This window comes from Lactuca sativa, chromosome 3, assembly GCF_002870075.4.
Source record: "Lactuca sativa cultivar Salinas chromosome 3, Lsat_Salinas_v11, whole genome shotgun sequence".
In the NCBI taxonomy this organism is placed as follows: Eukaryota; Viridiplantae; Streptophyta; class Magnoliopsida; order Asterales; family Asteraceae; genus Lactuca; species Lactuca sativa.
The window spans coordinates 125,179,712-125,251,800 of NC_056625.2; the positions used below are offsets into that span (position 1 = coordinate 125,179,712).

Below are 72,089 nucleotides of genomic sequence, written 5' to 3' on the forward strand. Positions count from 1 at the left end.
GCGTCTATGGCGGCAGTGGCTGAGGCTACCGAATCATGTTGAGCCCTGGAGAAGGCATCAACAATCTTCTGAAGAGCAGCTTCAGAGAGAGAGGACTGTTGGTTGGAAGATGAGGCGAGAAGTAAGTCAACCTTCTCGTTGAGCTCCTTAAGATGCTTCTTTGTCACTGGAGCATCATCCTCTTCATCGCTCTGAACCTGAAACGGACTAAAATAGACCGAATCGAAGGTCATGTTGTCTCCGCCAAGAAACGGGTTATCTCCATCAGAGGCGTGATCTGGAGATGGTGGGGGTGGTGAAGCTGGGGGTGTAGTAGTTTGGGTAGGTTCAGGTTGAGTATGGGGTGGGGTAGTTTCGGGTGGTGGTTGAGTGTGGGTAGGTTCGGTTGTATGGGTTTCGGTTTGAGGTGGTTCGGTTACGGGTGGGGTTTCGGTTGCACTGGTATGAACCCCCGTATCAGATACGTTGGTTGTAACCTTTGCAGTGGTTGTTGTGGTATCAGTGAAAATGGGTGGTGGTATAGGGAAAGAGGTTGGTGGAATAGTGGTAGTGGGGTTTATGGTCGGAATGGAAGTAGGGATAGTTTGAGTGGGTGAAGGGATGGGTGAGTTGTGGATTTCCATATCTGGGGTAGGTGATCGGGGTGGGGTGTTGCCTCTTTGAGGGGTTTCTCCTCCTTGAGAGCCGTCCGAACCCGACCTCTCGCCTTCTGAATCACTCGAAGAAGAGGGAATAACAAGCTTGCGCTTCGGTTGAGTCTTCCTCCTCTTCGGCTGTGGGGACTGGGCAGCTTTTGTCTGTTTCCTCTTCTTGGGAGAAGGACCCCTAGGAGCTTTGGTCGCTTGCTTCCCTTTGTCCGCCTTTTTGCCCCTGGGCACCGGTTTGTCAGCATCGTGGATGGACTTGAGCATTTCCGGTGTGAGTACCCTTGGCCCTGACTGTTTGAACTCCTTGATCGTCCTGATGATCCTGCTGTCAGAAGGAACATCGCCGTACATTGTCTCCGGAATAGAGCCAATGAAGGAAAATTTGGATGCATCAGAAACGATTATCTTGGTGGTATGAAAAGTACTGACCGAAGACATCACCGCACCAGCAGCAATAGGAATATCCAGCTTATCCATCGCCCACTTGGTGATAAGAATCCAGAACCGGGCAAGTGACACCTCCGAATTCCGTGATGAAGAAGAAAGGCTCTGGATGAGCTGTTGCCAGAGGACCAACCCAAAATCCAAGTTGATCCCGTTGTAAACGGCGTACATGATCGACAAGAAAAGTCGACTAGCACCGTCGGATCCTGAGCTCCGTTCCGACAAGCCCTTGAAGAGGACTGTGAACATGCCGTTCCACTGCGGCGGCAAACAAGACTTCTTGAACTTTGCAACGGAGACGAGCGCCTCCGTGTACCCCATGTTATAAAACATGTTGTAGAGATGACCCACCGGAATCGTCTCCGGATTGATTCTTGAAGAGTCAGCAGCAAACCCTAGCAGAGTGCAGAATCGCTGCCTTGAAATCGAGGTCTTGTGGTCAGCAACCTCAAAGAACACCCGCTCAACTGCTTTGTCGTACTAAGCAGTCGCATACACCTGCGAGAGAACCACCATTGGAACCGACTCGATCCTGGAGAGAGCTAGAGCGATTTGGGAGTACTTCAGGCACTCGATGATCGGCGTCATGTAAGAGTCGTACGCCAGAGGGTTGAGGTCAATCACCAGGCATTGTTGTGGACGAATAGGAAGGATTTGTGAGGTAGCATGGACGGAAGATGATTCTGCCATTGTTAAAGGTAGGAAGAAGAAGATGAACAGTGAAGGCTTTTTGGAGTTTTTGCTCTCTCGTAAATTCTGAAGCAGTAAAGAGGTAAATGGAAGTATTGACTGCCTTTTATAGTGGGTGAAAGGAGAGAGAAAAATCGTTTCAAATCTTCTATGGAAATACGAAAAGGTTTCCTGAATGACAGATGCGTGACAGTTGAGGCGTGCGATGATCACGTCAGAGAGAGAGTGTCAGATTCCTAGGATCACGCCGCCCAACAAGCGCCGTTTCAGAAGAAAAACCGTTTCAAATCCTCACGCGCTTTGAAGTGGCAGAGGAATGTCGCTTGGATTTCGCACACGCGTCCACTTTGTCAGTAAAAGTATGGCCGTTTCAAATTCACACGCGCCCCTTTTGAATTTTTACCACCGGTTGAAATTCAATCCTTTTATTTCCCGCCTGAGTCAGCAACTCTTCGTCTTATCGTTTTGAATGGCATCTTTTGAATAAACTGCCCACGTGGAGGATTGTTGACCACGTCTTAATTATTAACCACCATTGCAATGAATCAGCCTGAAATTAATTAGTAACAGAATTTTGGAAAATCAAAGATTTTCGTGCAAAGAGTGTAAAAAAGAAAAGAAATAAAGCAACTCTTTTTAGGATTTACTGTGATGTCAATAATGACAAGAAACTGATGATCCCGGGCACGAATCTCTTCCTTCAAGGTCAAGAGAGACCTTAAAGTGTTAATGTGGATTCCCGTTGAATTACGATCAATCACTTTTTAAGAAATGTTGAAAGGTTTCTTTTAATTAGGCTTCTTTAGGGTGGCTTTCGCTTTGATGCAACAATTCTAATCTTGAAATAAGAAAGAAAAGGATCAAAGTACTTGTGAGACCAGTGTAGTCTGTTGAACAAGTAGGTAGGAATTTATTTTAAATTGGCTTGGAAAAATATAAAATCTCAGATAAAAAAAATTAAAAACTGGATCCTAAGGGAAGAAATTTTATGGTGTTTAACAATTTCATAGGAATCACACAAAAGAAAATTTGAGATTTCATGAAGGTACATTCGTCAATTCTTTGGTGAAAACTTGAGCAAATATATTGTTCACCGTCAATTCAGATTTGGTGTTGAATTTTGGGTTTCACTCAGCTCGTAGTAGCAGGAAACTAAGATCATAAACACAGATGTTGTGTAACCATAAACCTCAGTGGTAATTTCTGAGAGTCTCAAGGGTTACGTTGATGAGACGAATGTAATGGAGAAGTGTAAGGAGATGGTGTAAGAAGATAAAGTACCTCTGCTGCGAAAATAAGGACCAAGCAGAAAAACTCTTAACTCATGTGAGAAGAGAGTGAGGTAGCTCACGATTAGAATAAATGTGTTTGCCTTATTGGGAAGACAAGGTTTGTTTATACCAGGTCATGAAGGCTATTATTCAAAATCTTATGAGGCTTGGGACACATACAGCAGCATGCTTCTAGGGACACTGAAGTAATTCATCAATTATATCCCCATAAACGAACGAACACACAACAAGAAAAAATAAAATAAAAAAATATTTTTGGAGTTTTTGAGATTTATTAAAGAAGAAAAAAATAAATTAAAAAAATAAAAAATAAGTAGGAAAAAAAAATAAGACTTAAAAAAAACTTGGAAAAAAATATGAAAAACCGAACCCGAACGTTCGGTTGGTTTCGGTTGGGAAAAAATTGAAAAACCGAACCCGAGCGTTCGGTTGGTTTCTGTTCCAGAAAATTTTGAAAAACCGAACCCGATCGTTCGGTTGGTTTCGGTTCCAGAAAATTTTGAAAAACCGAACCCGAGCGTTCGGTTGGTTTCAGTTCTAGAAAATTTTGAAAAACCGAACCCGAGCGTTTGGTTGGTTTCGGTTCAACAAAATTTTGAAAAACCGAACCCGAGCGTTCGGTTGGTTTCGGTTCAACAAAATTTTGAAAAACCGAACCCGAACCTTCGGTAGGTTTCGGTTTGGAAAATTTTGAGAAACCGAACCCGAACCTTCGGTAGGTTTCGGTTTTGGAAAATTTTAAGAAACCAAGGAATTTAGACATGCAATTGGAAAATACTTTCAACACAAAAAAAAAACAATTTTGTACAAGAAATATACAACCAAGAAAAACTACCTTTGAAGTGATGAGCGAGTCAGATGGTTTAACCGAACCCGAACGTTCGGTTGGTTTCGCTTCTTACATTTGAGGTTGAGAGGTAGTGTGAGGTACTGACTCTGATTCCATCATACCTAGCCCTTGCAGTATTCTGTTGAATGATGCTTCAGGAAGAGCTTTGGTAAAGACGTCAGCCAGTTGATCAGTGGTTCTTACGAAGTGAACTTCGACGTTTCCATCTTCCACGTGATCTTTGATGAAGTGATACCTCAGTGCTATGTGTTTGGTTTTAGAGTGTTGCACTGGGTTATGACAGATCCTAATTGCACTTTCAGAGTCACAATATAGTGGGATCTTCTTCATATTGAGTCCATAGTCTCGAAGTTGACTCTGGATCCAAATCACTTGTGAGGTGCAGGATGCAGCGGCAATGTATTCCACTTCGGCAGTAGACAACGACACACACATTTGTTTCTTGGATTGCCAGCTGACCAACTTCCCGTCAAGGAACTGACAGCCACCAGTAGTGCTTTTTCTGTCGAGTCCACATCCTCCAAGGTCAGCATCAGAATAGGCTTGAACGAAGAAGCCTGAGTTGGAAGGATACCATAGACCTAAGGAAGTGGTTCGCTTGAGATAGCGTAAAATGTTCTTCACTGCAAGCATGTGAGGTTCGCGTGGGTTTGCCTGAAATCAAGCACAATAACACACAGAAAACATGATGTCAGGCCTGCTAGCAGTAAGATACATTAGTGAGCCTATCATTTGACGATAGAGCGTGATATCGACAGCCGGTTTGTCTAGGGATGGAGTTAGCTTGGTGCCGAATGCCATTGGGACTATGACTTTGGAGTCTCCCATCATACCAAACTTTGCTAGGAGAGTCTTCGTGAAAGCTTCCTGATTGATAAAGATGCCTTCGGGTCCCTGTCTAATATTTAAACCAAGGAAAAAGTTAATAGGACCCATTGAGCTCATTTCAAATTTAGTCTCCATCAACTTTCTGAATTCAGCTGTTAAGCTGGGATTCGTAGAGCCAAAGATAATGTCATCGACATAAATTTGAACTATCATAAGGTGGTTACCTTCCTTTTTGCGAAAGAAGGTTGCGTCAACCGAACCTTGTTTGAATTTAGACATCTTTAAGAATTTAGTTAGCGTTTCATACCAGGCTCTCGGAGCTTGTTTGAGGCCATACACAGCTTTATCTAGAATATAGCAATGGTTTGGATACTTTTCGTTCACGAACCCAGGAGGTTGCTCCACATACACCGTTTCTTCAAGTTCTCCATTAAGAAATGCACACTTGACATCCATTTGGAAAACTTCAAAGTTTTTGTGGGCAGCATAAGCAAGAAATATTCTTACAGATTCCAGCCTAGCTATAGGAGCGAAAGTCTCTTCATAATCAATCCCTTCCTCCTGACAGTATCCCTTTACTACCAGACGAGCTTTGTTCCTTATTACATTCCCTTCTTTGTCCATTTTGTTCCTAAAGACCCATTTGAGACCAACAACCGAAGCATCTGGAGGAGTTGGAATGAGGCGCCAGACTTTGTTCCTTTCAAATTCATTCAGTTCGTCTTGCATTTCTTGAACCCAATCAGAGTGATCGAGGGCAGTGTTAACTGTCTTCGGTTCAACTTTTGATACGAATGAGTTAAAAATACAAAACTCAACCTTTGAAAATAAGGATGTCTGTTTTGCCTTTAGTTGTGATCGGGTCAGAACCTTTTCAGAGACATCACCAACCACTTGAGAGATAGGATGATCTCTGGTCCATTTGGTAAGAGGAGGATAATTTGGATCAAAGGTTGGGTCTAGTTCAGCGTTGATCATTTCTTCTGGCTCGGATAGGCTATCGTAGTCAAGCGTCATATCATCATGCTCCCCCTCGATTGATGAACTTTGAGAAACTTGAGGTTCAGGGGTTTCTTGTAATGCTTGACTTGCAGGCGTTGATGCACCTTCGGTTGGAGAAGCACTTTCGGTTGGAGAAGCACTTTCGGTTGCAGTTGTAGAGCTTGGCTCCCCCTCGACATGTGAGCTTGGCTCCCACTCGACTTGTGAACTTGGCTCCCCCTCGACTGAAGCATCATTGGATGGAGGTTCATCAGAAGTCGATCCTCCTTCATTCATTCTCCTGGCAGCTTCTTCAACAATTTGCTTCATGTGGTCTACCTTGTTGTCTGCTGCACCTGCTTCTGAGAGAGAAGCTTTCTCTGGTTCGTCAAAGAGCTACAGAAATTTCTCGTATAGATTAGCGATCGAGACTGTGACTTGGCCAGTTTGAGGAAAGATTTCCCCAGCAGTGTCTTCTTTGGCTTGTAGCTTTTTGACATAGCTATCGTCAAAGGTCACGTAATATGTCTCTTCAATTTTTCTCGAACGCCTGTTTAGAACTCTGTATGCTTTGGAAGTGAGAGAGTAGCCCAGAAAGATTCCCTCGTCGGCTTTGACATCGAACTTGTTGCGGTGTTCTTTAGAATTAAAGATGAAACACCGTGAGCCGAATACATGGAAAAATTTCACATTGGGCTTTCTGTTGTTTAGTATCTCATAAGGTGTGAGCGTGAATCGCTTGTTGAGATAGGACCTGTTCTGTGTAAAACAAGCAGCAGAAACAGCATCAGCCCAAAAATAAAGAGGTAAGGAAGCGAAACTTAGCATAGTTCGGGCAGCTTCACACAAAGATCGGTTTCGTCTTTCGACAATTCTGTTCTGTTGTGGTGTGTAGGGAGCTGAGAAGTTGTGACTTATTCCCTTTTCTGCTAGAAATTCTTCAAACTCCCTGTTCTTGAATTCCAGACCATTGTCGCTCCTGATGTTGCGAACGACCTTCTTGAGCTGTACTTCGATCTGCTTGATGAACACTTTCAGCTTATGAGTCGCTTCAGATTTGAGCTTTAGAAAGAACACCCATGTAAATCGTGAAAAGTCATCAACAATAACAAGAATATACTTGCTACCACTGATGCTTTCGATAGATGAAGGACCACACAAATCAATATGAAGTAATTTGAGTGGTTCAACAACTTTTGTGTTAATTACAGATGGATGACTTTGACGACTCTGCTTCCCCATTTCGCATGCAACACACAAATGATCTCTATCGAACTTGAGTAATGGAAGACCCCTAACATGACCTCCAGTGACAAGTCGGTTGATATCTTTAAAGTTGAGATGAGAGAGTCTACGGTGCCACAACCAGCTTTCGTCAGATTGAGCTTTTGATAGCAAGCAAATAGCTGGATTTCCTTTGATGGGTTTAAGGTTTAGAGGAAACATTTCACCCTTTCGCTCCGACTTGAGAATTACTTTCTTTGTCTTTTTCTCAATAATGTCAGAACCTTCATCATCGAATGAGACTTTGAGACCTGTACCTCCAACAAGCTGAGATACACTGATGAGGTTGTGTTGGATTCCTTCCACATAAGCCACCTTCCTTATAGTGAAATCACCATTAGTTATCATCCCGTATCCCTTTATGATGTCGAAAGAATTATTTCCAAACTTGACATTGCCACCATTTGCAAGAGACCTGTATTCCCTGAGCTCCTCTTTCCTCCCTGTCATGTGACGTGAGCAGTCACTATCGATGTACCATTCTTCGTCGAACTGCTCGTCACTTATAACCTGCAAAAATTAAGCAGATTTAGGAACCCAAAGTTTCTTGGGTCCACGTGAGCTTTTCATGGGAACAGGAACAGTAAGAGAGATGTCAACAAGATATGTTCATTTTATAAGTGTTGTTTCATCTTTCTTTTTAATGGTAAAAACTTTTATTTTATTAGGATTGGGTGCGTTCGGTTTAGACTCAGGTGTCGATGAAGAAACTTTCTGTTTGGCTTTTTGTTCAGCCGACGAATGAGATTTTTGAGAACGAACAGAATGAGCTTTAGAGCAAGATGGAGATGAATTGGTAGAAGTAGAAGAATTAGATGAACAAGAAGGAGTGGGTTTAGATTGAGAGGACATCTTGGCTGGAGACTCTAGGTGACCCTTTTGCTTTTGATCATTGGAGGGACTGACCTTAGAGTTTTGATCTCTTTTGACTTCAGAACCGAACCTTTGCTTTCGGTTGAAGTCATTCTCAGAACCGAACCTTTGCTTTCGGTTGGTATTCTCTTGTGAACCGAACCTTGGCTTTCGGTTGTTGTGGCTCTCAGGCTTTTTGACAGGATTGTTTTCATACTTCAGATTCTTGTCTTGATGTGAGAAGTATGCATTCTGGGATTGCCAGAATTGCCTCCTTTCTGAGAGATTCTTCCTGTATCTTTGGTTCCTTTCACGTTTCTTATTCCTCATCTGCTTCGGTTGATGATGAATATTAGCTTTCATTTTCGGTTTCTCCTTGGCTGGTTCATTTTGAACTGTAGTAGTTTCTCTTTGAACTGAGGAAGTAGAGGGAATGTCTTCTTTTGCCGAACTTTCATTCTCCTGAGGAATGTCTTTCGTACCACTGGTGCTTGGCTCATCGAAATTATCTGGCTTATTCAAGGGTTCAGGTATGTATCTACCTTTACTCATCCAAGAGGTTCTTTCTGATAAGCCTACCGTTTCGTTTGCATTATCTATCGGAGCTGACCAGAAGTACTCATCACAACCATCAGCATTGTCTTCGTTTACAATAGCTGTGAGTTCAGCCGTCTGATGTTCGGTTACTCCAGTGACCTTGTATACTTGATTTGGAGTGGTCCTGACCTTTTGATACACAACTGCTTTCTCTGCTAAGATCGGGGACTTTTGTTGGGACAATCGAGCAAACTCCACTGAATTTTCAGAAATCAGATTCTTGTGGTTTTCAGGTTTGCTTTTTACAAATTCTGAGCAGTCAACCGTGTCCTCTACAGAAATTTCACTCATGTTGTCGTCCTCGTTAAGCTCAGATGCGTTTTCAACATCAATTTTGTTTTCTAATCTTACATTGGCGTATAAAGAATCAAATTTTTGTATGGTTTCGGTTCTCAGTTTAAGTCTATCATTTTCATCCAAAAGGTTTTTAAGCATGTCCTTGTGGTCCTTGGATTTAATGAAGGACTCAATTTTGTCCAGTCCATACATGTAGGTCGGATTGACATCATCAGATGATATCACACTCTCACAGTTATAAGCTTCGGCATCAATTTCATCCTCCTTAAACTCCAGGAAGGGCAAAATCATGCGATGAATCTTTTGGCCTATTTCACAGTCTAAGTGAAGCTGAGTAATATTAGAGTAAAGATGTTTTGCAATTAAACAAAAAACATTCCGTTGTTTTAACAACTTTAAATTGTCTCTTTATAAATAAATGTTTTCGTCTTTAATTTTAACTAATTTAGACTCCTTCAACTCGATCTACATGCGCCGCTCCTCACTCTTCGAAGACACCCTGCTTAATTGATCAGTTAGGTTAGAATTGGTGACTCGAGTTTGAGTTAAGCTACTATCTAGATGAGAAATTCTTGTATTAACATTTTTTTAGTTCTTTCTCATATGAGGATTGTGGTACTTTAAATGAAATGAAAACCGATTGTACCTTCTTCATCAGTTCATCAAGCTCATTGAACTGCTGGCTGAGTGGTTTGGCCGTAAAGCACATGTCCTCCTGCCCCTTCGGTTCATTGCTTCCACCATCAGTGTTGTATCCCCTTATCTGAGATACATCAGACACCATGAAGCATCTTCCTCCACTGCTCTCCTCCTTTGCCACATAAGCCTTTCCATGAGTAGGTTTCCTCACTTCATCGTCTTCTTAGTCGGTAGACCAAACTTCCACGCTACCGAACTCGTCATCAGCAACCGAACCCTGCACAATAAGAGCATTCATAGAAGGGTTAGCGGTAGACTTCTTCTTTCTCATCTCATCCAGCCTTTTCTGCAGCACAGCTTCCTCATCCTTTTCAGCCATCTTCTTAAGGACACAATCTTTAGCATAGTGGTTTTTCCCACCACAGTAGTAACAGCTTACTCCAGAATCACCATCCACCTTCGGTTCCTTCTTGGGCTCTTCAACCTTCGGTTCATTGTTAACTTTTTCTGAACTATAACTCCCCTGCCAGTTTTGGTTTTTATTGCTGGGGAATCTCTTCTTTATGAACCTCTTGGGGTTAGACACCATCATAGCATAATCCTCAGACGTGAGGTCATACTCCTCCAAGTTAAGGTCTTCATCCTCCATCACAGCTTTAGTTTTTGACAGGAGGGCCAACGAACCAAGGCTTGAAACAACGTTCTTCTCCTACAGCACAATCTTCTCCTGGGACTTGAGAATACCCACCAGTTTCGCTAAAGAATATGAATTAAACTGCTCATGGGCTTTGACTGTAGACACCACAGCTCTCCATTCAGACCTCAGACCATTTAAGAATGTAACCTTCTGCTCGATAAGCTTCCTTTCGATGTCATGCTTGATCATCCTGCTGAGAAGATGATTGAAGCGATCAAACGTCTGGGTCACTGTTTCTTCGGCTCCTTGCCTGAATTCTCCAAACTCAGATAAGAGCAAGGTTTGGATAGAATGTTCAAGATCCTCGTCTGTAGAGTACAGTTCACGAAGTCTATCCCAAACTTCCTTTGCCGTCGTGCATGAGCTGACCAACCTGAAGGTGTCGGACTGAAGGGAAAATCTTATCAATCTTAACGCCTTGATATTGCACTGGAATTTATCCTTTTCATCTTGTGCAATATCTTTAACATCCTTCAGCAGATCATTGTACTCCTTTTGAGTTTTGATAATCCTGGACGTTGCAGAATGAGAAAAAGGTCCATTAATGATAGCTTCCCATATGAGGTATCCATTATCCTCAGATCCTATCACGTAGTCTTCGAAGTGATGCGCCCAGACTTCATAGTCATGGGTATATAGGATTGGAATCTTCGTGGTTGAACCGATGCTGTTGGAAATATTAATAGGATTTGATTGCGACTCGTCCATTATGATCGAAAAACCTGTTCAAAGATCAGACTTGTAATAAAGCAGATTAGGGCAAAACAATAAATATCAAGATACGTCAATAATGAGATGACGGCTCAATAAATATCGGTAGTTGCGGAAAAACCCTAATTGAAACCTTTTCACAGAAAAGATGTGTATCGATTACACAGCCTCCTGCTCTGATACCAATTGATGAGATTAAAACGTTAATCTTTGAAGATCGATTAGATCTTAAACAGGTAACTAATTATAAAACAGTAAGAACACGAAAATAAGAACAAGGCAAAAGTGAATCAAACGTGTCGAATGATTAAAACAAAATCCTCAGAAGAGCTCGATTAAGAACATCAACTGTAGAGGATTGGTAGGTTACAAGAACGATTAAAGAAATCTGTAAATACTATCGTTATGCTCTAGATCAATCGTTAACCTAATATGCATGCAAGCATATACTTATATAATAAACATAATGGACTCTCGGTTGGACAGGCCCAAACCGGAATACAAAATAGATAAACAAATAACCGAGCCCAAAGACGCAACCTTCAAATAAATCTTTAACCCAACAAATACGCATGAAATCCAACGTTGCCAAGGTTTACTAAACAGGCACTAAATCCATAGTTACCAAGGTTTATCTCATTTATTGACAGTATCGTTTCCGAGAGTCCTCTCGCAATACAGGTCAACGGGTTTTATCTCGTTTATCAACAGTATCATTTCCGAGAATCCACTCGCAATACATGTCGATGGGTTATTAGAGTACACCTGTGATTACACATTTCAAAACACCTACAGGTTGCGAGCCTGCTAGTGTCCACTGGACTATGTAGAATAGTCCGTGGTTGTCATCCATACTCTGCAAGATGACGGGGCCATCACTTGGGTAAAAGGCTTCTCTCATGGTTCACCTCTCACCCTTACCTCGTGGTCTATATCACCTCTTCATCATTTTATTTTTGTCACACATAAACTATTTCATCTACCCATGTTTTACCCAACACATTTTGTAGATATAAAATACATATACAATTTAAATAATTTAAAACATGTATGAAAATCATTCACCCAGCACAAAGAGCAAGTATTCAGACAATACACACACATAACATGTAGTTTATATAAAATACATCATATCTATGTGTAAGCTGAAAGTAACTATGCACTCACCTGAAAGGTTGTGACTCAGTACTCGGACAGAGCTTCGATACTCTCAACACAATTTTCCTTTGATAAAACCTAGTATCAATACCAGTAGGGTTTAGTCTAACAATAACCGCGACAAATTAGTAGCCTGACTATTATTACTATTATATAAGCGTTAAATGATTCTTATATAACTCATAACAATAGCCCAAATAATTATTTTAAGGACTTAATAACATTACTATAATTATTTGAAAGCTATATTAAAAATTGCGTAAGCGTAGCTCACTTACAACGGATTTTAAAGAAAACCGGGCTTTGCTTGGAGCAGCGTTTCTGAGCCGAAAGCTTCTTGTTCTCGGAGCCGTCGGGCGCTCCGGGGCTTTCTTCTCGTGCTAGGGAGGTTCCCTAGACTTCGGAGGGGTTTAGGGAGGCTAGAGAGAAGTTAGAGAGAGAAAAAGAGGCTTATGGTGTGTAGAAATTATGAAGAGTTCACCTCTTATTTATAGGAATTTTATAGTAAAGTAGTCTCCAAGCTTCGTCCGTATCTTTCACATACGAGCTCCGTTTTCTACGTTCTTTATATCCACGCATTGGTATTTAGACCCCGTCGGCTAATTCTCCCTCTATCTCATATTTACAAAACCTGTATTGAATTCGCCGCGCTCGAAAAGTAGAGACTAAGCTTCGTCCATAACTTTCGCATACGATCTCCGTTTTTGTCGATATTTATATTCACGCATTGGTATTTATGAGTACTACAACTTTCATTTAGACCTCGTTGGCTAATTCTAAATCTATCTCGGATTTACAAAACTGTATCAAATTTGTCGCGCTCGAAAAGTAGAGACTAAGCTTCGTCCATAACTTTCGCATACGAGCTTCGTTTTTGACGTTATTTATATGTACGCGTAGTTAAAAATAAAATCTACAAATCTCCTTTTTACTCCGTCGTCTAATTCTCGACCGATCTTAAATTTAACAGTAGGAGGTGATTACACTATTAAATGTCCGTGTAAAATTCATAACTTTTACATACGGACTCTGTTTTCGTCTGTCTTTTTGTCGTTGAATTCCTATTAATGAGATATTAAACTCTCATTTAGGTCGTGTAAGCCAAAAACCGCTCGAACTAAATTCGAGTTTTGGGCCATGCACCGCTATGTTAAATCTTAGAAAAATCATAACCTCCTCATATGAAGTCAGATTTGAGCGTTCTTTTTATGGACAGACTCGGTGTAACATTTTCTACGAATTTTGTTTAGATCTCTAAGGTTAAAAGTCTCTCTATCGTAAATTCACTATTTACACTTCCCGGTGTCGTGTCAGTTCCGTCGCGAAACTTCGACGGGTCATAACTTCTTCGTTATAACTCGGATTTCGGTGCTCTTTATATGTACGGAAACCTTGTAAAATATACTACAACTTGGTTAAGATTATTTATTCAAAATAATATTTTGCCAAAAAGTCGTTTTCGACCCCTATTATCTCTAAATTGACTAGCCCGGATCTACAGGCGTTACAAGTGACCATCCTGATTTTCATGATCCAATCCATAAAGTTGGATCCATCGAAGATGACTCTCCAACAAAGGTTCATGAGAGAGAAGGAGTCGGTAGGTTTAAGCCAGAAGCAACATTGTTGGAAGACATTTGAAAAAGAAGAAAGACAAGTTTAGATTACATATAAAGATAGTCCTTAATAAGACACCCAAATTTAATATTAAGGCTAGGACCCAACACAATATTTTATAACTTAGAAGAGGGATGCCGTAATCCAAGCTATAAAATATTTGAAGGTAGGTGAATGACGATTCATCAATTTCCACCATGAAAAATGAAATAAATTATTAGGTTTTAATTGGTTTTTGAAACTCCTAGATTCTTTGAGATTCATTAAACTTTTCAATGGCATGTTTCAGTCTCGAATGTGCCCTTCAAGTTTTGTGACTGGGATGTCGAGAATCACAAAACAAGGTGTGAAGTAACCATGCAAATTACTTGGTAATCTTAATGTTTATCACTCAATCGATGTGTTGGCTAACCACACGCGCTCCACCGACCTATGATAAACCTTAATCCACCCTTTGCCTACCTTGTTAAGTCCAAGATAGTGTGTCAGTTAACCACACACGCTCTACTAACGACTTAATCAAAGTGCGAAGTCTAATTTCATGGGTTAGCAGCTTATTCACATTTTCCTAAAGTAACTAAGATTGGGAATTTATAAAACATTTAGTTACTTTATAACCTTCATACTTTTAATGAGGATTAAAGTCATTGTCCTACCCGTTCGGCTAACGACCCTCCACCAGTCATGGAAGCAGTGGGTGAGAGTGGACACCCATGAAGCTGTCATTTTATAGGCAACAACGTTATACCCCCCTTATAGACTGGCTTAACGAATGAGGGCTACTAACGGCAAAACGACTTGTTGTTATACACTTATACATATATAAATATTATTAACTTATAATATTATAAAGTATAAGGGTTGAATTTAACTTTTAAAATTCTAGGGGTTGGAACTAAAGTTTTTAAAGTGACTTTACATGTTCCAAAACTTGAGGTCAAGTTTTGTAACATTCAAAACTTATCATCTTTCATAACTTATGAGTTAATGGTTTATTAAAATGAGAGACTTTTCATTTTATGTAACATATGTTTATTAACGGACTTTAAAAGAAAGACTTTTATCAATCCATAACTTGAGGACAAATTATGGATTCCATTACATCACATCAAGATGAAGAACTAAACTAACAAGCAAGGTGCAAATAATTACTATGATCTTCTAAACTCATAAGTTCACGAAAATTCATATCAACAATTTCAAGAATCATAAATAATCCATACAAGACTTGAAATTTTGATAATAGCCATTTAAAATGGATTAGCATAACCATTACACCATCTAAAACAAGTTTTATAAGACCAAAATAGTTTAGGGGAATTTTACTAGTCCATTTCCAGTAGTAAAACTCGAAAAACAGCTCACTGGATGACAAACTCGTCAAGTTCTCAATGGCACTCGTCGAGTTCATGTGATATCTCATGAAATCGGCGAGTTTTTGGCCGGAACTCATCGAGTTTTTCTTGTCTGGGCAGTTTTTGGTTTTGAAAAACAAGTTTGCATCAAGTATCAAGTAAACAAGCCTAGGCTCTAATACCACTGAAGGGTTTTGAGCATTCTAACACTCCTAAGGTGTACATGCAACCCTAGAAACCTTGGATCTATGTTTGACTAAGATACATGCAAATTTGATTTTCCAAGGTTCTTCAACTCTCTAGCATAACATTAGAACTTGAATCATAAAGCTAGTAAGAAAAACATACCTTTCTTGTTGCTTGGATTCCTTGAGAAACTTGTGAGCCTAGCACCTCAAATGTGATGCCTCAAATGTCTCACGCAACACCACAACACTTGGAATAACCATGAGAGAAGTTAACTTATCACTCAAAATCGGCTAGCCCTCTAGTTCTCTACTTAGTAATCCTATTTTGCTAGTCATGGGGTTCTTATATAGTTGTGTCACAAGTAGGGTTACTCCATGTAAACCTTAATGTGCATGGCTTTCCATATTCCATGATCCATGGGTTTCTAACCTCCATGGACTATCCATGGAGCAGCTTATGGGTTTAACCCAATTCATATAAACCATGGATCATTAGCCCGCTATACAAGTATAGATGATTTACACAATCAAGCCCATATATTTAATTAGTCTCCTTTTGATCACTTAATTAATTCTTGGATCAATACCAATTAAATAATATTATTAATATATTAGAACTTATAATATATTAATAAACCTTAAGTGTCATTTCTCTCATTTAGTCTATCCATGTGTTGCAATGCCATGCAACCCAAATGAACCATGTCAACCGGGTCAAGTACATTCCAGAAATAGTTATGAACTTAGACACCTAATCCAACAGTAACACCATAACATATAATGACGGGTTTGACCTATAACAAAGGATTTCGATGGGTAATGTCAGAAAACACACTCACATGACGTGACATTTCCTTACACGTTGAATGAAAAAAAATTACATAAAATGTCTACATTGACGGGTTCTATCGTGGCTAAAGACTAGTTTTATATTAGTGTCTTAGAAGTTTAATAAAATGTAACACCGTAAATTTTCAAACAAATTTTTCATTTAAAATCACATAATTCTCATAGAACATTTCACAAAAATCTCTTTTATTTAATTTACAAAATGCGACTCCATAATCGTTTGATTAATAATCCAGGATCCTCAAATCACAACTCTATCTCTGGTGTGCACAATCAAGCGGAGGCCTTTCCGCGATCCTGAGAAAAAACTGAAACACATATCACATAACACAGTAAGCATGAAGCTTAGTGAGCTCCCAAAAATACCACTCACAACTCATTAGCCACTCGAGGCTATAATACAATAAGACCCATCGGTCAATGTGTCTTAATGGGACCCTCTGGTTCCACAACTCAAGTGGACCCTCTGGTCCTAAATCAGTAAGCACATAATAATATACAACATAAATCACATACACATAACGCAGGATATCACAGTACTCAATATAAGCACATAAGACCCTCCGGTCACACAAAAATTACCACTCTAGCTAAAGTATACTGAGAAGACTTACCTCGGATGATGAACAACCCCTATAAACGCTGCTACTGCACACCGCCCTCTATCTTTGAGCCAAACCCATAATTAACCCAATTAGGAACTAAGTCCTAACGCTCATTCATTAGGTCTAAAGGTAGTCCACTAACTAGCCTATCAATAATCTAAAACCCATTGGGCCCACCAAGGCCCAATAATAAATGGGCTCTCCCGAGGCTTAACTCTCAAGTCTAAATGGCAAGCCCAACTCAAGGGCCCAAAGCGCGTGCACACACACACACATACACACACATACACACACACACATATATATATATATATATATATATATATATATATATATATATATATATATATATATATTCCTCTCGTCCAAAACTCTATTGCAACAAACCCAAAGTCCAGGCCCAACACTTAAGGCCCAAAATGAGAATTAGCCCAAAAGTCCACAGTAAGGTTATGCGGGGCGTGCCTCCCTTGGTACGCTCAGCGTACTCACGAATTCAGATTGGCCATCGGGGACACTTGGTCAGTACTCGGGGCGTACTGGGATTACGCTCAGCGTACGACCCAACTTCACTCTTTCTACTCAATTGATCTTAATCAGTTAAGACCTTGAATAATATCCCAGATTTGGACTTCCTAATAGCTCTTACTCCATAAATTCAGTGACTTTAAGCCTTGGCATGGCTAATAAGGTCACAAATACACAAAACTCTCACTCTTCTATCACAAAATGCTCATATCTCATGCATGGCTTGATTCCAACATCCAAGTCTTGATTTTTATGACATTACACCACTAAATACACTCAAAGGGGGTTGATCAAGGTCTCTGGAGGTCAATATGTCATAAAGTCTCCAACTTTTAGGACAAAACCCTAAACTACTCTACTAAGATGCACAAAACAAAAGAGTGAGAAAGCTTGAAGCTCTGTACCTCTATATGAAGCTCCCAACATAAATATGCTCAGATCCATGGGCCTGGACTCTCACTCCTTCTTCTCCAAAGCTTCTTCTTCACTCTAAGAACACAGAAAAGACTCAAAGGCTCTCAAATGCACTCACAAGCTCCATAAACGAAGGTTTAGGGTTTAAGAGGGTTTGCAATCTGAGGATGGTGGCCAGGAATGAGGCCGTCTCATTCTTTTTATAGGGAAACTGCTCAACTAGGGTTTTTCATTCATTGCCTAATACGCCCAACATACCCTCTGGTACGCCCAACGTACTAGGTGGCTCCGCTTAAAAGTCACGCACATGAGTAAGCTAAATGTACAAACACGTACGCATAATGTACTCAGCTGCCACCTTTCTCAAATAAGGGACTTATCCTACCAAAACTTCAGACTTCCATAGCTTCCTCGATATAACTCCAATTCCAATGAACCACATACCCACGAAAAGGTGTCGAGATGTCGTACGCTTCTAGCAACTCATCGCAACCCCGAGGCTTCCTCATGCCCGAGTTGCAGCCCACAAACCCTAATCTCAGATGATTCGAATCAGGATGTTACATAAAAGCATTTCTCTCTCTCTCTCTCTCTCTCTCTCTCTCTCTCTCTTGTGGATGTAGGTCACTTTAACCGAACCACGTTAAATATTGTGTTCATTTTTTATTTAAGTTTTTCAAAAAAAAATTCTGTAACTTTTACCAAAGTTTGTTTGACATTTGTTAAAAATATTTAACTTGTTTTGTTGTCTCATAACATTCTTTTCGGTTCCTTTTGGACAGCTAGCCTTTTTCAATTTTTTGTAATATTTTATTCCATTTGCTTGCAACTGAATTCGATCAAGTAATGACAAAATTACATAAATGATCCTTATGGTTGATAGAATAGACCAACTTTAGTTTTTTTGATGAACTTTTTGCATAGATGGTCCTTATGGTTTCAAAAAATTGCAATGACGATCTTTTTGGCTAACAGTATTAAATTTTCCAAATAAGTCCTATATGAAATGAAACATTTACCCTTTGTTTCATACATACCGTTTATGTAATTTGTTCAAGCCATATGGACCATTTATGGAATTTTGTCTATTATTTATTATCTTTATATTTTATTTTTTTTATATTTTTTATGAATTATTTTTTTTATGTTTTTTTCGAATATAATTTCTAATTTTTTATTTTTTACTTATTGTTTTTTTGATTTTTTTGTTCAAATAATTTTTTTTTATTTTTTGACGCTTTATTCAAATACATGTATTAATTTGTTTTATTTTTATTTTTTTTATTTTTTACGTTTTGTTAGAATAACTTTTTAATGTGTTGTTCGAATACATTTTTAACATTTTTAATATATTTTTTTACGTTTTGTTTTTTATAGGGAAATTGTATAATCTAACCATTTTTGTATTGTAGTTTTTTTTTTAAAGTAACCACTTTTTTATTTTTTTAAATAACCACTTAGTATGGAATTCATACATTTCATGACATGGTAATAAACGAGTTAGATCTGATCCCATATTGTGGTCCCCATATCAAAAACCTACATTACGTACTATGTTTGGATTTCTTTGTTGTTGGCTAGTCTAAGTTTGAAAAATGTCTTCTACCGGTGAAAAGCTCTAACATGTGAGGGTATCTGTCAATTTTTTGTATGATTATATGTTCAAAATAACATTGAAATATTTTTTGTATGATTATATGTGATTAACTAGAAATAATTCGTTTTTATTCGATTTCGGAGGTTAATTTTGATTAATTGGAATTATTTTTGTACACTAGTATGGACTGGAAATACTTTTTTTTCTTTGATTTTTTACATTAAATGTTATTAATTCCAATTAATCACTATGAACCAACGAAGTAAAAACAAAACGATTTATTTCCAAATACCACAACTTGATTTTGAACATATAATCATATATACAATTGACACATATCCATAAATGTTAGAGCTGTTCACCGGTAGAATATATTTTTCGAAGTTAAAATAGCATTGAATAGAGAAGTCCAAAACATAATATGAAATTGATGTTTTGGACTGGGCTACAGTACATAGCCGAATTTCACACGTTTAATAATACGACCAAGAATGTATACATTATTGACTAAGTGGTTATTAATTTTTTTTAAAAGTGGTTATTTTTTATAAAATACAATAAAAAAATGGTTAATGGTTAGATTATTCAATTTCCCTATAAAAAAATAAACAGTAAAAAAACATTAAAAATATATTCGAACAAAACATAAAAAAAATAATTCATAAAAAACATAAATAAAATAAAATAAGAAGATAATAAATAATTGACAAAATTACATAAATTATCCCTGTGGCATGAATAAATTACGTAAACGGTCCCTATGATAGAAAGTGTATTTATGTATTTAATTGGAAAAATTAACACGGTTAGTTAAAAAGAACATGTCTACAACATTTTGAAACCATAAGCACGCACGTAATTTTGTCGACCACAATGATAATTTATGTAATTTTGTCTTAACTGTAAAGATGCACGTAATTTTGTCGACCACAATGATAATTTATGTAATTTTGTCTTAATTGAAACTGATTAAAGATAACATGCATATATAAGGTTTAGAAGAATAGAAGCCTAGCGGCACTTTCACCAATGTCGAACCTCTATAGACGTCCCTTTGGACCACAAGTTATTAAACAGCAGTGTCAGCTTTCTGAGCTTAAGCACCAAAACCATCATCCGAACTGTTCAGCAACGTGATGCAAGCAAGGATGTGCTTCTTTTAGGTCCCATATGATTCGTGATCCACTTATTTCTGGTTGTTGTTCCCGACTTGGGTTTGTAAAATGTTTAATATATTATTGAACTGCATGCGGGTAGCTAGTCTTTTGTTCTAGAACTCGTAAACACTATAATTGAGGTTTTTAATTTTGTAGTTAGACTACCAAAAGGATATGTTTTATTAAGGTTCATGGTGGGATATATTATTACCATAATTTTTCATACTTACGAGAAAGTTAGTCCAATATATATTTGATGCACTTTATGTTCGGGATTTGTTTTGTTTGATTTGGAACGGCTCATATATTAAAATAAAAGGAGAAAGCTATCATATGTTGAACAAGAGTACAAGTCACCAAAACAAAATAAAAATGGCAACAGAGCAGAACGAGTTCAAGGACATAACCACCATTACCTGTCTATCTAGAAAACAAAACACGCGAACATGAAAGTGGAAATAAGCATGGTTCTTATTCTTCACCAAAATATGTTGCTCTTTATGAACCCCCTACCCCAACTAAGTGTACCTTTATGACATTCCAACCAGGCATAAATGCTTATATTTTTAAGGTTCTAGTACCTCATCATAGGCTTATGAAAATTCACAGGTCGCTACATTACAAGAAAAGTTATTGTTTGTGACTGGTTTTAGTGACAACCTAAAAGCTGGTCACTAACATCATTTAGTCATCATAGTTGTTAATGAATTTTGGTAATACTACAATTTTAATGACCATTATTACGATGGTCATCACACATCAATCACTAACCTATAGAATAAAATTGAAATATATTTATGTAATATCATAACGAGTATTAAGGACCAAATATAATTGTCACCGGCTTAATGACCAAAAATGATGGTCACTGCATCACTACTACAAAAAAGAGCATTACCGACGGCCAAAACCATCGGTAATACTCTTTACCGACGGAAATGTAACAGACCAAAATCCGTCGGTATATTCTTGTTTGTAACGGATTTCCAACGGCTACAGCTAGTTTTTAGCGACGGATTTTTCCGTCGGAAACAGTAACGGAACACCAACAGAATATTTTTTGCAACAGATCACCGACGGAATTTGTTTGCAACGGATTAATTCACCAACGGAATATTTCACTAACGGATTACCAACGGAATCTCAAAATAACTTACTAACATTACCAACGGATTTTAACATTATAAAAATAATTTTTATAAATTCATGAAAAATATGAAAATAATTGTATATTCAACACAAAAAATCTTAAAACATACATAAAATCCATATTTTAAAACCAAAAATCATAAAAGCAAAAAACTTACAATATTTGACATACATTAAATCCATAAATTAAATTGCATATCCATATTCGACATTAAATACATAATGCTAAAAAAGTCAAATCCATATTTGACATTCAAAAAGTTGGAAAAATAAAAAAGGGTACAGACTGAAATTTGTGGAACTGATCTGCTGCACACCTGGGAAAACAACATTATTGATGGCGCCTCTAGGTCTTCTGGGAGACTGGAAAGGGAATAAAAGATTAATGAAGTGAATGGAATGGAATAAGCAACTTTCATATTATCTTTTTGTATCACGTGTAAAAGAGCAAAACACAAAAAAACATAGTTTCAACTTTTTTTCCATTAATTGTGATTAATGGAACTTTATTTAGGAAAATAAAATAAATTAAACATAATATAAGCTCTTTAAATCCCAAAGTAAGATTATAATAGATAATAAATTTATAGTTATTTAAAGACATAAATTGAAACTTAATTGCAACTCTGGTTTTTTATTTTAAAATGTGTTATTAAAAATCTTAAATAAAAATAGGTTATGCTGTAATTTTCCGTCCCATTCCATGATGGAATAACAAAAGAAAATCCCATGAGTAAAGAATGAAAATCAAGAAATTGGAAGGGATCAAGTACATGATAAACCTTAAATGCAAGAAATAGCAACTTACTTCTACTTATTGTGGTAAATGAAACTTAAATGCAAGAAATAGCAAAGTATAATGCTAGTTTTTTATATCACATTCTCTTGCAAAAGCATACCCTGCAGAAGCATTCATCAAATGCTATTAAAAATTGCAGTAAAAAAACTACTTACTCGTTCAGATTCTTATCGTCAATAAATGGAGATCAACATGAACCTAAGGCTACACCTGTTAGTAAAAACCAAATATATCAATAAGTAACTAGAAGGGTAGAAATTGGAAAGATAAAAACATATATATCTAGGGGTTGTTTCTTTTCATTCCAATATGAAATAAGAATGAAACATTGCAAAAAGACCTATATAATAATGAACAAAATAAACAAAGTGTATTGTTATTATATGAATTTGATTCATATAAGAATCAACAAAAGGATTTATATTTACCTAGAGATATTAACAACTCTCATAAGAGGAAGGCCCAAGTATGGAGAAGAAGAACTCAGTTCATGGTCTTGTGGTTGTAGTTGTGCAGTCAGGGCTTCCTCCAGCCAGTCTCTGCCATGACTGGTCAATCTTTTAACAATTAAAAAGGCAAATTATTAATAAAAAGAACCAAAATTTATAACTGAATGCATATGAGATGTACATGAATAAAAGAAACAAGACTATTTGAAAGTCTGCAACCTGCAATAACAAAAACAAGCCAGCTGTTAACTTTATGTATGACAGTGCACTTAGTTAGAACCAAGTGACCAACTAATCTACAATTTACTCACTTCATGATACGTATGGTCTGTTATACCCCTGAAAAGGATCCAGGTTTGTTTCATGGGAATGGAAATAAAAGCTTTCTAGGGCTATATTTGATGATGAGGATGAGAAGGATGCGAGATCAGGAGCGATTCACAGTGCCAGCTTTTCCGGTTACCAGTAGTGAAAAGTTCAGTTACATGTCCAGGAAAGGGTACTTAGAGCTAAAAGTTTTATGTGAATTGGAATCAATGTGAGTGTTACATAATGAGTCATGGATAAAATGTTTTTGGGGATATTATCCATAGATACTAAAAACTGGATGGAATCATGGAATTATGCAATTCTTTAAGCAATAGTTATTGTGATGAAGCAAACTGTGCACATGCTCATTGCATATATTCATGATAAGATGTGTATAGTTGCACTTTCAGATGTAATCACACACAAACTAGGTAACGAAATAAAGAAAATCAACAATTATTCGATCTATAATCTGCTATGATAAGTATACTATCCAACTGAACCTATGAACTACAGAGTATAATTATAAAAAAGATAGCGAAATTAAAGAAAATAGATGGAATATAGGATAGCAAAAGGAATATGTGTCTTTATATAACATACCATCTAGGAAAGGTATGCAACATAGCTCAATCGATCAATAAGTTTGTGAAAAGGAGTGACTAAAACGAACAAGATACTTACTGCAAACCCTTTCATCATGTTGCTCCTTAAGATAGAAGTTACTTATGGCACAATGAACCTCACTACAAAAATAATCTCCTATTAAATGTAACTGAAATCAAGCAATAATCAGAACTCGAAAATAGATCTGGATGCATATAGCAATGGTAATCGAAGATAGAGATGATACCTGGTATGACGAGAAGAGAAGAAAAAAGGACGATCGCCAATTGTAGAGAGGCTTTTCAATAAAGAATAAGCGTCGGAAGTGGTTTGCGTTTTGGAATTTTTCCAAAAACTAAATTAGGGTTTTTTTTACCAAAAGATGGAGAAGTAAGCTCAAATCCGCTCCAAGGGTGAGGTCGAGCACCTGCAGCGGCGACGCCTTTAGGTGCGACACCTTCGACGGCGGCAGCTGCGCAAGAGAACCGAAGTGGCAGCAGCGGCGATGCCGGTGGTTCTTGCTAGTCGGTCGTTGTTCACATAGAGAAAGGGAGCGGTTAATAATAATATGGGTCTCCTGGTAAATGGAATCCTGCCATGTCGTCGGACGAGAATAGGGGTGTAAGAAGCAGATAGTGGTTAATAATAATAATGTTGCGATATAGCAACATACAAATACTCCTATAGTATTTTAAATGTTTAGATTTGGTTCTTAGGGCATTCTTTGTAGGATGAAGTTAGGTTATTATATTTGTTGCCCCCTACGACTATCCCCCAATATGAGTAAGTCACTTCTTGGACAAATATAGTTGATCAGGCTATACCCTTCCCAGAATTGATTACTCATACCAAGGCATACTCGTAGCGTTCAACTCCTCTTCTTTTAGTTTATGTTCTTCTATTTATGACACTACGCGAGTATGTAATGCATGTAGGTATACTTTTAAACAAGAACTATCCGTTTTCTAGAAGTATAACCCGTTAGAATGTTTTAAAATCAGAGACTCTTAGTCCCAAATGTGTTTATAGTTTGTATATCCTATGTTGTTAGATATACTTAATTCACTATAAACCATTCTCTGATACCAATCTGTCACACCCCCAAACTAAGGATGGCGGAAACGTCCGGGGGTGGAGGACTTCATGTATAGTATCATAACAATAATGGCAATAGTGATGAAAGTAAACACAACCAACATATATATAATTGAAAGAGTTACATCATTGTATGAATTACATGTTTCAAAATCAATTACAATATGTTGACAAAAACATGAAACGTTTGACGCCTTAACGTCCCATCCTCAAAATCCACATGATTTCCTGTTTAGTGATTTCCTGAGAATACAAGTTGTTTGAAAAAGTGTCAACACAATGGTTGGTGAGTTCATAAGTTTTTGTATACAATTATGAAAAATCTTGCTTCGTAATTGTATAGTTGTTCCAGAAAAATCCGGTATTTTCCTTAAAATGAATACTGTAGTCTTGTATCCAAAGACCGAAACGTATGAGTAATCTTCCTTATTTACAGAAAATAACGTGAGTTTATTTCAACATAAACGCGTATGATATTAATGAAATTCTCGTAAATTCTTATGTTTGTTAAAACTTTCTGTGAGTTATTATAACCATACTATGACCTAGGTGGCCTGAAAACGACGTTCTTCGGGCGTCGTAGAACTGAAATGACACTTGTCACCACAGACCTGTCGGTCTAGCTGTTGCAAGCAGCTCTAGTGTGGGTTTGTCAAGCCCAATATAGATCTATATACAACTATCACGCTCTCCCTCCAGGAGACTCTGGTTACAATACAGGACTTATGATTTATGCAAAGCGAATGTCTCACAAAGTTATTAACGAATTTACACTTAACGTAATGAAAGTTTCCCTTTTATATAAATGTACCTTTCTGAAATGTATGTATTTGGAAATGTATCATAAACTATACCTATTATAGTTTATCAAAACAAGGGTAGTAATAACAAAGTACGTAAACTATACTTAACATAGTTTAATAAAATGTTTGTGTGTAATGGGTGTACTTCAATGATAACACTTTGTTTATTCTATGCTTTATCTAGTAAAAATCCATTTGTTAACTGGTGTATACCTAGATACTAACACAAGAATGTCATATATTGCAATAACACATAAACACATAATAATATACACCTTGCTCAACATGTTACAAGGTGAAATGAAATTGCTAGTGCTTTTCGGATTATAACATTTTCTGTAACTGTTATTAGAAAATTTGTAGAAAAATCATAAAATGTCCAAATCAAATTCTGCAACTTCTGAGAGTTTGGAAAATGAGTCTAGTTTGTTCATAAATTTTTCCATAATTTTTAGTTACCTCTAACTTGTGTGAACAAGTCCATATTCACGGACTGGTCCGGATTGATGTTTGAAATGATAGACAATTTTGTAAAAATCACCATAAATTGTAGAAAAATCATATGGAGATGTGCAAATAGTCATTTTAAAGCTACGAACCTGAACTACATGCACGTAAAACAATTAAAAACGGCCCTAAAACGCAAAATTAGTCGAAAACCGGGAGAAAAGGGACTTCCAGCGAGACCTCTTGGTCCTAGGCCGAGGTTCGGTCCCTAGGTCGAGGTTCGGTCCATAATGAGGCTAGGCGCGAAGCGAAGGCGAAGGCTCGGTAGTCTCAGAAGCGAAGGCTCGGTCTCAAAAGCGAAGGTGGTCAGACCCGAAATGTACCGAAGGTTCGGGTTCAGGTGTGTGCGAGGTTCGGTTCCAGGAGCCTTCGGGTTCGGTTCTTTGAGTGAAGTTCGGTTCAGCAGCCTTCGGCTCAGAAGTGTTCGGTTCCTAAGAGGACTTTCGGGTCCTAAAAGGGGTTTCGGGTCCTAAGAAGGGTTTCGGCTCCTTAAGTCCGTTTTTCGCGTAGACTTCCATTTTTGGGTTGTTTTCGCCAAATTCGAGGGTCGGGATGCCCCGAGTGATTATAGAAAGTTGAGAGAGATTTGAGAGAGATTCCACATACTTAGAGAGATTTGACGTTCTTGGAGAGATTTGACGTTCTTGGAGAGATTTCTCATACAAAGAGATATTTGGGAGAGATTTCACATACTTAGAGAGATTTGGGAGAGATTTGACATTCTTGGAGAGATTTCTCATACAAAGAGATACTTGGGAGAGATTTCACATACTTAGAGAGATTTGGGAGAGATTTGACATTCTTGGAGAGATTTCTCATACAAAGAGATATTTGGGAGAGATTTCACATACTTAGAGAGATTTGGGAGAGATTTGACATTCTTGGAGAGATTTGGACAATAGAGAGAGATAGAGTGAAAACGACTGAGAGTGGTTTCATGTGTGACATTAGTGAGTGTTTGGCTCCTCAACGCACGGTCCGTGAACCCCGTTAAGCCATGTTTTAGGATCTTACACACTCCCGATGAGTATGCAACGTTGTTTTATTGTTCTTGTTCATTGTTTAATACTAAGGTTAAGAAAAATTAAACACACAATTTTTCCAGGTGATTTTTTCTCATTAAGATAGTGAGTTATACACAAATTACATAATACAAACCCTAATATACAAGGTTTAATTGAGTTGACCAGTTTGACTCGTTGACTTTGTTCGGCTTAGAGTTGACCCGAATTTGACTATTGTCACATGTTTTATCCTTCTTTGTGATTTGCAAAACAGTAATCCTTTTGTATTTAGAGTTCGCAGCCTTGGTGGATGGTTTCTTTTGTTTATTTTGGATTAGCTGTTTAACCAACTTTTTCTCAACTATCTTAGCTTCAGATCTTTTGAGAGGAACTTTAGGCTCTGAAGCTATCTTTCCTTTGCCTTTAACATCTTGTGATGTCTTGGCTGAATGAAAAATATTCTTGTTAGAATAGAAGTGAGAGTTGGATTTTTGCATAGGTTTCACAGGATTTGGAAAGAATGGTCTTTGAAAAACTTTTTTATGCGAGACCTACGGAGACTTATTTGGATGAGGACTCTTAAGGTTGGTATGTGAAGAGACTCATTTAGATTGGATTTTTCTCTATGAACGGAGTTGAATTCTTAGACTGCCAGAACTACTTTCTTTCCTTGAGATTCTTGTTGTATCTGGCATTCATTTGGCATTTTTGAGTTGCGAACTGCTTAAAGGATTTGTGAATGTTGGCCCTAGGTTTTGGCTTTCTGATACGACATTCGGTCGGAACAGACGTTGCGTCACTTGGAACGTTCTTAGTTCCACTTGGAACGTTCTTAGTTCCATTTAAACTTCCCTTCTCGTAGCTTGAATTAACTTTGTTTACGGGTTCTGCTACGTATCGGCTCTTTTTTTTCCACAAGGTCATTTCAGATAGATATTTGGTTTCATCTGCATTGTTGATTGGAGCAAACCAGAAGAAATCATCACATCCATCTTAGTTATCATCTTCTACCATGGACTTTAGTTCAACTGTTTGATTTTTGTTCAGTCCTTTAGTTATAAAAACTTGGTTAGGAACAGTTTGGACTTTTGGGAAAACATTTGCTTTCGCTTTTAAAAAATAGATTTGTTTTCAGAAACACGTGCAAATTCAACCAAATTTTCAGAAATTAGGACTTTCGCAGGTAAAGGTTCGTTTTTAACAAACTCTGAGCAGTCAACCTCATCCTCCATAAAGATTTCACTTATATCACTTTCATCGTCAAATTCAGAAACATTTCAACATCGAGTTTATTTTCTGAATTTAACTTGGTGCATAATGAGTCAAACTTCTGTACAGTTTCAGATTTAATTTTCTCTTTATCTTTTTCATCTAAAAGTTGTTTAAGCATGTTTTAGTGGTCTCTGGACTTTATGAAGGATTCAATATTGTCCATTCTTACCCTGTAAGCATCCGAAGTTTCGTCTGATGAGACGATGGATTCGCACCTGTAACATTCAGCGTCTATTTCACCCTCTTTCAGCTCTAGAAAGGCCAGCATCATCTTGTGAATTTTCTTTCCAATCTCACATTTTAAATGCAACTGAGTAATATTAAAGTAAAGTCTTTTTGCAATCAAACAGAAAATGTTACGATGTTGTATAATACCTAAATTATCCCTCTACAAATAAATAGACTCATCCCTAGACTTAGATAAATTAGACTCCAACTTTGCAATCCATATGTGTCTCTCTTCACTCTTTGACGAAACCCTGCCAAATTGATCGGTTAAGGTAGAGTTTGTTAAGCGAGTTTGTTTTTAGCTAATACTGAAACTAGAAAATGTGTATTTTAACTCGTTCAATTCAGTTTCATATCTTGATAGAGGTATATTCAAAGATTCGAGAATGGAGTTTACTTTATTGATCACTTGCTCGCATTCGCTTATCTGTTCTGCAACTGGTTTCATAGCGAAACAGCTATCCGCGCCGTGCCCTCCGTCTATTTCATAGCATCCCATCTCTGACACCTTGCTTGTAAGCATTAAACACCTTCCATCGAGTTGCGAACCTTCATTCTTCGCTACGAAGCTCCTACCTTGGGTAGTTATGCGAACCTCTTCATCTTCAGAGTGAGTCGAGCAAACCTCGACTCCGCGAAACTTATCTTCAGCTTTGTTTTCCTGCACAATTAAAGCAGGCATGGTGTTATTGTTATTCTTCTTATTTTTTATCTCCTCCAGCTTTCGGAGATAATACGTAACACCCAAAATTTTCAAACAATTTTTCATATTTTCAAAAACATACTTTCATTCATAAATATTATAAAAATGTCATTGTTTCACATATCAATTGATTTAAATACAACCCAAGATCATAATATATAAAATCTCCTCATGTGTGTACTGATCATGTCAGTGCCTTCCCGCGATCCTCACTAGTACCTGAAACACATAACACAACACTGTAAGCATAAATGATTAGTGAGTTCCCCCAAAATACCACATATAACACGTAATAGCCACTCTAGGCTATAACACTGTGGACCCTCCGGTCCTAACTCTATTTACCCTCTGGTCCTAACTCTGTGAACCTTCCGGATCTAACTCTGTAAACTCTGGAACATACACGGCGTGAATCACATAGAAATAATGCAGTGCATCACAATCACATAAATAACATACAAGATACTTTGTCATATAACTCTAATAACCACTCTAGGTAAAGTATAGTGAGAAGACTCACCTCGTGTAACTAGGTAATCTCGAACTCGGTAAAATCTAGTCTGGCATCCGTCTAATCACATGGAATAAGCACTCTAATCAATACAACTCTTAAGGCTAGACTATTCCCTCTTTTAGCACTATTAGAAGGGTAAAAGACCATTTTACCCCTCTCATGGCTCAAAGACCCTAATATTGACCAAACCCTGAAAGTCAACAAAAGTCAACTCTCCAGGTTACGCTGAGCGTACCAACCCTGTACGTTGGGCGTACCTGGCAACCTCACATAAATGGGGAACGCGACCCCCTACGCCACGCATACTGGGATTACGCCCCGCGTAACTCCCAGTTTCAGACTCCTTAGCCTTTGGGGTCTTAAACAGTTAAGACACACATCCAACTTTCAGATCCGACCTTCCCTAAGCCTCTTAATCCATAAAGTTGGTGACTTTAAGCCTTTGCATGGCTGTAAAAGTCACCAACACCCATAACATTCCATTTCCAACCCTTGAAAAGCTCATAACTCAAGCATGACCCCATAACCACGACCAAGTTGGGATTTATATGGATCTACAACACACATATGACTGAAATGGGACAGATCTAGGTCCATGGAGTCCCTTATGCTCATAAAATCTCCACCTTTGGGACTTTAACCCTAGAAATGGTCCATGCAACACCAAACCAAAATAAAGAGGAAATTTTTGAGCTTTTTACCTCTAGATGAAGCTCCTCCCTCTAAAGAACTCAGATCCAAACTTGAACTTCAAATTCTAGCCTCCACAAGCTCCTCTCTTTTTTCTTCACTAACACACAAAGGCACTTTTAGCTCAAAACACTCACACACAAGCTTTAGAACGAAGGAAATGATCTCTTAGGGTTTCACTCTCTGATATGGTAGTTGAGGATAAAGCCTTAGCATTCCTTATATAGTGCACAAGCCAAATATTAGGTTTTGCATTTGGCCCTGCTACGCCCAGCGTACCTAGGCGAGTCCGCGTCCAATTTAAGCGCATGAGTACGCGCAGTGTACTCTCCAATACGCCCAGTGTACTCATTTGCTACAATTTCCACTCAAGGGCTAATCTAGACAACTTTGACAAAAGAGAAGGGTTAAATAGATTTACCTGAATTTCGGGATGTTAAAATTCTCCCCCACTAGAACCAGACTACACCCTCGAAGTCTCATGCCGAAAACAACCCTGGATGCTTCTCCCGCATCTCTGACTCCGGCTCCAAGTCAACTCGGACCCCTTCCGATGTTGCCACTGGACCTGAACCAGAGGCACCTCCTTGTTTCTCAAAACCTTGACCTTCCAGTCCAAGATCGTGATCGGTCTCTCAACATAATTCAGACTCGCGTCCACCTGGATATCCTCCAACGACACCACTACCGACTCGTCGGCTATACACTTCCTCAGCTGAGACACGTGGAAGGTATCATGAATCTGGCTCAACTCTGCAGGTAGCTCCAAACGATATGCTACCCTTCCTACCCTCGCGATCACTCTAAACGGCCCAATATACAGGGGCCCCATCTTGCCCCTCTTTCTGAATTGAATCACTCCCATTCAAGGAGACACTTTTAGGAGCACGAGGTCTCCTACCTGGAACTCAAGCTCGGATCGTCATCTATCCGCATAACTCTTCTGGCGACTCTGAGCCGTCAACAACCTTTGTCTAACCTGTTGTATCTGCTCTGTCGTTTGAAGCACTATCGTAGTGCTGCCCAACACTCGTTGCCCTACCTCTCCCCAACAGATGGGCATCTAACACCTCCTCCCATACAACAACTCGAAGGGAGGCATACCAATTCTCGAATGCTGACTGTTGTTATAGGAAAACTCATCAATTGGAAAATACGTGTCCCAACTCCCTCCGAATTCCAACACACATGCCCAAAGCATGTCCTCGAGCATCTGAATCATCTACTCACTCTGTCCGTCCGTCTGTAGGTGGTAAGCGGTACTGAAATGCAGCCTAGTACCCAATTCCTCATGGAACTTCTTCCAGAACCTAGAAGTAAAACGCACATCTCGATCTGACACAATCGAGATTAGTACACCAGGCCGCGATAGCACCTCCCTCACATACACCTCCGCTAGCCTCTCAGTGGAAGAGCTCTTACTGATAGCATGAAAATGAGCGCTCTTTGTTAGCCGGTCAACGATCACCCAAATTGCATCGACACCTCTCGTAGTCTTCGGCAATTTGGTGATAAAATCCATGGAAATACGTTCCCACTTCCACTGGGGAACCTCAAGTGGTTGCAATTTTCCATGTGGACACTGGTGCTCGACCTTAACCCTGCGACAGGTCAAGCACCTGTCTACAAACCACGCCACATCCCTCTTCATACAGGGCCACCAATAATCTCTCTTTAGGTCCAAATACATCTTATTGGCCCTGGGATGGATAGAAAACCTCGATCTGTGCGCCTCCTCCATCAAAATGGTACGTGCCCCGCCCACAAATGGCACCCAAATTTGGCCCTGGAAGGTCATAAGCCCCCGGCTATCGGCAATGAACTCAGATACTTGCCCGATCACTCGTTCTTTCTTGCGGTTCTCTTGTCTCATGGCCTCTACTTGGGCCTCCCGAATGGTGTCCAACACCGGAGCATCACTGTCAACCTCATACAAATATCCCGTATCGGGGCACTCTCTGCCCTACGACTCAAGGCATCGGCTACCACGTTAGCCTTGCCCGGGTGGTATAGGATCTCACACTCATAATCCTTTACCACATCCAACCATCTCCTCTAGCGCATGTTCAGGTTGGGCTGATCCATCAGATACTTCAAGCTCTTATGGTCCATGTATATGGTACACCGAACCCCATACAAACAGTGACACCATATCTTGAGGGCGAACACCACAACCCCAACTCCAGATCGTGAGTAGGATACCTCGTCTCATGAGGCTTCAGGTGCCTCGATGCGTATGCTATCACATGCCCTCTCTTCATTAGCACCGCACACAATCCCGATATCGACGCACCACAATATACCACAAAATCCTCCATCCCCTCTGGAAGGGCTAACACTGGGGCTTCGCATAATCTCTGACGAAGTGTCTCGAATGAGGCCTGCTGCTCCAGGCCCCAACTGAAAGCCACGCCCTTCCGGGTCAGCCTGGTGAGAGGAACAACAATCCTTGATAAATCTTCGATAATAACCAGCCAACCCCAGAAAACTTCTGATCTCTGAAGGGGATCTCGGCACCTCCCAACTCATCACCGCCTCAATCTTGGCCAGATCGACCAATATCCCATTCTGGTTGACGAGGTGTCCTAGGAACTGGACCTCTCGTAACCAGAAATCGCACTTGGAGAATTTGGCGTAAAGTCTTTCCGATCTCAGAACTCCAAGAATCTCCCTCAAATGCTCCTCATGCTGCTCTCTGGATCTCGAATACTCCAATATATCATCAATGAACACGATCATCGAACGATCCAACATCGGACTGTACACCCTGCTCATGAGATCCATGAACGTTGTCGGTGCATTGGTGAGCCCGAAAGGTATCACCACAAACTCGTAATGCCCATAACGAGTCCTGAATGTTGTCTTCTGGATATCCTCATCACGCACTCTCATCTGGTGATATCCAGACCATAGATCGATCTTGGAGAACCAAGACGCTCCCTGGAACTGATCAAACAAATCGTCGATCCTCGGTAAGGGGTAACAGTTCTTGACCGTCAGCTTGTTCAACTCCCGGTAATCAATGCACATCCGGTGTGAACCATCCTTCTTCTTGACAAAAGGATCGGTGCTCCCCACGGCGAGCTACTCGGCCGAATAAACCCTTTCCCCGACATCTCCTACAGTTGTGAAGATAACTCCTGCATCTCTAGTGGCGCGAGGCGATAGGGCGCCTTGGCGATAGGCGCTGCCCCCGGGACCAAATCGTTACGGAACTCTAGCCTCTCGGGAGGTACTCCCGGCAACTCCTCAGGAAAAACATACGGGAACTCACGCACTATCGGGACCTCATCGACCGACCTCCGTCTCTTTGCATCTACTCTCGTATCCACCACATAAGCCACAAACCCGCTACAACCCTGCTGTAGGCTCTGCCTCGCCCTAGCGGCCGAACAAAATGCTGACCCAGAACGGGTACCCTCGCCATAAACCGTATGAACTCCTCCACTAGGGTCTCGTATGGTCACCAACTGTCGCTCGCAGTCGATAACTGCTCCAAACCTGCTCAACCAGTCCATGCCCACGATGACACAGACATCTCCCATCGCAATCGGGACCAAATCAATAAGAAACTCAACGCCGAAGATCTCGAGTACACATCCTCAAATCACATCAGTGGCATACACCGCTCTCTCGTCAGCTATGGAAAATCGCAAGGGTCGACTCAACGCCTCTCGGCAGATACTGATGTGTTGACTAAAGTCCAACGAAACAAAAGACCGACTCGCACCCGAGTCAAATAACAGCAAAGCAGGTACAGAACTCACAAGAAATGTACCTGCGCATATCATAATATAAGCATAACACCACAAACTTAAAATAAATAGATGAAAGAATACATACCAGCCACAACATCGGGCGCTGCGCGGACCTCCTCCGCTATCAACTGGAAGGCTCTCCCGCGAGCCTTTGGCGTCTCGGCCTTCACTGGCCTACTCTCCATAGCTCGTACGGTACCAGGGGAAGATCCCTGTGATGCTCCATGTGTTGGCACCCGCAACTGCAGACACTCGACCTTCCGGTGTCCAGTCTGGTTGCAATGAAAACAAACTACAAACCCCTTGGGGCAATCCTTGGCCATATGCCCCTCCTTGTCACACTTGTAGCAAGACCCTGCTCTACAAACCCACTCATGACTCTTGTCGCACTTGCCACAAGTGCGGCCCTTCTGGTTCCCTGATCTCGAATCGACGGGCTTGGCCCGCTTGGCAGCCGACTGGGACTGTGTCGATCGCCGCTCCCTCCCCTGAGACTCTGCCTCCTCACTGGCCTAGGTATCGAGCTCAATCTCCCTTTTCCGGGTATTTTCCTGAAGCTCGGAAAAAGTCCGGTACGACGAGTTCGCCACGAACTCGCAGATGTCTCTCCTCAAAATGCTCAAATATAGACTCATGCATGCCTGCTCGGAAGACACGTGCTCAGGGCAGAACATCACCCTCTCATGGAACATCCTGGTGATCACTGTAACAGACTCAGTACCCTTCTTGAGGGTCAAGAACTCCTAGGCCAAACGTTCCCTTTCCACCAGGGGAACGTACTCATCACGAAACATAGCAGTGAACCTCTCCTAGGTCATCGCGGCAAGCTCTGCGGGAGAATATTGTGTTGTCACAAACTTCCACCAGTCCTTCGCTCCCAAGCAAAGCTGGTTCAGCGCGAACTGTACTCTTAGATGCTCCGGACAAGAACACGTATAGAAGCATCCATCAATATCATAAATCCATCTCATCGCAGCGATCGGATCCTGCATCCCATCAAACTCTGGTGGCTTCGTGTTGCTGAACTCTCGGTACAGCAACGAGTCACCCCATGTGGCCTCGCAGTAGCGACGGCTGCGGTGGTCGCAGCAATAGCAGCATCAGTAAGAGCAGCATAACGCTCGTCAAAAGTCTCGATTAGGGTGGTCTTAATAGACCCAAACATCTCTGGTATCTCGGCTCGGATGGAAGCAGCCACCTCCTCGTGAATCAACCTGCGGATCTCCTCATCACTAACACCACTGCTCTCAGGTGTGTGGCGTGTCCCAACCATGATGTCTCTCTGAAATACAACACAAAATATCAGAGACTCGCTCGAGTGTACACACACTCAATATCCCATTCCTACTCGATCCCTGGTACCCTAAGGATTCTTAATTGGGTTGCGCATTGATCCGGTGCCTTCGGTAGTACGGGCCCAATACTACCGTCCACACCGCATCAGTATTCACCCCAAGTCCTCCTCCTAGGATCCCAAGTCCGAAGTACTCTACTCTCTCTACACATAGTCTACTCTCTAGCAGATCTCTCATAAGCTCCTCGCTGCTATCTACTCACTCTCAAGCATTTCCTAGCAGCAAAACCCCTAGGCTAAGGCATCACAAATCAGGCCACTATAGTCCTAATAAGAATACCTAGCATACTTTAGCATGCATAACATATTATCTCATATCTCATAACACATAATATAAGGTATTTTAGGAAATCACCATTCGGGCGCTGGCTGATCGTACACACTGCTCTGCTCTGCTCTTTTCAAAAACTTTTTACTCCTTGAGAAAATTTTGTGATTTTATTTTCAAAATATCTTAAATCCTCAGTTTGAGTTCAGATACGCCCGAAGGTGCACCCGAATCCCTCAAACCAAGGCTCTGATACCAACTTGTAACACCTAAAATTTTCAAACAATTTTTCACATTTTCAAAAACATACTTTCATTCATAAATATTATAAAAATGTCATTGTATCACATATCAATCCATAGAAATACAACCCAAGATCATAATATATAAAAACTCCTCATGTGTGTACTGATCATGTCGGCGCCTTCCTGCGATCCTCACTGGTACCTGAAACACATAACACAACATTGTAAGCATAAATGCTTAGTGATTCCCCCAAAATACCACATACAACACATAATAGCCACTCTAGGCTATAACACTGTGGACCCTCCGGTCCCAACTCTATGGACCCTATGGTCCTAACTCTGTGAACCTTCGGGTTCTAACTCTGTAAACTCTGGAACATATACGACATGAATCACATAGAAATAATGCAGTACATCACAAACATACAAGATACTCTGTCATATAACTCTAATTACCACTCTAGGTAAAGTATAGTGAGAAGACTCATCTCGGGTAACTCGGTAATCTTGAACTCGGTAAAATCTAGTCTGGCCTCCACCTAATCACATGGAATAAGCACTCTAATCAATACAACTATCAAGGCTAGACTATTCCCTCTCTTAGCACTCTCAGAAGGGTAAAAGACTATTTTACCCCTCTCATGGCTCAAAGACCCTAACATTGACCAAACCCTAAAAGTTAACAAAAGTCAACTCTCCGGGTTACGCTACGCATACCAACCCTGTACGCTGGGCGTATCTGACAACCTCACAGAAACGGGGAACGTGACCTCCTACGTCGCGGGTACTGGGATTACGCCCTACGTAACTCCCAGTTTTAGACTCCTTAGCTATTGGGGTCTTAAACAGTTAAGACACACGTCCAACGTTCAGATCTGACCATCCATAAGCCTCTTAATCCATAAAGTTGGTGACTTTAAGCCTTTGCATGGTTGTAAAAGTCACCAACACCCATAACATTCCATTTCCAACCCTGGAAAAGCTCATAACTCAAGCATGACCCCATAACCACGACCAAGTTGGGATTTATATGGATCTACAACACACGTATCACTAAAATGGGACAGATCTAGGTCCATGGAGTCCCTTGTGCTCATAAAGTCTCCACCTTTGGGAATTTAACCCTAGAAATGGTCCATGCAACACCAAACCAAAATAAAGAGAAAAGTTTTGAGCTTTTTACCTCTAGATGAAGCTCCTCCCTCTAAAGAACTCAGATCCAAACTTGAACTTCAAACTCTAGCCTCTACAAGCTCCTATCCTTCTTCACTAACACACAAAGGCACTTTTAGCTCAAAACACTCACACAAGCTTTAGAACGAAGGAAATGCTGTCTTAGGGTTTCACTCTCTGATATGGTGGCTGAGGATAAAGCCTTAGCATTCATTATATAGTGTACAAGCCAAATATTAGGGTTTGCATCTGGGCCCGCTACGCCGAGCGTAACCCTAGGTACGCCCAGTGTACCTAGGCGATTCCGCGTCCATTTAAAGCGCATGAGTACGCGCACCGTACTCTCCAGTACGCCCAACGTACTCATTTGCTACAATTTCTACTCAGGGGCTAATCTTGACAAGTTTGACAAAAGAGAAGGGTTAGATAGCTTTACCTGAATTTCGGTATGTTACATAATAAGCTTCATCATCCTCTCCCTCCTTCTTCTCATTTAATCTTCTCAGCATACACTCCTTGGCTAGATAGTTTTTTCCATGACATTAGTTACAATCATAGCCAAAGTCTCCCAAAAGCTTCTAATCCTTATTTTCATCAACGTGTAGTCCTTGAACTGTTCATGCTCTTTCACAGTAGAAACAACCGCCTGCCACTCATATCTTAGCCCGTTCATGAACGTGACTTTTTTCTCGATTAACTCACCTCCAATCTTGTGTTTCATCATCCTACTAAGAGTACGATTATAGAGATTGAAAGTTTGATCCAAACTCTCTTCTGGCTTTTGTATAAAGGCTCCAAACTCAGAAAGCAATAGAGTTTGAGTTGAACTCGAGATCAACATCAGTTGAGTACAATTCCTTAAGCCTGTCCCAAATGGCTTTTGTTGTGTCATACGAACTAACAAAACGAAAAGTGTCTAGTTGCAAGGAAAACCTGATAATCCTCATTGCTTTAACATTACTTATCAGCCTATCCTTCTCATCCTGTGATAAGTCTTTTACATCAAGAAGAAGTTTGTTGTAGTCTTGCTGAGCTTTAAGTTCTCTTCTTGTTCCTGTATAAGCGAATATATTAACAGTAATAGCCTCCCAAATAAAATAACCATTGTCTTCAAGCTCGAGGATATAGTCTTCAAAATGCAACGCCCACACTTCATAATCGTTAGGAAAAAGAATGGGAATTCTAGTTGTTGATTCCACGCTGCTTGAAAGATTTATCGAGTTAACTTGAGAATCGTGTGTCATGTTTGGAGATTGACAAAACCTGTATGAATCAGATGCGTAAACTAAATGGTTTTTTGGTAACATAAAGATCAAAGATCATTGTTGATAACAATGATGATGACTGAACCAGATCCTATAATAGCGGAAACCCTAAAAACTCTATCAATAGAAAAGATGCGTATAGATTACACAATTTCTTAATCTCATACCAATTGAAGTGTCGAAAACTCTTAAGATCGATTAGATTCAAACAAGTATGAACAATCAAACACAGAATATAAATCAAGAATGTGTGGAATGAATATAAATCACTACCTCGGAAGAGCTCGATAAAGTACTGCAACTGTAGAGGTGTGTAGGGTTTACGATGACACGATTAATTAAAACGAGATGCATGCATGCACCTTAAATAGTAAAACCCTAATCATTAACCACGAGTGGATAGGTCCAACTCGGATATACCAAAGACTAAATACAAAGGCCCAATAGACACAACACTTAATACTCAACAAGTTGTCTTGGAGGTGCCAAAAACAGTGGTCACTACAATAGAGGCATAATGACAAAAAAATAGTAGTCATTGTATTGATGATTTACGGATTGTTTGACAGTTGTTGATTGAGTCAATGTCTGATTGACTCAGACTCATCTTCTTACTACACCTAATAAAAGGTATATCCAAGGCTACGAGACCGAGTGAGGCCCAAATAATTATAATATCAAACTTTCTAAGTATGACAATTTTGTTCCAACCTTTTAACAGAATCAATAAAAATCATATCAAATAGCCTCATAGTGGAAAATAGTATAATGTTCATTATATACTCTTCATTTTTTAACCTACCTTAACGTCTTGGAGAAACATTGTGAGGACACAATAATGGTCTTTGATTTACCAAAATATAATAAACTTAGTGATCATAAAAGAGTGGCCACCAAATATTTGTTGAAAATTATAAATAAAAATGACCAAAAATAATGAGTGTTTAATTTGATAAAACATCAAATCATAATTTCAAACCATTTAAAATATAACAAAAATGAGTGTTTAATTTGATAAAAAAAAATCAAACATGTCCAAAATGGCATCATCTAAATAGCATAACTATTCCATAACTAACCCATCTCACCCAGGCCAAACTGTTTAGCTGCCTGCACCAATAATAAGGCACAAAAGAGAAAAGACATAAGTGTCAGCCCCTGTTGTATGAGTTCATAAAGGTTGCACATAAAATATACAAACCATAAATGGATGGTTATTAATAATAAATTTCTATGTTTTTTCATATTATTTTGGTTCCTCTTTTACATGTTTAGAACCACTTCAAGAATGATATTTTATTCAGATTTCCACAATCAGTCCTACTCTTGGAAGAAAGAGGTGAATTAAGATTGTCATGGAGTATTAATAGGTTGTTCATAGAGATAAACATAGCAAAGCCTTGTGACCAATATTGATGAGTACTTAAAAATAGAGATTTTAAGTATTGGAGTAACCACAATTAAAGATTACTAAATGGATCATGTCATGAGTAAACTAAGACAAATATAATTAATCTTCAAGTAGAGATACATGAATTTTTGTTCTACAATCTATTGCATCTTCTTTTTCCCAATGTTGTCTCTAACTAGTAGCTATATAGGGTTTGACTAGGTATTTCATTAGCAATAGTATTGACCTATGTAGTCAAAGTTTATTTGATCCTTCTGCCAGAAATGGAGAAGTAGATATCTCTCGACCCCTAGTTGGAAGGCAAAGGCTTAACTGTGCACACTCATCGACAATTTTTGTGATTCTGAATTATTAAGATACTTTGATTTTGGGATGACTATATTTTGATACTGATGCCTTTCTTGACTTGGTTTCATAGAAATAATGTTTTTACCTAACTTAAAAATGAAAATTTTGGTTGTAAAAATGGGACGTTACATGATTATCCTAAATTTGAAAAAGGCAAGTAAGTCTTGTATCTAGCAGAACCCTAAAGCGTGATGCGCCTGGTAGAAAGGACATGAGGTGCCTGACGAACAACATTTTTTTAGTTTTTTCATTTTCATTTAATTTAATATATGCACATATAATAGAAAAAAATCCTTGGATGTGATACCACTAATGAGTTTTCTAGTTTACAAAATAATTAAATGCATAGCGGAAACATAATAAAATCAAGTTATGGGCACATGCAACCTAGAGATCTTTGTCTTTTACATTATAGCACCATACTTATGAAATGTGACAACCCGAAATTTCTATCTTGTACACTTATTCAAATCAATCAAGGTCAGACTCATTTTTGCTATCTTCTAGCATTGTTTAGAGTCAATTTGAGAGTTCTAAACCTAGTATAACCAAGGTATGAGGCTAGGGATGAGTGTATTTGAGTTCAACACTTTTCAAATGAGCCAAACACCCATTCATGAGGTGTGTGCGGCTGCACACATGGGTGTACGGCCGTACACCCCATCCCAAACATACACTCTCATGTATAAATGAGAGCCTTAGCCTTCATTTACTTCTTTTCACACTCCTAAGCCAAGAAATCAACTTCTCTCTCAAGTATCATCCAATTTTTCTTCTATATCTTCAAGTTGTAAGTGTTTCTTCCTTTGATTTGATGATTCATTACACTGTCTAGCAAGGATCTATCATTTCATCCATTAATTACTCATTTTGTTTAGATCTTCAAGTGTTCTCCAAGAACACCAAGAACACCTACTAAGTTTTCGGACCACAAACACCCCCAAAAGCTTCTCTATTGTAAGAACCACTCCTTATGCTTTTTACTTACTAGCTTTACTCCATAGAAAATGTCCAAACCATGATCATTAAGGAGTGTACGGCCGTACACACCCCATGTGGCCGCACACCCCTTTATTTAGTGCATAATGGCCTCAAACTCATGTTCTATGCTAGCACTTGATCAAGAACACCTAGAGGATGCAAGATAGAGACTTGGAATACACTTTTGACCATTTTTTCATGATCCTCAAGGTGTATGGCCGTACACTCCTTGTGTGGCCGTAGACACCCTTTTCAAGTTCCAAAATGTTAACAAACTTCCATTAAGGCTAAGTATTGCTCAAGACAAACTTCCATTAAGGAGTGTACAGCTGTACACACCCCATGTGGCTGCAAACCCCTTTATTTCGTGCATATCAGCCTCAAACCCATGTTCTATGCTAGCACTTGATCATGAATACTTAGGGGATGCAAGATAGAGACTTGGAATACACTTTTGACCATTTTTACATGATCCTCAAGGGTGTACGACCGTACACTCCTTGTATGGCCGTAGACACCCTTTTTAAGGTCCAAAATGGTAACAAGCTTCCATTAAGGCCAAGTATTGGTCAAGACACACTTCCTAGATGCTTAATAGGACTTTAAATCACTCAATGGCATGTTTCACCATGAGTGTGCGGCCGCACACCCACTTGGGCCATACACTCTAGCCGTACACCCACATGAAATGTAACACCGTAAAAATTTAAACAATTTTTCACCTTTTAAAAAAACATAAAATGTCATTCACATTCATTTTTCAAAACATTATATCAACATCATCTCAATACAAAACCGCAAGATCAAAACATATGAACTCCAGTGTGCTTGTGTACAAGTCATGCCGGTACCTTCCCGCGATCCTCGCTGGTACCTGAAACACCACACATAACACTGTAAGCATAATTGCTTAGTGAGTTCCCCAAAAATACCACATAAACACATATCAACCACTCAAGGCTGTAACTATGTTGACCCTCTAGTCGAATATCTCTGTGGGGCCCTCTTGGTCCCATAACTCTGTGGACCCACTGGTCTTAACTTTGTAAACTCTAAATCATGCATATCACATATCACAATAAATCACAACACATAATAACATGCAAATACACTGGCATATAACTCTAAAATACTCTGTCACATAGCTATGTTACCACACTAGGTAAAGTATAGTGAGAAGACTCACCTCAGATGTCTCGGTAAATCTCTGACTCGGTAGAAATACGATCTAGCCTCTGCCTAATCACATAAAGTAAATACTCTCATAAATATAACTATACTCAACCTTCTCTTAGCACCCTCAGAAGGGTAAAAGACCATTTTACCCCTCTCTTGGCTTAAAGGCCACATTGTTGACCAAACCCTAAAAGTCAACGGTCAAACTTTGACCCGACTCGTCGAGTGCACTTGGGCGACTCGACGAGTCTACACATGTCCACTAACTCTTTAGTCCTGCTTGGCACGTCGAGTTCCTCCCCGTGCTTGACGAGTCACACCTAGCATGAATCGTGGGGCCACCCCAAATCAACTCGCCGAGTCTCAAGAACAACTCAAAGAGTTCCGCCTTGAACTCCAGTCATCTAATCCCCCTCTGACTCACTGAGTTATTTCCCCAACTCGGAAATTCTACTCACTGAGTGATTTACGGGAAACCCTAACCCTACTCGCTGATTCTGATCTTTGGACTCGGCGAGTTCATGCCATGCACAAACTCCATTGACCTCCTGAGGTCATATATGTTCCTTTAATCCATAGATCTGACCTTCCCAAGCATGATAATCACATAAAGTTCAGACCTTGACACTCATATAACATCTAGATGGTTTCACTTGGTGATTTAACCCCAAAAATAACATCCTAAGTTCATGAATCCCAAAATAACTCATAAAAGCTCCAAGGTTTAAGGTCTCTGGACCTCTTTGAGTCCAGATCCAAAGCATAAACTTGAGAAGGGACCAATTGCTCCACATCTCCATCCTCTATAGGGGTTACAAAAACCCTAACTCTAAGAATCAACACCAAATCTGAAGAAGGTCCGAATAAATACCTCAAGATGAAGTCTCTGAACTCTGAAATCACCAGAATCGCACCTCCTTCAGCCTCCTCTTGCCTTGGTCACCTCCTTCTTGCAATCACACCAACAAAATGATCAAAAATGGCATCTCCTTCCTCACAAGCGCGCTAGATCTCTTAGGGTTTCTCTCTGGGGTTTGGTAGCCGCAAATGACGGCCCTAACAGCCTTTAAATAGGTCCCAAACCCAAGAAATTAGGGTTTCATTAAACAGCATGGACTCGCCGAGTCCACTCATGAACTCGCCGAGTCCAGCTGTGAACCCGGATAAGAATCTGCGACCATACTCAACGAGTCTAAGCACCAACTCGCCGAGTCCCCACCCAACCTCCAAAACTAAAGGAATAAAATAATATACCTGGGAATCCGGATGTTACAAGAAACATGCCATTCTGGCCTTACACTCCTATGTGTGGCCATACACCCATTATATGCAACCCTTGGTACTTCTAGCACTTGAATCTAAGTGTTTTCTATGTCCTAGGGTGTCTTTCCTTGCATAATTAGTTGTTTAAACACTAATTAGATACATATATGTGTCATTATATACTTATTAGGATCCGTTGTGCTCAAGTCTTCACTTGACTCTTAGCATCCTACAAAACGATCTTTCATTCGTATTACTCACTTCAGGTGAGTTCATACCCCCTTAACTTATCTTTTAAATGATTTTAAATGCTTTTATGGGGGGATACAAGTAGAAAAATTATAGTTATTATATCAAGCACATTTGATTAATAACTATCAAACAGACATATTTACTATACTTCAAACTGTGTTATTAAACAAACTACTTCAAATCGTTTTACAAACTCTTTTATATGCAAAACTCCTTATTAAACTCTTTCAACTTATATTGTCAAAATCATATCTATATAAATATAGTTATATAAGTAGGATTGAAAGGACTTAGGACTGATAACTCGCCTTAATTCATGTTCCTTGTTTGGTTGTGGACTTAGGGTATTCGGTTGTTTTTCCGACGGTCGTTTGAATCTTAGTTATATATTATGTGTATATATATGGATATTAAAGTGCTACATTCAGTTCAATACCTTTGGTAGCAAAGGTGTACAATAATGTTCATTTATACAAACAACATTACTAGTAAACTATAATAGGTATAGCTTAGGAAGTCACTACTCACTACTTCTGGTACAATGAAACATACAAGAGTCAGTTCATTCATGAGTCAATACAAACTTACTATGATGAGAAACTAGGAGAACTTACTATTATGAGAAACAGAACGAACATACTATGATGAGAAACTAAGAGAACATACAATACACTACACTATACAAGAGAACATACTATGATGAGAAAGTAAGAGAACATACAATACACTACATTATGCAAGAAAATGTACTATGATGAGAAACAAAGAGAACATACACTAAACTAGTACAAAGAGAACATAAAATACACTAGAACATATTATAGAAACACTAGAACGCTATAACATTAATGTGAGCCGCTACTTCGTGACATGGCAAGCAATTGTTGTGTCACGTTTTGCAACCAGAGTCTCATGGAGGGAGAGCATGATTTGGTGTATAGATCTATACGGGATTGACTATCCTACACCTTGCTGCTAGCTACAGTGGGACCTGCAGGTCTATAGGTGACTAATGTCATACTGTTTCGATGCCTTAGAGTGTCGTGTTTTAACTAGTTGATCAAGCATGGTTAGAACGATATCACATTTTTCGTTAATTCAAACAATGGTTTTAAGGTAGTTAGTACAACGATAATAGCTATATACTAATACTACAAGTACATCATTATTATTTTCCCATTACATTCATTTATGTGAGCTTCTCAAATAAACGGTAATGTAAACTATATTTCTCGTAAATGATAGTCCATCTTTGGGGAAAATTAAACACTTTTACAAACAAACGACATACAGAAAATTCGGGCCTTGGTAGAAGGCTACTTTAGTAGAAAATATAGGATTTTCCAGGTTATAAAAAATACTTACAAACATTTACAAATAGTTACAAACATTTACAGAGGGATGGATAAGAACTTGGAAGTCAAGGGTGGCGGGTGAATCCCTAAGAGGGATGGATAAGAACTTGGAAGTCAAGGGTGGCGGAGCCTTACATCTCATGGACCGGATCTGCACACCGAAACACGGTGGGTTCAGAGACTTGGTCATGACCGAAGCGCACAACACATATTCCGTCCACCCAGGTTCAGATAATATGTATCTGGATCTTAAAAAGTTATACTAATGGCCTAACATGAAAGCAGAGATTGCTACCTTCGTGAGTAAATGCCTTACTAGCACAAAGGTTAAAGTCGAATACCAGAAACCATCAGGTTTACTCCAACAACCGGAGATACCTGAATGGAAGTGGGAGCGGATCACAATGGACTTCATAACCAAGTTACCCAAGACAACGGGTGGTCTCGATACCATATGGGTGATCGTAGACAGGTTAACCAAGTCCGCACACTTCCTGCCTATCAAAGAAAATGACAAGATGGAGAAACTCACGAGAACATACATTAGGGAGATAGTACGACTGCACCGTGTTCCCATATCCATTATCTCTGATAGAGATAGTACATTCACTTCGAGGTTTTGGCAGTCACTACAAAGTTCCCTAGGAACTAGGCTGGACAGGAGTACAGCCTACCATCCGCAAACCAACGGACAAAGTGAGAGAACTATTCAACCTTTGGAAGATATGTTGCGAGTCTGCGTGATAGAATTTGGGAAGGCATGAGATACTCATTTAACCCTTGTCGAGTTTTCCTACAACAATTGTTCTCACACGAGCATAAAGGCTGCTCCATTTGAAGCTCTCTATGGCCGTAAGTGCAGATCCCCTATGTGATGGGCTGAGGTGGGCGACAGCCAGTTAGCTAAAGGACGCATTCCTGACAGCAGTCTCACAGGGCCGAAAATCATTCGGGAAACGACAAAGAAGATCGTTTAAATCCGTGAATGGTTGAAAGCCTTTAGAGACCAACAGAAAAGCTATGCAGACAAGAGAAGGAAACATTTGGAATTCGAGGTTGTCGACCGTGTTCTATTGAAGGTCTCACCCTGGAAGGGCTTGATATGCTTCGGAAAGCGTGGAAAGCTAAATCCTAGATACGTATGGCCTTTCGAGATTCTCCTTAGAATCGGCCCTATAGCTTACAAACTCAAACTACCTCGCGAACTCAGTAGTGTACATTCTACTTTCCACGTCTCGAACTTGAAAAAGTGTATGTCCGACGAGACTCTTGTTATCCCACTTGAAGAGATCGAGATCAAAGAGAGCCTCAACTTCGTGGAAGAACATGTAGAGATCATGGACCGACAGGTCAAGTAAACGAAGCAAAGTCGTATCCCGATAGTGAAGGTTCGTTGGAATGCCAAGCGAGGACCTGAATTCACTTGGGAGCGCGAGGATCAAATGAAACTGAAATATCCTCATCTTTTCGCTTAGTTATTTGTAATAGCTTATTTGCTTACACTCTAATTTCAGGACGAAATTCTCTCTAACGGGGGGATGACGTGATAACCTGAAATTTCTATCTTGTACACTTATTCAAATCAATCAAGGTCAGACGCATTTTTGCTATCTTCTAGCATTGTTTAGAGTCAATTTGAGAGTTCTAAACCTAGTATAACCAAGGTATGATGCTAGGGATGAGTGTATTTGAGTTCAACACTTTTCAAATGAGTCAAACACCCCTTCATGAGGTGTCTGCGGCCGCATACATGGGTGTAAGGCCGTACACCCATCCCAACCGTACACTTTCATGTATAAATGAGAGTCTTAGCCTTTATTTACTTCTTTTCACACTCCTAAGCCAAGAGATCAACTTCTCTCTCAAGTATCATTCGATTTTTCTTCTAGATCTTAAAGTTGTAAGGGTTTCTTCCTTTGATTTTATGACTCATTACACTATCTAGTAAGGATCTATCATTTCATCCATGAAATTACTCCTTTTATTTAGATCTTCAAGTGTTCTCCAAGAACACCTACTAAGTTTTTGGACCACAAACATCCCCAAAATCTTCTCTATTGTAAGTATCACTCTTTATGCTTGTTACTTACTTGCTTTACTCCTTAGAAAACGTCCAAACCATGATCATTAAGGAGTGTACAGCTGTACACACCCCATGTGGCTGCAAACCCCTTTATTTCGTGCATATCAGCCTCAAACCCATGTTCTATGCTAGCACTTGATCATGAATACTTAGGGGATGCAAGATAGAGACTTGGAATACACTTTTGACCATTTTTACATGATCCTCAAGGGTGTACGACCGTACACTCCTTGTATGGCCGTAGACACCCTTTTTAAGGTCCAAAATGGTAACAAGCTTCCATTAAGGCCAAGTATTGGTCAAGACACACTTCCTAGATGCTTAATAGGACTTTAAATCACTCAATGGCATGTCTCACCATGAGTGTGCGGCCGCACACCCACTGGGGTTGTACACTCTGTCTGTACACCCACATGAAACATACCATTCTGGCCTTACATTCTTATGTGTGGCCATACACCCATTCTATGCAACCCTTGGTACTTCTAGCACTTGAATCTAAGTGTTTTCTATGTCCTAGGGTGTCTTTCCTTGCATAATTAGTTGTTTAAACACTAATTATATACATATAGGTGTCATTATATGCTTATTAGGATCCGTTATGTTGTAGTCTTCACTTGACTCTTAGCATCCTACAAACCGATCTTTCATTCGTATTACTCACTTCAGGTGAGTTCATACCCCATTAACGTAACTTTTAAATGATTTTTAATGCTTTTGTGAGGGGGTACAAGTAGAAACATTATAGTTATTATATCGATAACATGTGATTAATAACTATCAAACAGACGAATTTACTATACCTCAAACTATGTTATCAAACAAACTGCTTCAAATTGTTTTACAAACTCTTTTATATGCAAAACTCCTTATTAAACTCTTTCAACTTATATTTTCAAAATCATATCTATATAAATATAGTTATATAAGTAGGATTGAAAGGACTTAGGACTGATAACTCGCCTTATTTCGTGTTCCTTGTTTGGTTGTGGACTTAGGGTATTCGGTTGTTTGTCCGATGGTCGTTTGAATTTTAGTTATATATTATGTGTATATATATGGATATTAAAGTGCTACATTCAGTTCAATACCTTTGGGTAGCAAAGGTGTACAAACATATTCATTTATACAAACAACATTACTAGTAAACTATAATAGGTATAGTTTAGGAAGTCACTACTCACTATTTCTGGTACAATGAAACATACAAGAGTTTGTACATTCATGAGTCAATACAAACTTACTATGATGACAAACTAAGAGAACTTTCTATTATGAGAAACAGAACGAACATACTATGATGAGAAACTAAGAGAACATACAATACACTACACTATAAAAGAGAACATACTATGATGAGAAACTAAGAGAACATAAAATACACTACATTATACAAGAGAACATACTATGATGAGAAACAAAGAGAACATACACTACACTAGTACAGAGAGAACATACAATACACTAGAACATATTATACAAACACTAGAACACTATAACATTAATGTGAGCCACTACTTCATGACATGGCAAGCAATTGTTGTGTCACGTTTTGCAACCAGAGTCTCCTGGAGGGAGAGCGTAAGTTGATGTATAGATCTATACGGGATTGAATGTCCTACACCTTGCTTCTAGCTATAGTTGGACCTGCAGGTCTACGGGTGACTAATGCCATACCATTTCGATGCCTTAAAGCATCGTGTTTAACTAGTCGATCATGCATAGTTACAACTATATCACATTTTGCCTTAATTAAAAAAATGGTTTTAAGGTAGTTAGTACAATGGTAGTAGCTATATACTAATACTACAAGTACATCATTAATATTTTCCCATTACATTCATTTATGTGAGTTTCTCACATATACGGTAATGTAAACTATATTTCTGGAAAATGATAGACCATCTTTGGGGAAAATTACACACTTTTAGAAACAAACAACATATAGAACATTCGGGCATTGGTAGAAGGCTACTTTTAGTAGAAAATATAGGATTTTCTAGGATATACAAATATTTACAAACATTTACAAAAAATTACAAACAAACATTTACAAACACTTTCATACAAGCAATGACACTAAAGTACTTATGAACTCACCAACTTTAATGCTGATCTACGCTTTCAAAATAACTTGTATTCTCAGGTCATCAATAGACAGGTACCGATGCCAGGTTTTAGAGAAGATGGAGCACGTTCAAGACTCATCTCTTATTTTGATTCATATTTTTGGTGTCTTATAAACTATACATAACACACTTGTATTAAATATATATTATTAATGCAATGGATAATGTTGTTGCTTGTTTACTATTATGCATTGTTGTGATATTCTACATGACGTCCTCCGCCCCGGAACGTTTCTGCCGTTCAGGTTTTGGGGTGTGACATGAAACATACATATAAACTAGCCATCATATAAATTGATACATTGGAATACATATCTTTAGTCACAATCGTATATAGTACTCTTGAATCCTCATCTCTGCTTCAGAAAGCTAGCACCAAAATTATGGTTGCCTCTAATGGCTTACATCTAAACCTTAGAAACTAATAAACGATTTACAAAGAGGAGAGGGGATGAAATTCTTTGCAATTGCTTTTTTAAAATGTTAGATTCAGAAATCCTTAGCATATAAACCCTAATTTGAATATTAAAACATTCAAATTTAATCAGATATCCCTATCAGCTAAAGGAGGCTTGCAGAACCTTTATGGATCTCCTTAAAACTCTCTACCCTTAAGAGGGTTCTAGAATTGCCTTCTTTGTTCAAGTATTGAACAAGTGCAATTCAAACCTTGTACATTTAATTAATTCTAATTAATCCAAAATTAATTTCTAATTAATTCTGATTACTTCTAAATTAAGTATGGTCAATTTCTAATTAATTTATTAATCATATAACAAATTAATAAATTATTTACTCTCTCTCTCTCTCTCTCTCTCTCTCTCTCTCTCTCTCTCCTGATATCATTCCTATCTATTTTTGGTTTTGATGGAAACCCCAAAAGGGCTTTGCTTTTCGTTACAAGATTATACGAATTTAGTTAAGATCTTAAACACTTCAATCCAACAACGTGATGGTATGTGTGTTTGTTGTTTAAAATCTAGTTTATCATATTAGGGTTTAAGAACTTGAATAAATGATAAATGATTTCACACACACATACACATAAAGTAACCATGCAAAAAACACAATACTTAATGTGGTTCACATAATTAGAGTAATCGATAACGTCCACATATGAACAAAAGAATGGGATAAAATTGATAAGTATCATATTATAATTTCTTCTTCCTTAACTTATGTTTGGAGATTCAAAGTATCTATTTAGATGAGCAAAAAGACATATAATACATCAATAAGGCCAAACCCAAAACTTCGATAAATCTTGTCTAAATCGTATTTTGATGTCGGATTTGATATAGGAGAAAAATGACCTGTAATAAGATAATAAAGACTTGCTCTCAATATCCCATTTTTTGTATTACAATTGACATTAAATGTGTTAGACTGTGAAGATTTGATTTGACATTGCGGAAATGTAAAAGTGCATAATCGACAACAAAGAATTAAGATTAAAGCATAATTGTATGGATAAAATATGGAGTAGAACAAAATATGTAGCAACATGTGTGTGCTCATCTAAACTACTCTCTTTTAAACTAATCTACTAATATATACAAAATGGAAGCTCTCAACCAACAAAGAATAATGAACTACTATTTATAGAGAGGCACTACCTATAACACATAAGGAATTCTACATCACAGAGAAGATAGGCCCTCTACATGAGAAATCTTCTATACATCTTCAATAACACACCTTCTATAAGAAGTCTTCTACACGCCTTCTATAATAAGCGCACATTCTACAAGTCACAAGACCATCGACATCATATAGGGGAGAAGCCTTCTACGTTATTAAAACACATTCTACATTATCATCACATGGAGATATTTGCACCTCAACATTCCCCCCTTAAATCTTGAAATGGATTACGTGACTTCTAGTTCCAAAAGAGTGACTGTCGAATAAGACCTCAATCGTGAAGAGTAGAAGTGATCACCAATACTTCAAATATTATATAGCCATCTAATCCGAGTGTTCAGATATGTGACATCATAATCTGAAGATACAAGGAAGCCACTCAATCCTTGAGCATTAGGTGCGTCCCAAAAATAATCAATAATTCTAAACCCATCATAGAAACCCACTTAAAAATATCAAATCCGAATCACTTCATAAGCAAAAATAACTACCCCCTCAAATTCACATCGATCTTCAAAATTTAACATAGTAGATTATTCGCTAAAAACATGAACACCCAAAAAAATCCATGTATCCTACGAAATGTCGATTCTCAAATAAACCCAATTGAGAGGAGCCAAAGTCAAGACAATAACTATTGTAATTATTGCAAAATTTTAATCAACAAAAGGCTTATCGAGACACCAACAAAACTTGACTTCAATAATTCTTTTCCGAGCTTCACTAAAAATCACCACTTTGAAAAACCACACTTATTCTTCGAAGGACCATATTAAATTCTCCCACTTTTATGATAGAAAGAATATCATAAAACTTCTATTTGGTTAGGAGAATGTGATCGAATGGACAAATCACATCTATACTTCCCCTTGACATGTGAAATAAAGATTACACTTGAAATCAAGAAAATCTATAAATTTGGCATCTTTAGTCGAAATTTGAGTTTTTTCGGATCGTCTTTGACTTGAAAATGAATCAAAATGTTCATATTGCAGAAAAACACTTGAGAAAAATATCATCGTTGAAAAACTTGAGAAAGATGTTCAAAATAAGCAACTTTTTTGTGTTTGGGTATAAATTGCCACTTTGCTGATTCATTAGGTATCAAATATGTAACATATGTTATCCTCTTCCCCAATTATATGTTACAAAAGAACTCAACAATGTAGCATGCCAATAATATGCACCAAAAATAAGACATCAATACCCAACCCTTTGACTTGAAACTATGAAATTCGACGTTGAAGCATATTAATGAGGCACAACTACAAAACTAACTTCGATTCAAACCATAATAGAAATAAAAATTTCGATCTCTTTTCTCCATTAAGTACCTAATATTGAATGCCCATGTAACCTTCATCACTCTTTTGATGTATGCCGACCTATAAACTTGTTTTCTGCATTTTCAACCAAGTATTATTATTCTGTTTAACTTCGATTCCACTTCAATCAACATATGTACTATCAAATTTCTTTAGAAATTTTTTATTTTGAGTTTGAAGCTTGACTTTGACTTTGAAGCACAATCCTATCTTTCTGAATTCGTTTTCAATTCTTCGATAATTTGCATTTTTGATATCCAACATTTTAATAGACAACCAATTTTGACCATTCGTTTGATTATTCATTCGCTTCCTATGACCATCAAATCTTCACTATATCCATTTTGATTTGAATAAAATTCACAAAAGCATCCAATTTTGACTTTCAATCAATACAACACTTCAATAATCTTCACATAGAGCTTCTGACAACCTTGAATTTCAAGGCTCTTCCACAAACAAGACAGATCAAATCTCAACAACTAAATCACTTCGATGTCTATAACATCAGAAACACCAGAATTCAATTTCCATGTAATATTTTCAGATTAAACACCGATTCAACCAAATTAATCACCTTCTTCATTTGTTCTTGACAAATTTTGTAAAACGTTCATCAGTTACGACCAATAATCATCAAAATTCATAATCTCTAAATCAATTATAATCATGAATGAATCAGATCAAATCATATAGATCATACAATCAAAGTCGGCCATTCTATGAGAAATACTCAAAGTCGATTTAAGTATATACTTCTTTGTATTAGATGGAACTGAAACAAATGTGGAAAGAATTCACGACAAAGAAATAAAATAATGACATCATGAATCGATTATTGATTTTGAACAAATAAGTGATCCAAGAATAAATCAGATTGATCGATTAAAAAGATATGATGAGAAGAATAGAATTTGCATATCTGACTTGAAGTTTGAAATAAAAATCATAAGTAGATGAAGTCATAAGCCAATTGAATCAATAACGAGGATAGTAATTTGTCTAATGAAAATTATGGTCATTAATTAATTCGATTAGCCTTCAATGAATAGTAGATAATCTTAAATTTGGGCACAACACAGATCAAATGAACATTAAAGGTTTTCATGTTGGGGCCAAAACGATAGTATTGATCTAATCGTTGAATAAGAAAAGAATGATCAATCATTTTTGTGCATCCATAATTGTTCATGAACAACACATGGATTGGATTTTTCAAATGAATTTGTTTTGGGCTTGAATTGAATGAAAATAAATTGAATCAACAAATTTGGCTAGAAATGAAATAGACCCAACCGGAAGTCGTGAATAACATGAAATTCAAAGAATGATATACATGATTCAGAAAATTGGAAGGACTCAACAAAAGATATCGAATCTTGATCGATTACCTAAGAATATAGTCAAATCATGAACTAATCGCTTGAATCTTCATGGTTTGTCTTTGATACCACTTGTTAGACTATGAAGCTTTGATTTGACGTTGTAGAAATGTAGAAGTGCATAATCAAAAAGAATGACATCGTAGAAATGTCGAGTAGAAAAAAACATAAGGCAATCTACATCACAAAATAGGAGTTCTCAAACTACAAAGAATAATGAAATACTATTTACAAGGAAGCATTACCCGCAAAACATAAGGCATTCTACATCACAGAAACATCAGCCTTCTACACGAGAAGCCTTCTATAAGAAGCCGTCAACATGCCTTCTATAAGAAGCCTTCTACATGAATTCTATAAAAAGCACACCTTCTATGTGACAATTCGGAATTTCTCGTCACCAATCATCACTAGAGATTAGCGACAACCAGTGATAATGATAGAACTTTTCATGTTAAAGGAAAATATGATCAATTAAATGATAATCATAGGGTAAAAATGAGTGACCAAAGAGTTATATCACTTTTAATAATGGTCAATGTATTGGAAAGTACAGAACAAAGTGATCCTAAAGATATAAGTGTTGCGAAAATCTGACTCTGATGGATGAGTTGAGATTTTATAAAAAAATAAAAACCAACCACATTAATAATGCTATTAGAATCAAAATAGCATAAAGAAATTGGTTGAGTATTGGGTAACGTCATTAAAAGGAAAATCATAGTACTCTGAAAGATAAGGACTTTGAAAGGAAAAAGGTCAAAAACGAATTTCGTATGAAAGAGACATGAGTTTTAGAAAATTATAAAATACGGTTTAATAATGAAAGTCAACATTTGGCAACGTGACCTTAAAGAAAGTTGTAAAGAGGGTAAGAAATAAGATTCATATAAGGAAGATATGAATTTTTATAAAAGATTTAGAGGTGCACGCCATGTGTGCGCCTTGCTCGTCATGCACATCCGACACACAGATTCGTCGAGATTAGTGAGGCGTGGACCATTAGAAGTGTGACATGTGGCAAGCTCTGGATGGAGCCACTAAGCAAGTTTATGCCGCACATGAAGTGTGTTGTGCTCACAACAACTATAAATATAGGTGCTCACTTTCTGATTTTGACATCCCAAACACTCTCTTTATACCTCTCAAGTTGTTTTAGAGTTCCTCTCAATGACGATGCTTCGGATACAATGGATTGGATGCATCGGAATATGCTGCAAGAGTGACTTCATGACTCATATTTCACTATAATGTTTTATGGGGGATACATGCTTATCAAAATATATTTATAACTATAAATGTCGATTGTTTTATAAATCTTATAGCTATAAATACTGATCGCTTTATAAAGCTTAAAGACTTAGGATAAAGCCTTAGATAAACGATAAATAGAAACCATAAATATACAAACACAACCAAAAACCATACATAAAGTGTATCAAAGTACATCGTAATTATCGAAATACAAAGTATCAAACCCAAGCACATCAACCTACACATTGCTACTCTTATACTCAGCCTCCTCGTCCTCCGTCCCCTCGTCGCTTTCATCCTCAGTATCTTCGGGATGTGTTCATGAAGGCCTAGAACCATCATGACCAGAGCCTCATGCCTGAGTAGGGGGTTGAAAAGAAGGACCCACCTTAGGAAAAGGTGGATGGTCTATCCCCAGATGCCACATCACCCCACTGATCGAAACCATGATCCAACGACGCTCCTCATGTGCAACAACTAAACACTGCATCACATCTCGTAAAGTCGGCTCTGGATGATTAGGCTCCACATGACTAAGTCTATAACACCTCACAAAGGCAGGATCAAGGATGTCCTTCGGCTGCACCTATCGAAGTGGCTCCACAATATTGTCACTTCCAATGTTGCCCCTCTCTTCGAACCAATACTCGCATCTCCCCAAGAGCGGTATTACCTATCTCTTTGATAGGCATAGGAACCATCCCACAAGTGTCAAGCTCATAAGATAAGGCCAACCTAGTAAACCAGTGACCCCTGAAGATGTTGCTCGAAGGTGTGGAACTTAGAGCTATGCCAAATAACTAAAGAGCAAGAGCAAAAAGAAGATAAAGACAAGCCTTCGTCTGAGTGAGGTACCAGGTATAGAACAGGTCACCAGAAGGAACATTGTCACACTCCTGGCAGTGATAAATGGTAGCATCGACCAACCGATATATCAACTGATATATAGGAGATCAAAAGGTGCTCTCCTTGGCCTTCCTGGAAACATAAGTCTCCCTAGCATGAACCTAGAACTGCATGTGGCTGTACTCCTGTGGTGGCGTAGTAATACAACTATCAAGATATGCACAAAATGAGGACTCATAGTCTCCTCAGTTGTATAGATCCCAAGACGCCTCCCCAACTCGTTTAGGTTGCAGGAGCGCAATACACCTCCTAAGCGAAGAGTAAACATTGATCTATCAGCCCATCTCATCAATGCCTTTTCAAAGCGGATGGTCAAAAAGAACTCCCAACAAAGCTCCTTGTAGACCACCTCTTGAACCCCAACGACTTGTTGCCATCCATGGCTGACAAAGAGCTCCAGACCACTATCATCCCACAATACACGGGTAAGGAATAGCACCAGTTGAGCCGGCAATCCAGACTCGTTTTCCAATGTCCATGAAAGAGCCTGGAGAATATTGATCTCCTAGGAAAGAAGAGCACCTAGGTGAGACACAAAAGAACTTTGATCAGGAAGACCATCAAGGGGCTCTAGGAATGGATGCGAAGGTAAGTTAGGAGGTAACAGACCCACAACTTGTAAACCTTTTCTCCTCGTATCAAATATACCAAAAGGCAGATAGGAGCAAGTTAGAAAATATACATGTTCTTAAAGAATTGAAATGGTCCATACATGCTAGATGCGCGCTACATCCGAGTGAACGCGGCGCACATGCATTTGCGCGTCGTGCTCCAAGAACACGAAGAATGGTAGGCATGGAAACCTGTTGTTTCGTCTAATTTTCAACACATAAATTATACTTAGATCTTTTATTAAGCTTCTAGGACCCAAATAGGTGACCCAGTTTATCTAAAACATCACCAATTTACAGATTAAGATAAAAAAATTTCAAATTCCAAAAATTCAAAATGAGGATCAATGGATGAATTAAACCCAAAATTTAGTATATAGGTAGTAAACTGGTAGTATAAGATTGTAACATCCCAAAATTCAAGACTAAAAATTTCTTTTCATAAAGTATCACTTAAATTAAAATCATCATTTCAAAACATAAACAGAGTATTAGTTTTCAAAACACATGTTCATTATCAGAGTAAAACATTCCCAGGCTGACTAATCTATGGTGTGTGCCATACGATCATCCCGAGCTCCATCATCCGCTACCAGAAGTACCTGAAACCAAAACTGAAAGCCGTAAGCACGAAGCTTAGTGAGTTCCCCAGATACCACATACCATACAAACCATTCATAGCCAAGAACCATACATAACCTACTTATCCATAATCAAGTAAGGTGCTATGTGCCAAACATAGTCTTGCCATTATGCCACGGGCCGCACGTGGTCTTCCTGGTCAAGCCTGGGCCGCTCCCTGGGTCTTACAGACAAGTGCCAAGGGCCACCCCCTGGTCTTACAGACGTGTGCCAAGGGCCACCCCCTGGTCTTCTATTCAAGTATCACAAAGACAACCGTACATACTACTCTACTTAGCTAAACAGCATACAGTGTGCCAGAAGCCACCTCCTGGTCTTTCATATATATATAGCATACAATGCGCTAGGAGCCACCTCCCGGTCTTTCATACATATTGCCTAGGGCTAACCCCCGGGTCTTCCTATCATCCATAATAACATATTGTATGCCAGGAGCCGCCCCCTGGTCTTTCATGCATATTGCCTAGGGCTAACCCCCAGGTCTTCCTACCATACATAATAACATACTGTGTGCCAGGAGCCGCCCCCTGGTCTTTCATGCATATTCTAAATGGGCCGGCATTGGTGCCTTAGACCCATACAAACAGTGAGGAGACTCACCTCGCACTGCTGAACTCTACTGATAATCCTCTGGTTGCTGACCGACAACTCTCTGAACTCCTGCTCCACTAGCTCCCCGAGCTACCAATATCAAAGCAACACTGAGTCTAACTGACCCCCGAAAGACAACTAAGTCAACTCAGGTCAAAGTCAAAGTCCTGGTCAAAGTCAACCTTCCAGGTCAACCCTACTCGTCGAGTCACCCTACTGACTCGTCGAGTTCATAAGTCCAGAGACCTTCCACTCGCGACTCTACTTGCCGAGTCTACCGATTTCCGAGTCCTGACCTGTCCAACTCACCGAGTCTCTAATCGACTCACCGATTCGAGTCTAAGCTCGAAGGGTTTGGGGTTTCGCGACTTGACTCGCCGAGTCCAAGACAATCTTCATCTAACTCGCCGAGTTGTTCTTCCAACTCGCCGAGTTCATGCCCAACTTCATCCGACTCGACGAGCTGTTCATCCCACTCGCCGAGTTCCTCCTCATCTTCAAGCTACTCGCCGAGTCCACTCAAAGGACTCGCCGAGTCCATCAGGTCCTTCATACATGCAGAAGGCTTTTGAGTCATGCAGGGACTCAAATCTGTAGATATACCCTTCCCAAGCCTATTCCTCACGTAAAGTTGCAAACTTTACGTGTAGAGAAAGAGATCTAAGCAAAATACACCATAAACTAGGGTTTAAGGCCAAGGGGCTTCAACATTGACTCAAGGGCTGATACTTTATGCTTCTCTAGTCCATAACACACTCCAGATCCGGCTTCTAACTCGAATGGGTGTCAAACCATGGCTTAAAAGCCCCAAATCTCACAACCATGGAAGACCTAAAGGAGAGAGGGATGACTTATTACCTTCAATATCTCAGAAAGGCTCCACAAACTCCAGATCTATAGTCCCTTCTTGCTCCTCCAAGTTCCTTCTTCCTTCTCCAAGCTTTAATGCACCTTCCAACACAACAAATGGCTCAATCAAAGGTTATGACGGCTAGGGTTTGGTATCCAAGGCTGAAGAGGCAGTAAGGGAACCCTAGGAAGAAGATTAAGACATTTATATAGGCTCCAAGTCCCGAATTTAGGGTTTTCCACGCACAGACCAGACTCGTCGAGTCACCTTGGCCTACTCGCCGAGTCGGTCACTTACTTCTCGGCCCGGATCCCGCTCGGACTCGCCGAGTCGACCCCTAAACTTAGTGTTTTCTTTCCTTTCTTGGTCTTCAAAACTTTGGGTGTTACAAAGATGCTCAAGTAATCATCTACTTCACAAAAACTAACACAAATTCATCAATTGATAAGAACCTCAAAAACCCTAAAAACTCGAAATTTAGCCCAAAATTCAAGCTAGGATTAGGCATAGAAGTTACATGGAGGTAGAGATATCAAATGAGATGAAGAAATTAAAGAGCGGAGGTAGGCGCGCGAGGTGTGTGTCATGTGTGTGGGACCCAATCGATACAAACCAAATAGGGACCAAAAGGAATGATGGAAAGTGTTGAATGAAGCCAAAATTCAACTTTAATGCTAATCTGCTGCAAGTGTTTGGCGCCCCCATCGTATGCCCGTCACGCATGTTCAAGATTTTTAAGACCGGCACCTTTCATCCCCAAGAACCATTAAATACCCTAGATATTAAAAGTATTTAGGAATCTAATCTAATTAGAAGTTTAAGAGCAAGGAAGAAGAATTTCCTTGAAATAATAAGAGATTCCATAATAAGGGTTGTTGGGTAAGCAACAATGCTACAGAAACCCCGTTCAGAATAAGAGTTGTTAGGAAAGCAACAATAGCATGTTGTAATAGGAAAGAAAACGAAAATAAAAGAAAAGATACCAATAACGTCTCTATTTAAGCAAGTGATAAGGATACATAGTTCTAGGAAAGCAACTATAGTACCCTACAAATGGAAAAGTAGTGTTAACCCCATTAGGAACAACAAATAACCTTATTGTTGTCATTTTAGGAAAACAACCCTGCGATGCTAACCTTGATTGACCCAACCACCATTCAGACCATGATTCAGCATAAAGTCTCTAATGCATTAGAGAATCTCAAAGCTAACAAGGAAGAGGGAAGTAATAAGGAAGGTAGTTCGGTTACAAGAACCTATCAGGATTTTCTTAATAGTAAACCGAGATCATTCTATGGAGATAGGGGAGTAGATAATTATATCCACTTGACAAAAGAAATAGAGAGCAAGTGTGCTAGTGAACATAGAGTTATGTTTGCAACATGCTTGTTCATGGGAAGAGCTCTCATATGTTGGGGTATTTAGGTCAAGGATTTAGGCGTAGGTGAAGCTTATACAACCCCTTGGGAAGAGTTGAAGAAACATATGATAAATGAATTTTGTTCTAGCAGAGACGTGGCTTGAGCCTAGCAAGAATTCAATCATCTAAGCACCAAAGATTTAGGCTTGGCTTTCTACAGTTACGCTTTGAGTACCTAGTCACCATATGTCCTGAATTTGTCAACTCAGAGATTTAGAAAATCAACACATATCTCCAAGGGTTAGCTCCCCATATCATAGTCGAGGTACAATCACACCAGACGAATATTTATGAGGAAGCTAAATGTTTAGCCTTGTCTCAAAGATCATGTGCCCCCGGAACCCAAGAAGGTGTAGGAAGAAGTCCAAAGAGCTTAAGAACAAGTGGGGAGGAATCGTCAAGGGAAAATCTAGTCGACCCTTGTGGAAGGGAAAAGAGGAAAGGAAGCCTCATGAGAGATCACATACTTTACCAAAGGGATACTTAGGAACACTCCCCTAACTGTGGACTTCACCATCTGGTAAAATGTTAGAAGTTTAGGTGTAACAACTGCGGAAGGCTATGGCACATCGCCAACGTCTGCAGGAGTTTATAAAATATAAACTATTTCTTCTCCTTTTACTCATTATGGGTGAAATTAAGTGAGTCAAAAGGATGGATGGCTTTCTTCTTAGTTTAATCAAAAGTAATACGATGCATGGGGAACAAGATGGTCTAGTTTCATAAGTGCTTAATGGGATAAGGACTCTTGGACACTAATTCTACTTTAAGACCACCTTTAGAGGCTTTCATTTGTGGTTGCTTTTGGTGAACCAAAATCGTAACCTCCTTAGAGGAGGTTACTCTCTCTCTCTTTCTCTCTCAATCTCTCTATCTTGTTCATCTTTTGTTGAAGTTACTTGCATCTTCATTCCCTCTTTAAGTTCATATTGGTTATGAACTTAAAGCTTAAGGGTTTAAGAGTTTATGGACTAACATCTACATCAAGTTGATTCATTGTTGGTGTATCAAAGGTTTCATCTTTTTCATCAACTTCCAAGCCTCCCAAGAGGATCCAAGGAACAACAAAGGTTGTTATTTCTTCATCCTTTCAATCATTGGTATTTTATCTTTCTATAACTTGCAAGAAGATCCTTGGTGGGTATAAAATGTTTACGCTATTTCAAAAAATTAAAGTCTTATGTTTGCCATATTTTATAGTTTTTGAACTGTTTTTTAAATTAAAACCCAACAGCAAACCTTTGGCCTCACTATGTCTAGGATACGACAAAACAAACGTGGGACCTCTTGTCCACCGCATCAAGGTCAGCGACCCACCGTGCCATGGTTTCTCGGCTTAACAGCCTTTTTCATTAAGGACTTAATCATTTAAGTCCAACCCCATAAATCTCATATCTATATCTTCTAAGAGACTTAGTGGATAAAGTTTCCAACTTTATCCATTCTCATGGTTCAAACAACAAAGATCTAAACTTTATGTCTCAATGAGTCCAAGAATACACTTTCTTGTCTTAATCTAATAAGTCCAAGTCTTCCTGTCACAACTAGGAAATTCTGATACGTTGTAAACACTTAACAAAGAATGACGTTGTAGCTAAAACTTGAAAACTTGCATTGTACTTATTCAATAACCACAAATTCCATCAAATACCCTATACCAACTTTCAAATAGTCAAAAAAAAGTTGGAAGCCCTAAAAATCCCGGTTTAAATCCATTTTGGACTAGGATTTTCTTATTGGGCCTAATGGACCTATAAGGTTCCAATTTGACTTTTTGGGCTTAGAACTCTTAAATGGACCCTAATTGGACCCATTTACATGAAACTTAATATTTTTTGCCTTATAAGCCTAAAATGAACTAGGTTATCTTTAATGGGCCTTATTGGGCCATAACAAATCTAATTAGCCCTAATAGACCATAAACCTCATTCTTTAATTTATTTTGGGTCGTGAACCATCTCCAAAGACCAATTGGGCCGAAAATCATCAATGGGCCATAATATGGATTTAAGCACAAAAAAGGCCCTAAATTCTTTCTTTCCTCTACCTCTCTCGGCCCAACTACAAAACTTAGGGAGAAAGAGTTGACTTTTATATGCCACCTCACAATTATACTTGGGATATCCGTCCAACTATCTCATACTTCCAAGCATCTATCACTTCACTCTCTCTCTCTCTTCTCCCCTCTCTTTTCTTCTTCAGCCAAGAACACAAATGAAAAACACACACCTCACAAATTCTCTCCAAACACTCTCAAAGAACACTCTTCACTTCTCCTTCAAAATTTTCAAGATTAAGAGATTTTCAAGGAGGTTATTCCACAAAAATCAACATTCTAGGTAAGTTAATGCTTGGATCCATGGTTTAGATTCTTGAAATTGTTATAATCCCCTGTAAATCATAAAATTTCATGATCATGCTTCTTAGAACCCATCTAAGCCAAATTCTTCTAAAGAAGCTTTGTAAGGCCGAGAATAGCATTAAACTTCTTCCATTTTTTCTTCATATCAAAAACAACAAGCAAAGGTGAGTTCATACCCCTCTCTTTTCGGTTTTCACAAGTTTTATGGGGGAGAATACAACTAAAATGTGTAGAACTATGTGTATGTCTATGTTATGTATGATTTCATGCATGTATGTGTGATTATATGTGTTTATGTGGTAAATATGTAACAAAAAGGGAAGAAATCACGAAATCTATGGCACAAGAAGGAAAACAAACATGAACTAAGATATATTACACTAAATGAGTCAAGAAAAATACCTTCTAAGATTAAAATAAACATATTGCAACATAAAATCCATTTTTGGCTTAAATTGTCAAATAAACAAAAGTTGGGTTAGATTTGCCATTCACGGTTTTTCGTAAGGATCAAAAGGGTCGAAAAAGTTAAAATAAAAGTTTTTATGAACATTATACTCTTCAAAGGACTAGAAATATAAATTGTAGCTTAATGGATCAATTTTTGGGCTTCTCGGCCCATTGAGCCCAAAATTGCGAAAAACCAAATTTTTAAGGGATTGAGTGATAAACTTCACAAATCAGGAGGTAAAAAGGGTAAACAAAACCAATTCAAGGGTTAAAATGAATTATTTTACAAACAAGAATAAAAAATGTAAACTTTTTGGATTTTGGGCCAAAATTGTAATAGTCGCGAAAAGTTTAGGTTTCAACTGAAATTTTATTACAGGAAGGGCTGAAACTGTCAAAGAGAAATTTTTGAACTAAAAACATCACTTAAACAAGTCTTTGGGTCAAAAATGCCAAGAAAATGGTTTAAGGGCCTAAAATGTTCTCTTTTTTTTTAAATAAGGGACTAAAATTTTTGTTTTTATTAAAGAAAAGTTGTAAAGGTCAAACCAACATTTTGAAGCAATTATTTTGTTTTTATGATATTTGAGTCAAAAATACCAAACTACAACTCATGAAAATAGAAAGGTGAATATACGTATAATCCCAAATATCATTATAAACAATCGACCGGCTTCGTGCCGATACGAAGATAACAATCGTTCAATCAAACCTTCCAACAATTATATTATACCTAAAACAAGTAAATATCCAAATAGTTGGGCTTGAAAGATCTTAATCATGCTTATTGGACCTTTATGGCCCATTGACATGACTTTTGGGCCTAACACTAATAATAAATGTTTATTGAACCTTCGGTGATCCAATTACATGTTTAATGGACCCTCAATGGCTCATATGTGCTATTGGGCCTTGGTGGCCCATTAGCATTGCTAGTAAGGTCTAAATAAAATCAAATATGAAATGGGCCAACGTGTCCTTTGTATAACCAACATCCTTAAATAACATGCGTAATTAGCAGGACCTCGTATTCCTCTTCTCCACATTTGTTAGGCTTATTTGAATTCAAAGTAAACAACTTCAGGTCGTTAATCAATAGTAATCAATGTTGTTGGGATTAAGTGAGTAATAAAGGGCGACACCTATAAGTGTCGTTCGTAGTCTGTAGTTATAATCAAAGTCTCCTGGAAGGAGAGCGAGAGTTTGTGTATAGATCTATACGGGGGTGACTCCCACACCTCAGTTGTTCGCTACAGTTAGACTCGGCCAGTCTAGGGTGACAAAATCTTAAGATCAATCCCAGCGTATGTTAAGTTGCCAAGACAGACGAATTAGTCAATATTATGTATGGTTATAACGACTCACATAATTAACTAAATCAAATACCATCAGAGTAATCAAGGAAGAGTAATCAAAATCATTGCTTGTGCCGGTATAGCAATTTGAAAAACAATTATATCTTATGTTATCAGAAAACATCGGGTTTTTCAAGGAAATCAACACCACTCGCTTGTATCTTTCTATAACTATAATACAAAACTTTCTTTTATACACATTTTGAAATCATTCATGCATCAACTTATGGATCTTCACAGTTTGGTAAACAATTGCTTTTTTAGAAAATATCAGATTGTCTGGGTTTTATAAACTACACCAATCATTTTTATCACAACCCTGCTTATGAACTCACCAACATTTCATATGTTGACGTTTTTCAAAATAACTTGTATTCTCAGGTAATAGGTAAGCTGAAGGGTAATATCAAGTATATTAGGATGTTATGTTTTGAAAACTCTCAAACAATTTATGTTATGGATGTGTAATATTTAAAATAATGTATTGGATGTCAACAATATCAGTTGTAATGTATTGATGCATGGTGATGTTTATGTTATGATTCATATATATTCGTTGTGATGATATTCAATTTAAGTCACGCGAGCCCTAGGACGTTTCCGCTGTCTGGTTTCGGGGGTGTGACAGGTTGGTATCAGAGCACTGTTTATAGTGAACTATCATATCTAACCACACATTGATTTGCAACTATTAACCAAAGAGGGACCAGAAACAACTCTGAACAAAATAAAACAAATAAAACGCAACGATAAAACAACTCTACTTGTGCGATATAGGAAAAATAACATAATACCAAATCAAATAAGATAATGCTAGCATCTCGGTTAAGCCGAGACTATTCATTGTCGTATTAAGGAGTCAATGTATCCTGATCAACTACATTTCCTCCGAGGTATAACTATCACATGCCCCGGTAAAAACCTCGATGGACGGTAAACTTAAAAACATACCCCTTTATTACCAAGAAGAGTGCATCAACTCAATTTATATGGTAATTAAAACATCTTAGGAATCATATTAGTATATTTATATACCCTCGCAGACGGTATGGCCGGTTTCCATCACCCTAGAGATTCGTATTTCCCTGATCAGGGGAATAACGGATGGTTGGAGGAGTCTGAAGAAGAACCTGAAGAAGACCCCGAGGAGGAGTATGAAAAGGAACCGGAAGAAGACCCCGAGGAGGAATCCGAATGGAACCTGAGGTGGAAGTCGAGGACGGACCTGCTGAGGCAGTGGTGGACCAGGAAGAAGAGGAAGTCGAGGAAGACCTCGAGGAGGAACCCAGCGATGATGAAGACGGTGATTCGGACGTGGAGTCCGAAGTCATCAACACCCCTTACCCAATTAGCGTGCCCGCTCATCGGATGGCCCCACTGGTCCTACACCCCCCTGGGGTATCGACCTTTGGAGGTGGAGCAGACAGCAGGGACAACGACCCCCGTTCGGCATGTCACGCAAGTTCTACGAATTGAGGGAGGGAGGACCGGCTGATCGCGTGCTTCCGGTCATGGTGAGACGATTGCGGAACACCGGCGATCTAGCTCAGAGCACCGTCGATCAGATGCACCAAATGCATACTAGGGTCGAGCGTGCAGAGCAGGAGACACGAGAGGTTATCTGAGAGTTCCACATGAGGCAGGTGAGGTGGGAGGCTCGATTCCGAGATGCAGAACGACAGGTGGCTCACCTTCAAGGAGCATCCACTTCCTCGGCACCACCCCATGGCAGATCCCACCATGACTAGGACTAGTTGTATCTGTCTTTATTATTATGCTACTATGATCTATGTTATGTACCATCGACTCTATGTTTAATTGATTACACTACTCATAGAGTCGTTACGCTGCCGAACTTGCACCACTTATGTATGCTCTTTCGAGCAAATTTTCATGTATCAAAGTGCAGATAATATTCATGGAAAATTTTATGTGTTTTATTGTGATGTTGTAATCTTCTATGTGTTATGTATCCATGATTGTATGCTAATTTGTAAAACTACTTAAGTTCATGCAATACATCTAGTTTATAGGACTGCAATATCACAAAAACATAGGCACTCAACATCTTTCCGTTCCATGACAGAAAGATGCCCCAACGACCAACCAGTGGAAACCCTAGACCAATCCCACCCGAAGTCAACTCAGCTGCATTCCAAGCAGTTGTATCTGTTGCAGTTATTGCAGCCATAGCACAAATCCACCAAGGGAACAATCGTGGAGTCAATGGAAAAGGGGCTGGAAGTTCGAACAACAGAATAAATCAAGGACCTACCAAGACATGCTCCTACAAAGATTTCACCAATGCCAAGCCACGAACCTTTAATGGCACTAGGGGAATGATAACCCTGAAAAGATGGATTGAGAAGGTGGAATCGGTGTTCGAGATATGCGAGTGCCCCGAGGAGATGAAGGTAAAGTTTGCCACATGCACGTTCGTTGATCAAGCTCTCACTTGGTGGAACAGACATGTAGAAGCCATGACTCTCCCTGTAGCCAACTTTATGTCGTGGGCGGAGTTGAAAGAAATGTTGATGGCCGAGTACCGCCCGCGAGGCGAAATTTAGAAGATGGAGCAAGAGTTGTGGAACCTTAACGTCTGAAACTCCGACATTGATGCATACATATCGAGGTTTAGCGAACTGTCACTGTTGTGCCCTGGCATGATCACTTCAAAGGGAAAGAAAATCGAACGATTCATTTGGGGATTAACCTCCCCAATTCAAGAAAATGTAATAGCTGCAAATCCTGAAACCTTCGACAGTGCCAAGAGGTTGGCCAAGAAACTGTACGACCACAACAACAAGAAGGGCGAGAAGCCAGTCGAGACTGAAGACAAGAAGGAGAGTGACAACAAGAAGGGAAAGAACAACAAGAGAAAAGGGCGACAAGGCTCAGATTCGACAAAGAAGAAACAAACAGTGATAGTCAATGCTGCAACCACCCAAGTTCCCTCCACACCACATGCTCCAGCCTCAGCTAACCCGAGTGCCCCTAGGCAGTATTCCGGGAATCTCCCAAAGTGCAACAAGTGCAATCTTCATCATAATGGTGAATGCAGAGAGATGCATTGTACCAGTTGCAATCGAAAGGGTCACACGGCAAAATATTGCAGGACCTATCCTCCCCAGAACCAGTAATAAGGAAAAAACAACAACCGCAACAACAACAACACCAAAAATAGCGGCAATAATACAGTACCAAGCCCCACCTGCTATGGATGTGGAAAGACTGGACATATCCGTCGAAACTGCCCCAACATCAACAACCCTGGGAACGGAGGAACAGGAAGAGTGCTAGCAATGGGTCAAGGAGAAGCGATTTAGGATCCCACTATGGTTACCGGTACATTTCTCCTAAACCACATTTACGCATGCATCCTATTTGATACTGATGCGGAACAAAGTTTTGTGAGTAATAAATTCAAACACTTGTTAAAAAAACAACCCTAGGAGCTTAATGAAACCTTTACGATGGAAATGGCTAATGGGAAAACAGAATCCACTGGGGAAATCTACATCGAATGTACCCTGACCTTAAATCATCACGTCTTTCAAATAAACTTAAGGCATGTTTCCATTAGAGTTTTGATGTAATTATCGGCATGGACTGGTTAAGCCCCCACCATGCTGAAATTGTGTGTCACGAGAAGGTCGTTCTCCTTCACCTCCCAAATCACAAAACCCTAATTATATACGGAGACAAACCCAACATGAACCTTCATCGTATCTCGTGCATTAAGGCACAGAAGTATCTACGAAAGAAGGACTTGACGTTTCTAGCTCATACAATGGATAAGTCCAAAGAAGAGATCAACATTCAAAACATCCCTGTAGCTTGTGATTTCCTAGATGTCTTTCTGGAGGATCTTTCGGGGATACCCACAGAAAGACAAGTCGAGTTCCGAATTGATCTAGTGCTAGGAGCTACTCCCATCACCAAATCGCCCTACAGATTGGCTCCTGTGGAGATGCAAGAGTTGTCTAGTCAACTCAGCGAACTTTTGGACAGATGATTCATCCGACCCAGTTTCTCACCTTGGGGAGCTCCGGTTCTCTTTGTTAAGAAGAAAGACGGTACCTTCAGGATGTGTATTGACTATAGGGATCTTAATAAGCTCACTATAAAAAACCGCTATCCACTTCCGAGAATCGACGATCTATTTGACCAACTCCAAGGAGCAAGTTACTTCTCTAAGATAGATCTGTGGTCTGGATACCACCAACTCAAAGTCCGGGAGGAGGACATCTCCAAAACCGCCTTCCGAACTCGTTATGGACATTATCAATTTGTCGTAATGCCCTTCGGTCTAACGAATGCCCATGCCACATTCATGGAACTAATGAATCGAATCTGCCGACCATTCCTCGATAACTTTGTCATCGTTTTCATTGACGATATCCTAGTCTATTCCCGAAGCAAAGAGGAGCACGGCCGACACCTCTGACAAATCCTGGAAACCCTATGAACGGAAAGGTTATACGCAAAACTCTCTAAGTGTGAGTTTTGGCTCCGTAGTGTGAGCTTTTTAGGTCATGTTGTTAGTCAAGAAGGGATACATGTGGATCCTTCTAAAGTCACAGCCATCGAACGATGGGCGATCCCAACAACACCCACCGAAATTCGTCAATTCTTAGGTCTCGCAGGCTACTACAGGAGGTTCATTCATAACTTCTACAAAACAGCCAAGCCACTTACGATGCTTACACAAAAGGGTGTACCCTTTGAATGGACAGATAAGCTAGAGGTTGCATTCCGAACTCTGAAGCAAGCACTCTGCAGTGCACCGGTACTATCGCTACCAGAGGGAACAGAAGACTTCGTAGTTTACAGCGACGCGTCGAATCAGGGTTTAGGCAGTGTACTCATGCAACGTGGGAAGGTGATAGCTTATGCATCCCGACAACTAAAGACACACGAGGTGAATTATACCACCCATGATCTGGAATTAGGAGCTGTGATATTCGCCCTGAAGATTTGGAGGCACTACCTTTATGGTACCAAGTGCACCATTTTCACCGACCACAAGAGTCTCCAACACATCTTAAATCAAAAGGAGTTAAACATGAGGCAACGAAGATGGTTTGAATTGCTGAATGATTACGAGTGCAAAATCAAGTACATGTTGGATTAGTGTCTAAGGCTGTAACTATACTTGGTAAGTACTTGACCCGATTGTGCATAGTCCTTTTGGGTTGCCTTCACCATAGCAACTTGACAGGGTGATTTAGAGAGAAGAGATATTATAATTAATATATTATAAGAATAATATATTAAAAGAATAATAATATTATTTGATTAATATAAGTCATAAATTAATTAGGAATTAATTTGGTGACTTAAATAAATTAATTGAATAAAGGGGTATAAACTGTCAAATGTATGAAAGTTGTATTTTGAGCCGATAATCCTTATGGATATAGGGTTCGACGATTTTAGGGATATGGATCACCTAGAAATTGTCCAAGGGCTTATCTAGGAAGGGATTTGGATTGCTTTGAGGCTAAGTTATCCAATTAGGGTTTAAGGGTGAAACCCTAGGAGCTCACAGTATAAATAGACCCATAGGGTTGAGGAAATCAGCCATCATTGTGATTGGAGAAACCCTAGAGCCGATTTCCCTCTTTCTCATCTCTCTCAAGTCACCTTCTTGCTAGTTGGTGTTTGTAAGCCATTAGAGGAGTGACATTTGTGACTCTTAGCTCCAAGAAGAAGAAGGTTTCAAGCAAGTAACTCAAGGTATTATTCTAGATCTCTTTTCATATGTTTTGTTCTTAGATCTAGCCATGAAAGTCTTAGAATTATTGCATGTTCAATTAATGAAACCTAGATCCAAGCTATAGGGTTGTATGTGCACATCGGTAAAGTTCTTATGTCCAAAACCCATCAGTACCAACCCAAGTAAAGCTAACGTAGTAGTTGATGCCTTGAGTCGAAAGGATTACTCGAATCATCGTTTGAAGACTCTCTCCATAACCATCCAATCCCACCTGACCTCACGAATCAGAGCAGCCCAGTCGGATGTCATGAAGGCAGAAAACAGAACAAGCGAAGATTTACGTGGAATGGAAAAGAATTTCGAAGTGAAGATGGACGGAGCATATTACTTCATGAACCATTCGAAATCATGGATCGGGAAGTGAAACCTACTAAGAAAAGTCGCATTCCGATTGTGAAAGTTCAATGGAACGCGAGACGCGGACCAGAGTTCACATGGGAACGCGAAGGCCAGATGAAGCAGAAGTACCCTCATCTATTCTCACATTCTCCAATCTAGCTTTAAAAAGAATTTCGGGACGAAATTCCCTCAAACGAGGGGATGATGTCACAACTAGGAAATTCTGATACGTTGTAAACACTTAACAAAGAATCATGTTGTAACTAAAACTTGAAAACTTGCATGGTGCTTATTTAATAACCACAAATTCCATCAAATACCCTATACCAACTTTAAAATAGTCAACAAAAGTTGGAAGCCCTAAAAATCCCGGTTTAAATCCATTTTTGACTTGGATTTTCTTATTGGGCCTAATGGACCAATAAGCTTCCAATTTGACTTTTTGGGCTTAGAACTCTTAAATGGACCCTAATTGGACCCATTTACATGAAACTTAATGTTTTGGGCCTTATAAGCCTAAAATGAACTAGGTTATCTTTAATGGGCCTTATTGGGCCATAACAAATCTAATTAGCCCTAATGGACCATAAAACTCATTCTTTGATTTATTTTGGGTCGTGAACCATCTCCAAATACCAATTGGGCCGAAAATCATCAATGGGCCATAATATGGATTTAAGCACGAAAAAAATGCAACAAATTCTTTCTTTCCTCTACCTCTCTCAACCTAACTACAAAACTTAGGGAGAAAGAGTTGACTTTTATATGCCACCTTACAATTATACTTGGGATATCCATGCAACTATCTCATACTTCCAAGCATCTATCACTTCACTCTCTCTCTCTCTCTCACTCTCTCTCTCTCTCTCTTATCCCCTCTCTTTTCTTCTTCAGACGAGAACACAAAGGAAATACACACCCACCTCACAAATTCTATCCAAACACTCTCAAAGAACACTCTTCACTTCTCCTTCAAAATTTTCGATATTAAGAGCTTTTCATGGAGGTTATTCCACAAAATTCATCATTCTAGGTAAGTTAATGCTTGGATCCATGGTTTAGCTTCTTGATATTGTTATAATCCCCTTCTAACTCGTGAAAGTTCATGATCATGCTTCTTAGAACCCATCTAAGCCAAATTCTTCTCAAGAAGCTTTGTAAGGCCGAGAATAGCATTAAACTTCTTCCATTTCTTCTTCAAATAAAAAAACAACAAGCAAAGGTGAGTTCATACCCCTCTCTTTTCAGTTTTCACAAGTTTTATAGGGTAGAATACAAGTAAAATGTGTAGATCTATGTGTATGTGTATGCTATGTATGATTTCATGCATGTATGTGTGATTATATGTGTTTATGTGGTAAATATGTAACAAAAAGGGAAGAAATCACGAAATCTATGGCACAAGAAGGAAAACAAACATGAACTAAGATATATTACACTAAACAAGTCAAGAAAAATACCCTCTAAGATTAAAATAGGGAAAACCTTAGAAAAACCCAACATATTTTCTCCAAATGCTTAAAAAAACCACTATATTATTTTTTTAGTACACTAAAACCCTTATATTTTCTAAAATTCTTATTTAAGGTTTTCTGAGCTTAGAAAAACCTACTCTATTTTCATGAAAGGATTAAAAAACCATTATATTATTTTTTTAGTGCATTTAAACCCTCATATTTTTAAATTTTTTTTTAATCTAATAAATTGTAA

At 38.9% G+C, this 72,089-nt stretch overlaps 1 long non-coding RNA gene across 7 annotated transcripts; it reads right to left on the minus strand.

Annotated features, from left to right (window-relative positions):
• Nucleotides 1-21,546: 21,546 nt before the first annotated feature.
• On the minus strand, nt 21,547-24,268 carry LOC111916494 (uncharacterized). Of its 7 annotated transcripts, XR_006189360.2 has the most exons (6): nt 23,837-24,265; nt 23,668-23,758; nt 22,986-23,183; nt 22,654-22,893; nt 22,381-22,435; nt 21,547-21,789 (listed from the first exon to the last, which is right to left on the minus strand). It is a non-coding gene; the product is annotated as an uncharacterized LOC111916494 (long non-coding RNA). The 7 variants fall into 7 exon arrangements; XR_002858542.3 differs by having other exon boundaries at nt 22,654-23,183; nt 23,668-23,729; nt 23,837-24,268; XR_006189361.2 differs by having other exon boundaries at nt 22,654-23,124; nt 23,668-23,729; nt 23,837-24,266.
• Nucleotides 24,269-72,089: the final 47,821 nt, after the last annotated feature.